Consider the following 72,089-nt stretch of genomic DNA (forward strand, 5'->3'; position numbering starts at 1 on the left):
TCTGATGTTCGGCCTTGACCTTCCTGCAGGTCAAGCAGCGCTCGACGTACCAAGCCACATCCCGCTTCATGCAGGGCCACCAATAATCTAGACGAAGATCCCTATACATCTTCGTTGCCCCCGGATGAATAGAGAATCGAGATTTATGCGCCTCCTCCATCAAGATCTGACGCACGCCTCCGTGATATGGCACCCACACCCTACAGTGTAGTGTCAATAGTCCTCGGCTATCATAATCGAAGGAGGAAACCTGACCCACCACACGCTCACTCTTCCGATGCTCCTCCTTGATAGCCTCCCGAACTTGCTCCAACAGGGGAGTCACTACGGTCATGCTCATGCAAATATCCCTGATCGGCACCGCCTTGCGGCTAAGCGCATCGGCCACCACGTTGGCCTTCCCCGGGTGGTAGAGGATCTCGCAATCATAATCCTTTACCACGTCCAACCACCGACGCTGCCTCATGTTCAGATTCGGCTGATCCATGAGGTACCTCAAACTCTTGTGGTCCGTGTAGATGGTACATCGAACCCCGTAGAGGTAATGCCGCCAAATCTTGAGGGCAAAAACCACCGCCCCCAACTCCAAATCATGCATCGGGTAGTTCGCCTCGTGAGGCTTGAGCTGCCTCAAGGCGTAGGCAATGACATGCCCCATCTGCATCAGTACCGCGCCCAACCCTGAAATGGACGCGTCACAGTAAACCACAAAATCCTCTATGCCCTCTGGCAGGGCTAAGATTGGCGCCTCGCACAATCTCTGTCTCAGCGTCTCAAACGCAGTCTGCTGCTCGGGTCCCCACCGAAAGACTACGACTTTCTTCGTCAGCCGCATCAGGGGTACGACTATCTTGGAGAAATCCTGAATGAATCTCCGATAGTAGCCTGCCAATCCTAGGAAACTCCGAATCTCAGATGGAGACTTCGGAACCTCCCACCTCATCACGGCCTCGACCTTGGCCGGATCGACTAGAATCCCGTTCTGGTTGACAAGGTGTCCGAGAAATTGCACCTCGCGCAACCAAAACTCACACTTGGAGAACTTGGCATACAAGCTCTCCCTCCTCAGGGTCTCCAATACCTCCCTCAGATGCTCCTCATGCTCCTCTTGTGTCTTGGAATAAACCAAGATGTCGTTAATGAAAACTATCACAGACCGATCCAGCATCGGTCTGCATACGCGGTTCATGAGGTCCATGAACGCGGCAGGAGCATTGGTGAGCCCAAACGGCATCACCACGAACTCATAATGGCCATAGCGCGTCCGAAACGCGGTCTTCTACGCATCCTCCTCTCTGACCCTCATCTGATGGTATCCCAAACGCAAACGATCTTGGAAAACCAAGACGCTCCCTGAAGCTGGTCAAAGAGATCATCAATCCTTGGGAGTGGGTAATGGTTCTTCACTGTTACCTTATTCAGCTCTCGATAGTCTATGCACATCCGGTACGAGCCATCCTTCTTCTTCATAAACAGGATCGGGGCTCCCTAGGGTGAACTGCTCGGACGAATAAATCCCTTGTCTAGCAACTCCTGCAGCTGCGTAGAAAACTCCTGCATCTCGGGAGGAGCCAACCGATACGGTGCCTTGGCTATCGGATCCGCACCAGGAACGAGGTCAATCCTGAACTCCACCTGTCGCTCCGGAGGTATCCCAGGAAGCTCCTCTGGGAAGACATCTGCGAAATCTCGCACCACCGGAACCTCGCTCACTGTCGCCTTACCCGCCTCCCGGGTATCCATCACGTACGCGACATATCCTGCGCATCCCTGCTGAAGGTAGCGTCTAGCCCTCGCTGCTGAACATACTGCAGGTCCACACTGCGGCCTCTCGCCATGAATCACTAGCTCTCCCCCACCTGGGGTCCTGACTCGCACTAGCTGCTGTGCGCAATCTATCACCGCCCCTTTAGGGCTCAACCAATCCATGCCTATGATCACCTTGTTCCCACGCAACGGAATGGGAACCAGATCCACCAAATAGCGCTCCTCGAATAACCTCAGAACACAATCTCTGAATACTGATGACGCCCGCACCGATCGATCGTCGGCAATCTCCACCTCCAAAGGGCAATCCAACATGCCCAAAGACTCAGGAAACTTCTTGCTAAGCGCAAGGGATACAAATGATCGGGTAGCACCCGATTCGAACAACACCTGAACTGGGATACCGTTCACATGGAACGATCCTAACACATATATACATACACCGAGCACATATCAATATCATAACATCATATAAATAAATGAGAGGGAAAGAATCATACCCGTCACGACATCGGGTGCTGCGCGTGCCTCCTCGGCGGTCAGCTGAAATGCCCGGCTCCTCACCACTGGAGCCTCTGCCTTGCCCTGCCGGCCATCTGTGATCCGCAGGGTCGCTGGAGCTGGCGCCTTCACCGGCGCTGATGCTGTCAACTGGGGGCAATTGGTCTTCTTGTGGCCCCTCTGGTTGCAGTGGAAACACATCAACTCAGACGTCTGAATAACTGATGCCGGAGCGGTGCAATCCCTGTTATAGTGCCCAGACTTGCCGCACTTATAGCAGCCTGATGATCCCGACCTGCACGCCCCCTCGTGCGACTTGCCGCATTTCCTACAGCGGCCCCGTTCCTGTTGGCCCTTTGGCCCCAAATCTAATCCCTTGGGCTTCTTCCCCGAAGCCCCTCCTGACTGTCCCTCCTCTGCCTTCCGTTTCCGGATGTGCTCCAAATCTATCTCCCTCTCCCTGGCAATCATAGAGTCCAAGGTAGGGCAAGCTGAAAAACTAACGTGCTCCCGGATATCAGCCTGGAGCATGTCATGATAGCGGGTCCTCCTCATGTCCTCATCGCCCGCATACTGGGGCACCAACAGTGCCCTCTCCCGGAACTTGGCGGTGATCTCCGCCACAGTCTCCGCCGTCTGTCTCATGTCCAAAAACTCCCTGGCCAGCTGCTGAAGCTCGACAGCCGGCGCAAACTCTACCCTGAACCTGGTCACAAAGTTTGACTAGGTCATAGCCTCAATAGCTGAGGCTCCCAACGAGTCACCCACTGACTCCCACCAATCTCGATCTTGGTCTCGTAAACACCCTGCTGCATACCTCAACTTCGACCCCTCGGGCAGAAGCTAGTTAACTGTGCAGAATCGATGTCCGCAATCCATCGCCTATCAGCAATGGGGTCTTTCACCCCGTGGAAATCCAGAGCGCCACTGCCCCTGAAGTCCTTAAAGGATAGCGTGCGAGATCCCGACTGGCCAGATGCCATGTCACTCCTGAACGCCCTGAGGCGATCCTCCATCAACTCGATGATCCCTTCCTTGATCGACCCGAAGATAATGGGGGTCGACTCAAGGATACCCCTGGTGATCTCTGACGCGATGAACTCGCGTAGTCCCTCATCTACCGGCTCCGAACCTGATCCCGAACCTGACCCCTCTCCTGAACCGCCATCTATCGGCCTAGATCGAAGTACCACCATTTTGCAATACATAATAACAATCATTAGTGATACTGATACTTCTTGAGGGATCACAACTACTTACAAGTTACCTGGTCTTGTCTTGGCCTTCCTTGGTTCGGGTACGGATCCTCTGCTTTCAGTAGTACGGGCCCATACTACCTTCCACATCTATCCGTACCTTCTTCAAGGACTGCCTCGACTCCACCACATCCCTTCCACTACGGCTGATCACTACTATACTCATCCTAGGCTTGCCCTAGGGAAATCTCAGGCTCCACCCTACCAGGTCCTCAGCTGCTTAAGGCCTCTTAGTAGTGCCAATTAACCATTACCTGAATATCATCACATGTGGTGAGGCTCGGATAATCCTTCGAGTAACAGGCTCATCCCTACAACGGTTAGACTCAAACGAGAGCTGCGCAATAGGGCCAAATCCAGCACTCTAAGATTATTCAACCCTGATCACATGTGACGTGACGTATTCACCTAATGGCTAACTCCCACCACTCAGAGTCCCACAAAGCACAAAGCAAGCAACATTCGAACTAAGGGAACAATCTCAAGCAAATCCGCTCTCATAGAGAGAAACTGATCTAGCATACAGAGCTAAACTCATACTATCAGGCATAACCTAACATGCTATCCTACTGTTGTCTACTCGATTATAGCACGCGATTTTCATACACTGAAGCACATAAAGCAGGCACATAAGGCATCACTACTAGATCCTTAGTCCTATTCTAGCATGTTGTTCTACTGAAACTGATAAACACAACATAAGCTTGTATGGGTACTTTGGGGAATACTTACTTGAGCTCGGTCGGTTGCGCACATCACACACTTCGTTTCTTCTTAAAATAATTTACTTGACCTTTTAGAAAACGTTTTCTTTTTCAAAATCTTTTGACCCCTTGATTTGAGTTCAGACACCCCCGAAGGTGTGTCCGAATCCCTCAAACCAGGGCTCTGATACCAACTTGTAACAACCCAATTTTCACGTCCAAAAATTTCGTTTTTAAAACATTACTTAGAAAACATTAATAATTAAAACATTGTTTAATTAAACCATTTCACATCGAAAACCAAATTTGAAGTCCACAACATTTGAACAACCAAAATATCAGAGTATCAATCCCAGAATAAACTCATAACTGCGGAAACAAGAGTGTGTGTGATAGGCCGCTACCGCGCCGGCTCCTTCCCCTTTGAAGCAGAGGTACCTGAAAACCAAAATTGAAAACCGTAAGCACGAAGCTTAGTGAGTTCCCCCACTGTACCACATACCATATAATCACATAACATACATATATTGTCAGGCATATCTGGGTGCCCGACCTACCCCTTCGGTCCTCTCGACCGGATACTGCCTAGCATATCTGGGTGCTGGCCTCCCCTTCGGTCCTCTCGACCGGATACTGCCTAGCATATATGGGTGCTGGCCTCCCCTTCGGTCCTCTCGACCGGATATTGGGGAACTATTTCTCCCCTTTACTACTACCACATAACATGTAACACAATATTGGATTCTATCTATCATGGTTGGGTATGACTACCCCTTCGGCCCTACCGACCGGATATCTCGGGGACTATCTCCCCCTACTGTCACTAGCACATAGCATCATATCATACTAGCACATAAACATAACACAGGTAGTAGTAATCCTTAGATGAATATCACAGAGACAGTCATCTACATACAACTCCTACTGGTGGGCCGGCATTGTGGCCATAGACCCACCGCTACTGGAAGGTAACTCACCTCGAAGTAGCTGCTGATCTGATCGGGAACTGACTGTCTACTGCTGCTGCTGCTGCTCCGGAAATCCTCCGGCTGTAATTCCCACAACATACTCAATCAAACACTGCTAACTGCCCTTTGGGTAAAATTACCATTTTACCCCTAATCATGCCCTAAGTCAAAGTCAGAGTCAACTTTCAGTTGACCCGACTCGCCGAGTTGGCTCGCTAACTCGCCGAGTCCCTGTCCAATCGACTGACCTGGATCCCGTCTCTACTCGTCGAGTTAGGCGTTGACTCGACGAGTTCTCCTTCCAAACTGATGTTCAAGTCCTTCATCCTACTCGCCGAGTTGTATGAACAGCTCGTCGAGTTCATCTTCATCCGATGAACACTTATGCTGAGACTCGCCGAGTTGTATGAACAACTCGCCGAGTCTGTTCTTGATCTAAGAAGATTACCTTGAACTCGCCGAGTCAGGGCAATGACTCGCCGAGTTCCTTCATGGATGAGTCCGGCTTCCAACTCACTGAGTCACACCCCGTGACTCACTACTCTACTCGACACAACGAAAAGGGGACAAACTCGGAGACTCGCGAGCAGACTCGCCGAGTCGTTACCATGTAGTCTCTATATGGTCGATTTCGCTTGAATCCAGCTTATGCTATCCACAGATCTGGGTTCCTAGAGCATGAATAACATGTAAAATTTCCAACTTTACGTGTAGATACTCACTAATGAGGGTTTTAGGGCTCAAAATGCACCAAAAAGGGTAGATCTAGGGTGTACATGCAACATGGGTCCATAAAGGCAGTAGATCCAAGCTCCTGGAGCTCGATCTCACCTAGATCTAGGAGTTACCCAGCTTATTACGAGTCCACAAGCATACATAAGCTTAGAAATGGATCAAAAGGGCTTTAATGGAGTTATAAGGAACAATAAGCATGAAAACAAAGGGGGAAATCGAGTTTTACCTCAAGGGAAACTCTGAGATTGCTCAAAGATGGCTGACCTCCTCTTCTTCTTCTTGATCCACTCTTCTCCCTTTTCCAAAACTTCAAAACACACTAGGAATGCTTCAAACTCTCAAGGAATAAAGCTTTGAACGAGGGGTAGGGCTCTGAGGGTGAATGGGGCGGAGTTGGGGCGCAAATGGTCGTTTAAATAGGGTGCAAACCCTTGGAAATTAGGGTTTCATCAGACAGCGCGGACTCGCCGAGTCCATAATATGGACTCGCCGAGTCCATAATATGGACTCGCCGAGTCGCCAACTTAACCGCATCCCAAGTCTCGTCTCTACTCGGCGAGTCGGGCCTCCAACTCGCTGAGTCCAAGGCCAAAATACAAAATACATAGATATATCTTACATACCAGGAACCAGGTGCTACAATTTGTGATTCAGTCAATCTACATTTGTATCTGTAACATCGTTTACGGTTGAAGATAATAACGTTGGAATTTGTTAACCCAAAATATCGATGTCGGACTGTTTTGATTACAGTAGCGATGATACCGAAGATGATGATCAATATGGCGATGAAGCATTCGACAATAATCAATATAATGAAGACGATTTCTATCATTCAGATGATCAATACAGTGGAAGAAATCAATTATCTGATTATGCGAGTGAAGGTAACAAATGAGAACAACATCAACATCTTTTAAATACAGATCGTGTATTACAATCATTATTGAATTTTTGTATATGATGAATAAGACCTGTCATTTATTCAGTACATATTTGTATACGATTAATCATATACGTTGTATGTATTAATTAGTTAATGCTGGTGTATATCACAGATCGTTGTACATTGTTTCTTAAGTTTAATACAATGTTGATTAAGTTTGATTAGCATTGGTGATTATGCGTTAATACGATTAAAATGAGTAAACACTTCAACTTTGATTACAATGTTGATTAAGTTCAATTAGTGTTAACAGACCAAGATCCAGCAATTCTACATGTCGTTGAAGCAATATTTCCTACTTCTAATCATCGTTTATATATGTGACACATTATGAAAAAACTACAAGCCAAGGTGTGTATATTTTGGTTAAAGTTAACACGCAACATGTTTTATTCAGCAATGATTTACACAGTTTACATATTTTTAAAAATGATTAGCATACATATTGTTTATTCATAGTTAATCTTATAAAATTCTAACTTTTTTTAGGTTTCAGCCGATTTTTTGAAAAACACTGATTTTCGAAAGCGTTTTACTAAGCTTGTTTGGAATGTCTACATTGAGCCTGAAGTCTTTGAATCAAGGTGGAAACTTCTTATGAGAAAATTTAAACTACAAGACAAAAGATGGTTCAAAGACATGTACAGGGATCGAAAGCTTTGGATTCCAGCCTATTTTAAAGACATGCCACTACACGGTCTGATGAAAACTACTTCAAGGTCTGAAAGCGTCAACTCATTTTTTAATAAATACTCTAACTCTGGTAATTTTCTTATCTATTTCATGATGAACTACGACACCGCAATTGGAAAGCAACGAAATGCTCAACAGAAACTAGAACATGATACAAAAGAGGCAAAGCATGAAATGACGCTTCCAAGTGGATTACTAGAACATGCAGTTGCGGTTTACACTAATTTTTTTTTTCTATGAGGTCAAAATGAAAATATTTAAAGCAACCTGGTACTGTTCTATCGACAGTGTTGAAAAGATTGATGGGTGGCAAGTTGTTATGATTACACAAACGGATTAGAGCAAAGAGATGAAGATAAAATGCAAGGTTATATTCATTGTTTAAACGCTATTCATTAGTGATCATACAAGTATATTATATCATTATTTTTAAATTACATATACTTGTTTCAATATTATGCAATAACCACCAACTAATATGTTAATTCAATCAGTTACCAACATACATTATTTTTATTATACAATGTAGGTTGAACTAAAGTTGCCTGAAAAAGAAGTTAAATGTTCATGCAATGCAATCACTTCATACGTACTGGCATTTTGTGTCGTCATATTTTTGTTGTATTGAAAAACAACCATGTTGAAGAGATTCTAGAGCAGTATATTCTAAGAAGATGGAGAAGGGATGCAATTTCCAGCCATTTGCTTGCCATGAAATATGTTGCCATGGAAACAGAAGATGACACCTTTAAGCTTCTAACAGAGGCATACAACAATATTGAATACTGCTTGGATCATTTCAAAAGAAGCAAGGAGAAATTGTTGGAATTTGTTGAAAAAGCACGTAAGTTGAAGCAGGCAGCAATGAAGTTTGGCAGTTCAAACCAAACATCACCTGATAATGATGAAGAAGAAATTATTCGGATGCTTGGAATACGCAGCATTCCTGATGAAATAAATATCCATCCACCTTCATCTATACGTACCAAAGGTAGTGGAACTAAGAAAAGAATGGTTAGTGCTATTGAGAAAGCAGTTGCAACTGCAAAGAAAAAAACCAGAATGTGCACAGGTTGCAATCAATATGTTAACCATAATTGGAGGACTTGCAAAGTCAGACCTGCACGAGAGTCAAAACAAGCTTAAAATGGCCCATTCGTTTACCCATTAGATTTTACTTTTCTATTAGATTTGTGAATAAGAATATGTTTCTACGATTTAGTATGTTATGTTATCTTAAAACACCTTCCTTATTTTTAACGTTTTGTTTTATTCAACAATGAATAATAGCATTGCCAAATTTGGTAATCCTAACAGATTAATGATATTATCAGACATTTAAACCTCTGTTATTTGATTAAAACAATTTGCACTTAGAATGATATATTTTTCGTTTCTTGAAATTATAAAAACATCAATCATTATAGACTATAGTCATATACAATTCAAGCAGTATTCATAGTTTATTGTATGATGTTAGTAGTATATCATAATAGCAAATGTTTGTACGATTAACTTTTAAAACACCTATACATCATATATTGATTTACGTTTGCTTTTGGGTAAATTTTAGTCATAAGTTTAACCATGGTCGACTTTAAACCCTTTGGTATAGTCAATAATGAATAATATCATAAATACATTAATTACTTTCAACATATTAATGATATGAAAATTGTTAAATACTCTTCTGTTAAGTTAAAACAATTTGCATTTAAAGTATAACATGTTATGAATAATTCATGTATTTATGCTATTATTCAATATTTGAATAACAGCATACTTTAAGATATAAAAGCAACAACAATCATTATAGAATATAGATATATTCATTTAAATTATTAAAAATTCTGATTGTATGGTCATAGTAATATAGCATATTAACAAATGTTTGTTAGTAAGAATCATTCCTGAATATACACTAAAATTATACCAGTCATGTTAATCAACATTTTTTGACATAATTTAAATTTTCAAATGTTAATGTAAAATTATAACTACTAAAATATCACCATTCCATTACTAAAATTAGCAAACCAAAAGGAACTATTGTACGTTTTGCAACCCAAGTTAATATCCTTAGCATACAAAACCATTGTTTTAAAACTATCCAAAAGAAACCATCGAAGTCATAACTAAAATAACTTTTTTAACAGAATTAACTTAAGTCATCCAATCTCATGTGAATTTGTTCCTTTGCAATGGCCAACAGTTGAGAACGTTGTCTTGAAGGAATCTTGTGGAATTCATCAACCTTTTGCAACACATAATCCTTTTGCACATTATATTCATGAGTGACGATTTTGTATAAATACTTTGTCCTCAGTTTAACAAGTTGATCATCTTGTGTAGAAGACTCGTTCTTGAACCCATCTTTAAACTTATTCATACTTCCACCCATATACGTTTCCATGTGACGCATCGTAAACATACCACAATCAATGCTGTTGTTTATTGTTCTCCAAGGCATTTCCAGTCAATGTGGCATCACATGTGAAAACATCTCAACTTTTGGATGATTATGAGATTTTAAGTAATCAACTATGTACTCTTTCTGAAAATGTAAAAAACATTGTCAACACATATGAAATTTTATTAACTATGTAATGTAAATTTTATTAATCACTTAAAATGATTTGGGGCAACTGACCATATCTCTCATCATTAGGATCATCAACTTTGCTGTTGTCAATGATTACAAACTCTGGGTGTTGTAGATTGATCACGAAAAGGAAAATGTGGAAGGAACGGATGACTGGTAGGAAAAGCTGCAACGTTTATTCATTTACGTGTATTCACTTTATTTAATATTCATATTTGATCAATGATAAATAAACACATAAGTAAACTGTTCAGATATATCTCTTACCAATCCAACAAAACATAGGATTGCGTCCATATCTTCAATAGAGAGCACCAGATTCTCAATGAATTTATCTTTACGTTGACTTTCTGTTAAATCACTTTCAAGATACGAATTCTGTGATCCATTTTTAAAAACTCATTAGCTTATTTATATGTTGTATTTAAAAAATAGTATAATCAACATTGAACAATATTAAATTATACCGTCACATCTGTCTTGCAATAAACTCTTAGAGGCGATTCAGGTGCACGCTTACTTTCATCAAGATTCAACACTTGACTCCAACAATCAATGACATGACCAAATAGTTCACATGTTGGAAAAAAACTTTCCATGTGAAACCTCTGAGCATAAAAACCATCCAAAGTGTGGAAAACTATATCACTGCAAAAAACGTGACCAATTAATACTATTTTTAATAAGCAACCAACAAAATTAAGTAATTTTAAACATATTTTAAATGCAAGTTACTTTGGCTCTCCCCGGAGAGAGAATATCCTTTATGCTACACGTTTTTCTTGTCGTGGAACTCCTTTGATGATATCAACAGCCCGTATAATGTACGGAGATTTCAGATATTCGGATTTCATGCGAGGCCTGTACCCTCTTCTACTAACCCAATGTTCATCATTGTTGAATGGTACTACATACAAAGGAATTGGCATTTCCATTTTAGATGGTGGTGTAGTCTTAAAAGATTTTCTTCCAGATCTATTCGCGAAGTCTGCATATTCTTGTGACATCTGAATACTACATTTTGCTATCGGGGAATTGTCAAACTGTTTGTGAGTTGTTGCTAGAATCAACGTACGTTCAATTTCAGACACGTTATCATACCATCATTGAGATTGTTCTGGTTCCTCTGATGCGGAAACTTCATTGAACAAATCATTTACTTTGTTTTTCCATTCTTTGACCAACTGATTCTCAGGATATTTCTTGACAGCATCATTTATTTTGTCTTCCAACACTTTCTTTTGCTGCAATAGCATGTCGTACATCTCCTTTATTGTTGAAATAGTTGTCTAATTAGGTCACCACAATAGAATTACGTTACAAACCGAATAAAAACATTAATATGTCAGTTAGTATTAATTAATACTATAGTAACTCATAATTCAAATGTGAATAAGTAGTAAACTACCTCAACACTTTCCCCACTTCCACTAAAAATTTCATCTCCTTGATTTCCCTACGAAAAGTAATACAATATTAGTTTTTGTACTAATACCTTATTATTTATTAATGATTATATTATATTAATACCTTACACCTTCTACCACTACTTTTAACACCTCCTGCATCATTTACCTGTCAATAATGTATGAATATAATTAATTTAGATTATACAAAATAACAAATTTTAAATTTCATATGCATTATTCAATATAATAAAATATTACATGAACTTTTTCTTGCCCTACATTACTAGTTCCCGATGCTTCATTGATGACTTGAAATGGTTCTTGCAATTCACGCATACCCAGACCTATTGTCCTACACTCTACTCTTTCTCGCTCACGTAGTTTATCAACATTCCAAAAACATATTGCTGGTCTGCCTCGTACAATCTTCACTGAATCTCATCGAACACTTTCTACGTATAGTAACTACAACAAAGACAAATAAAAAATGTATTAATTAAATACACTTTAATGAATTTGCACACATAAGTCTACCAATATTGAATGACATCTGAATTTAAAACAACTCTTACCAGCAGTAATATAATTGGCCCAACATAGAATCCTTTTTTGCTGTTTGGATTCCATGCACTTTTTGTCTCCTTAAGGCAATAAAAAACATATCCACACCAATCAATGTCACTTAGATCCAGGTCTTTCGTGACTTTTGATAACATAGAAAGGTCACATGTTCCCATGCTCATCGACTAACCTAGTGTATTACACAGCAGGACAAAGATGTTTACTTTAAAGAGTAAATCCGCACGTGTTGATTGCATAATAAATTGTTGAACTGCCCTTGGTCTAATATTATCTTCATCATCGAATTGTTTCATCCAAACAATTATCGTGTCGTCTGTGACTTCTCTATAAGGCATGGACTTTATTGTAACATTTCCCAGAGGCAGACCCAACATTTCGTGAATAACTTGCCGATTAATTGGTATCTCTCCATGATGAAGGTTGAGTACCATCCTATCTGCATCAAAATTCCTTACAATATAATGCCCCAAAATTGATGCACACCCATCCACTTTCATATTCAACAAATGCCCCAGACCAATAGAAGAAATATACGCTTCCTGTTCCTTGCTAAGGTTATGCATACAACTGTACAAAACATTTGGAGATGTCCGTACTTGTATTCGCCTTGCTTCTTCGGCATCATTTCCTACAACTTTAGGCGGTTTCCTTGCTTTCACTACATTTCCTTCTTTATTCTTTTGTCTTTTAAATTTCTTCACATTTTCTTTGTCATCATTTTTGAATGAAGTATAATGCATTCTCTTTTTCCTTGTTACCACAGGTTTGGCATCTTCAAAATCAGAGTCTTCAACTTCATCAAGATTCTTGACAGTAACATTATCTTTTCCTGTTAAGACATATTTAACACAATAAATGATTATAAATAAATTACAAAAATAATACTATACTAAATTTAATTAAAAATATATCATTACCTGAACATGAGTTTAAAACAACAACTTCATCACCTTTTATTTTACATCTATCAAACCGTCTTTTTGTTCTCAATTCATTTTCCCTATGTATTCCACTATCTTCTGTCATGTCATAACTTTCAATCAAACCTGCCAATATGTAGACAACATAATCATAATTGAAGACACTTTAATATACAACTTACATTACATGAAATCATCATTGACACCTTTTTGTTTCTGTATCTTTTTTTAGATTTTGAAAACCTTGATTTTCCTGCAGCAAACTTCTTCACATTGACTTTGGGTTTCATGTTCTTTTCTATTAATAAATATAAAACAACATAAGTTATTAAAACTAACTACAACATCAAACTCTAAATAAATTTATTTTTAAACAAATACATTACTTGAATCTGAGCTCAAAACTACAACTTTAAGATCCCTTCGCATTGAATTATCTGGTGTGCGATTAACACGTTCCCCCACACCTGTCCAAAAAATAAGACACATAATCACTATAGATTCCAATTGATATTTAACATTTTAAATTTCATTTAATCATCATCACCACCATTTTGTTTTTTAGTTTTCTTCTTAGGTGTTGAACACTTCTTTTGTCATTCTCTTCTAATCTGAGGTTGTACTATTTCGTTTCCTTGATTGTCTTCATCTTCAATATCAATAAGCAATGGATTGGATTCTTCATTAGTGAATTTGCTGAATGCCGTCTTTAGTAATATCCTCTCGCTTTTCTTTCTACCTAATTGTAGAATTAAAATACCTTACTCATTTATAACTCAGAATTGAATCATTAACAACTCAAATAATCATAAATTATCCCTACTAAACACAAACTCAATCAAACACATACCCAAGAACAGAGTAATGTTTACAATAATCATCACTTAACAAACAATATAATTAACTTACTCACAAAAACCAGTAGGGACTCCTACACCATCATTCTTTACTTAGTACATCATGTACAGGATCAAAACCACATACATACTCAATAAAGTACCCATTCACAACCGAATATGCCTTTAACAATCTACATAATATACAACCAACAACAAGGATTAATACTAGAAAAGTATTTCTGTAGCACAAACAATCAGATTTTACAAATAATCAATAGTAATGACATTTATACCCTTCCTTATTATTTTTCTATTAAACACCATTCACCCTTCCTTATTATTTTTCTATTAAAGAACATTCACAATCGAATACTAACATCAATTACTCCTCTTGTCCTACTGATAATCTATTTACTTTGCCATTCAACAATACGACTCTAAAAACAAAAGCAAAAAAAGCCCTAATTTTTGGGTTTTCGTAACTTTATGTCAGTTCAAAGTAGTCGACTACGACTACACATGTATCTGCATCTTAAAACTTTCAATCACAATCATAAGCGATTAATTTTTAAATACATTCAATATCAGACTACCGTAACTTCGAAACTCATCTACAATTACCATTTTCATTTAAACATTCACATACACCAACGTTTTATTTGTAAAATACAACCTTTAAATCAACAATCGTCAACGATTTAGAGTCACTACAATTCATAATCGATGATATAAAGAAAAAACGAAAAAAAAAATGGATTCTAGGGTTTTAAGAATCGTTAAAATGTACACATTAACAAAAAATAAACCCACTACTACACCCGTTTTCCACTCAATCGACATTCAAAAAAGATTAGAAAGCTTACTTCTTCCACTTCGGTTGATGATCGACGACATTCCTCCACCTTCAACCCTTCACGGAGTTCTGAATGCACAAATCTCTTTACGGATGAACAGTAGTTATCGAGTGTCGTATAAATGTTTAGCTGTGACAATATTTTGCATTGCAAATACGATCGAATCCTCCAAAAGATTAGAAGTTAGTTGTGATTACTAAAACATAGAAACGATTTCTTTTAATTGTCAAACTTACCTGATATATTCAAAATGGATGACATCATAAAATTACTTGAATACCCTTTTATATTTTTTTAATTAATAAACAATTTAAATTCATTTAATATTATGTTTAAATTAATGATTAATGACATCCTTAGATTTTAAATATTTAATGTACCAGATTTGTTCTCGCGTTCTCAACCATTTAGGTGTCTCATTTAATCATTTCCCTATATATATATATATATATATATATATATATATATATATATATATATATATATATATATATATATATATATATATATATAACACTAAACAATTCAGACTTTATAAATGATTTTTCAAGTGTTTCACGTCACTCTCACCGACTAAATCTATAATTTCAATATAAGATTTTTGAAAGACAAACTGATATTGGATTTGTCTTACATGCCCTTCTTCAATTTGACCAAATTTAATAAATCGAGAAAAATTATATCTGGCAAAAAATTCTGCACCGTAGTTTTTAACAAAAGACAAGAAACAACAAAATGATAATTTGTAGAATTTGAAGTCATGTTGTTTTTCTGAGAGAGGATAGCAGACAATTTTGTTGAATTTTTTTATGTTTCAAAAGTAGAACTTATTAACTAACAATTACTAGTTCTCTTAATTTTATAGTAGGAATGATGTTGGATTTTGCAATACTGATAATAGGAAAATACATGATTTTTTAATAAAAGCTAGAGACATGCAAAATTGAAGTTGACAACTTAGAAATACCTTTTACAGATAATCTGCATTCGGTAGATGTCAATGTTCCCATACAATCCTCTCTTGCAACTAAAAATCCATTTGTTTTTTCCACCCTTAAGGTTTCGTTTGGCGTACTAGCTGAAAAGCTAGCTGTTAAATAAAAAGCTAGCTTATAACTGAAAAGCTAGCTGTTAAATAAAAAGCTAGCTTATAACTGAAAAGCTAGCTGATAGAAAATAACGTTTAGTAAAAGTAGCTGAAAAGCTAGTTGAAATATATAAAATTACATAAAAAGACATAGGACATGTAAGAGTATGTGTTTCTATAACTAATTAAGAGGTGTATTTGGAAAATTTTTAAAAAGCTCCTAAAAAGCTAGTCTAAGTAGTTTTTCAAAAAACTAGCTTATAAGCTACTTTTTGGTTTACCAAACACGACAACATAAAAAAAAAACTCGAAAAATAAACTAGCTTATCAGCTAGCTGTGGCGCGCCAAATATAACCTAAATGTTAAAACATATTTTTGTAGATGACATTATCATTTCACGGAGGGCGTACCAATTTTGCATATGCTATTTATGAAAATGACGGCTATTTTAATGATTTGGTCAACCTTTTACTATTTTTAGGGCATCTCCAACCCACCCCTAAACTCTATTTCTTCCCCATTCTTCTCCAACGCTACCCCATTTTCACCTTCATTTTTGGAGATATGAATAGTATTACTCCATATATGGGGGAATAGTATTTATATCTCCAAAAATAGAGGTGAAGTTTGATTGCCAATTTTAGTCCCTCTCATTTTTATTTTATACATTTCTAGTTTATTTTATCTACTAATTATAATTTAAATGCAATATTTAATATTTATAATATCATGTTTTATACTAATTTATATTAATTAATCATAAATATAGAGTTTAATTAGTAGAGGAGTGTATTTGACAATATATATAAGTTATAAAAATGGAATATTCTAGGAATATACTTTTTGGGGTAAAAATTGGGTAGAAAATGGAGTAGGGTTGGAGATGAAACACTATTTACTCAATTTATGGGGGAAAAATGGAGATGGGTTGGAAATCATCTTAGAGTAAATTAAACGAATGGTCTCTATGGTTTGGGATAATTTGTGCTTTTGGTCCCTAATTTATTTTTTTAACTCGGAAGATCCCTACTATTTGTTTTTGTTACGCGCTTGGCCCCTACTGTTTATTTTTGTTACATGTTTGGTCCATGTCTTACCTAAAAAAACTATTATTTAAATAGAGAAAAATAATGGGATAGATAAGGTAAAATGAAAATATAAGGTTAGAGATGTGTTTATTTAAATAAATTAAAAAATCAAAAACAAAATAGTCTTTTTAGATAAGACATGGACCAAATGCGTAACAGAAACAAACAAGAAACAAACAATAAGAACCTTTCGAATTAAAAAAATAAGAGAAAAATTAATCTAAACCATAGGGACCATTATTGTAATTTACTCTATTTCTTATAAAGTGGTAAATCGATTTACACATATCTGTCTTTAAGTAATGCTTCACATGCAAATGTAATTAAAAATTATAAAATTTGAACCTTTTAGTACAAATTTCTTTATTACATTACACTTCTGCCTTTTTTTTTTGTCTAATTTGTCTTTATGTGGCAATTTCTTTTTTGATTCCTTATGCTTTTCCAAGTGCTCTGAACATGTCTTAAAAGAATCGGATCAACTAGGAATCAAAATATACTTTAGAAAATACATCTCCACATCGTCCATAGAACAAATGTTCAAGTTCTGATTAAAACTCAAACATATATATGACTTATCTTGTTACCTAAATTAAAAATTTAGAACACACATTCTCTAAAGCATTAGCCTCTTTACATTGTTCACCACCTCAGGACTATTTGCATGGTTATAAACCGACTCAAATGCATGTGTCCACACATTAGCAAAACCCGTAACAGCTTGAAAAACATGTGGTAATCCAATTTGCAAGTTACTCAAAGTCATCGCTCTTGTCACACCAATTAATTTCTCAAATTTGCCCCTCTCTTCTTCCGTTTTTGCCCTCAACATCTCCACTTTGGCCCGTTTATCCCCAACCGGGTCCTTCCCGTTAGAGGACCCAGAGAACGGGCCAAACTTCCGTTCAAGAGCCCGAAGCTCCCCCATTTTTTTCTCGAGCTCCTTAAATGACGATTCTGACCTTTTCTTTTGCTTCTGCTCTTCCGCCTGTTGAACTACTATGGCATGTATGGCAGTCAGCAATGCTTTGATGCCCTCAGAGGCGACTTTGTCAGGGGCATTATCGACCACGAGATGCCATTCTTCACAAAGGGTGTAGATAGCGGAATCTTGTTTGGTTTGGGTTAATGGGGTTTTGCCAAATTGAAAGAGGCTGAGTCTAAGCCAACCAGTCAAAGAATGGACGTAATCTCGTTGACTTTTTATGAGGTTGCAGAAGGATATGTGCCATTGTTGGACCTCGAGCTCCAGCTGGAGGACAGCCTGGCGGTGGATCTCGGAGGTGGGGTCCGTTGATGGGATGATGTGGAGGTACTTGAGTTGTTGGACTATGTGCATTTGGACTTGGTGGCTTTCGTATAAACTTCTCCACATGCCCATTAATCTGCATGAACATAAAATGTGTGGTTTCGGTTATTGGGGCGTTTTGGTCTTTTTGCACGCCTATAAAATGTGCTATCAAACATTCAAAAGATACTAACCCTTTAACAAGCTCAACAAGTTGTGGATAAAGCTCTTCTTCCCGGAGTTTGACTATTTCATCAGAGGTTGACTCAATCGATTGAGAAGAAACCATCATTCTTGACTCCAATTTCTCGACCTCTTTCTTGGCTTTTTCAGTCTTCATATAATCGGCTCTCTTAATCTCCATTTTTCTTAATTGTTCTGCCCTCTTTGAATGCTCCATCTTTAAACTTTCCACACTCTAATTATTACCACAAACAAAAATCACATAATTTAGTCTACCTTGTTCTCGTTGTAAGGGAGAAAATGGTAAATTCACACATTTACCTTAACTTCTTGGCATAGCTTCTTCTCCCATGCATATAGTCTCTCCACCGTAGAACAATGGCTTCCGGAAATAAGACCACCACCAATTGCACTAACTCCTGCCATGTCATCACAACCGAACTTTCCAAACATGTTTAACTTCTGGGATGAGCTCCATGAGCTGAATAATGGGCTCAAGTTCTTTCCATACCCATGGACTTTACCTATAAAAGAATAGAAACATGAGAAAAAAATGAAAAGAATCAAACACTTTAAGTGTATTTAATTGGTGAAGTTTTACACCAAAGTGTTAGGCTCCTTTTATAGGTGTCTTGGACTTCTTTTATAGGCATTAAGACAACAATATTTCTATTATTTTAGCTAAACAATCTCAACAGATACATACATGGATTATTTGACCATTATTTGATTCGTTTGATTGTAAATTATTTGACTCGCTAAAAATAAAATATAACATAAATTGATATATTATCAAATAAAACATGAGTATGAGATTGATCTATCATCATTTACCTCAGTTTAATTTCATTAAATTTATTTGTAAAATAGTTGCAAGTATCACAAAATAATTACAATTTACACCTTCCAATCCATGTGAACTTTAATAATAGTGTTAAACATGTTACAGTTTCAAGCAGACAAAAGAACACACGTGTGCACATGTTGAATACTCATCACATCAGTATCTTGGACACATGCTTCGAGATTTGTTAAATTAAATCTAGAATTAATTATTTTAATTCAAATTACCTGATGATCCTTGGCCGGGAAAGGTACATGCCGGAACTTCTAACAATGCCGACAGTTTTCCGCCGGAATCTGCAGCCTGGAGGAAGTATTCATCAAGTTCTTTGATAATCCCCATCAGGTCTTTGATTTTCGTGGACACTACTACTGCCATCTCGCTTGTGGTGGCAGTGGAAGCAGAGATCTTGGAGAACCCGCTGACGGCGGAAGGCGGCGCGGCTATGCTCGCTGCGCCAATGGTGGTGGTCACCGCTGTTTCCGAGGCAATGGTTGTGGATGTTTCTTCCCATTCTTCGTCGTCTACAGTTCCTGACCTGGTGGACGACGGCATGAACGGGTCCCAGAAATCCCATGTGGAGGAAGGCGGTGGTGGCGGGGGAGGAAGTGGAGTGGAAGCGGTGTTGGTGGTGGATGTTGTCCATGTTTCGGAGGTTGGACTCATGGGAGGAGGAGGAGGAGGCGGCTGTGGTGTAGGTGTTTGTGGAGGAGGAGGTGAAGGTAGGGTAGGTGGCAAATGGTGGTCTTGAGGGTGGTGGAGGGCAGTTTCGGCGGTGGCGAACTGTAGGAGGGCGGAGCCGGTGCTTCTTAAAGACCTTAAATACATGCTATGTGAAGCAGAAAAAGCATGTCTTGCTTTTACAAACTGTTTCATATATCTTTTTCTTGCTTTGCACCTTGAAACCATTTCCTCTTTCTCTAATCTTGAATAGCAACACCCCATTTCAACTCTCTCTCTACTTTCTCTCGTTAAAATTCTTCGAGATTTCAATTAAATCCCATCTGGGTTTTTCTTGATTCTTCAAGAACATAAAAATAACCCAAAATCTTGATCATTTTTCCATGAAATCGCATCTGGGTGCAGACTTTCTCTCTCTAGATATTGAGGTGGCAAAAAGACAAGTTTTTCAAAAGTACACACTCTTCTTGTATATATCCACCACTTTCTCTCTCAAGATGTTTGACTGTGAAGAGTAGTGTAGTGGGGGAGAAGAGGTGGAAGAAGACAAGTCTTGAGAAGTACAGCAGAGAGGGCACAAAGAGAGTTGGGCAGAGTGCAAAGGAGGAGTGTAATATTTTTGTAAACAAATTTTAGTGACCATAATGCCCCTAGAAGAGGTGAAATATTACTATATACCCTTGGTTAATTGCACATAACGTTTGATCTTCCTAATTTACTGTTTCACATTTTATTTTGAGCAAGTTACATTTTGGTCCCTTTGGTTTGTTGTAATTTACATTTTTAGTCTAACTTTTGAATTTAGATATGGTTGGTCCTTGTGGTTTTCAAATCTTGCAACAAAGGTCCCTGGGGCAATTACCATCTATAATGCTAAGTTAAGTGTGAGTAAAAGACTTTGAGTAAAACAAATAAAAGTTATATACTTTATGGACTAATTTCTGAAATTTGTTTGGAAAACTGAAAACTAATACTATAACTCTATGATAGCACCCTTCAATGACTTCTATGTTCTCCCTCTTCATCTCCATCCCATAATCATCTCCTACATTTTAAGGGCAACTCCTTCCTCGACCTCCTTACTCCATGTGCGAAAACAAAATCAAAACATTTCGTTTGTAAGTGGCGATAAGTTGAAGTATCCAACACTGAAATAAGGTCTGAAAAGAATCTTACTACCCAGTCAATATCATCTCCGATATATGTGATGAAAAGTTTATCATTAAGTATCAGACCATTCTCATTGATAATGGTTTAGAGCCCTCTGAAAGGCTGTCTTAATGGAAAAAAAAATTAGGTCGTCTCTTTCTGAAATTCTGATGAGTAAGTTTTGTGTGGGAGATATCATAGACACAAACTATATGAATGGGTGGTGGGTGGGGAAGATTATGCAGAAAGTAGGGCCAAAATACTTAATTTATTTTCAGTATCTAATGGAAGAAATTTTGTTTCCATTATATCTGTTAATGATCCCAAGAATGAGAAATGACGTATGAGTTTATTCAAAGAACCAATACGCTTTCTTGTTGTTATCATTAGGATTTTGTTGGCATTTGTTAGTAATGTTTGTGTCGAAAAAATTTGTTTGAATTTGCTTTGTAATGCATATGTTCTTAATAGGTTATGATTTTGTGCTTAAAAATAAACCAAAACCATTTTGGTTTACATCCTGGTTGTCAAAATCGTGATCCTGATCGTAGGATCGTACGATCCTACGATCTTAGGTATGAAAAACGATCCGTATCGTAAGCGGATCGTATTTGGGGTAAGATCGATCCGATCCGATCCGATCCTACCTTCCCTTGATTTTTTTTTTTGAAAATGAATTTTTTTTACCACTTTATGTTTTTTTACCATTACCAATTTACCGTTTATTATTTTGTGTTGTGACTTATGATTAATATTTTGAAGTTTTTATAACTTTTGAACGAAAAATTGAATGTTTTAAATATTTTTCATTATTAAAAATTATAAATTAAAATTATATTTTATTTTGTAGGATCTTAGGATTCCAATCCCGATCTTACGATCTCGATCTTGCAAACCCAAAAACAATCCTACGTAGGATCTCGATCTTGACAACCTTTGTTTACATTTGCATACTCGGATTAATAAAAGGGAACAAAACTCTAAAAACCTTTTATCCATCTTAATAATATATCTTAATAATATACCTTAATAATATACAGGGTTATGATTTTGTGTTTAAAGAAAATGAAACATTTTTTTAATGGGTAAATCCATTTTTATCAACACCTAGGGTGTGTTTGGCATGAAGTTTTTAGAAGCGTTTTGAAGCTTCTAGCTTTTAGCTTCTAATAGAACGCTCTAGATTAAACAAAAAGTTCCGTTTTGTGGTACGGGCGTTTAGCTTTTAGTTTAAACAAAACGCTCCAAATCTAAAAGCTACTTCATGTAGCGTTTAACAAAACGCTACTGAGCTTTTGAAATCAATTTCCATAATTACCCTTAAAAATATTTTTATATATTTATTTATTTTTAATCAATTGTCCTTTTATGTAATTTTAAATATTTCAAAAGCTTCCAGTTACTTTTGACAGACACTCATATAACAAATAAAAGTTACAACTTCCCACTACCAGCTACCCGCTATTTGCTATCCGCTACCAATTACCCGCTTCCAGCTAACAACTACTTTTACCAAACACGCCCCTAATATACTTAATTCAAATGAAAATAACAATTATATTTTTAACAAGATGTTATTAAACTTTCCAAATTATATTTTTAACAAGATGTTATTAAAATTTTCAAATATTCTATGTTGACTTTATTATATAAAAAGATTTACAGTCACAACTTGTTGTCTGTTTGCTTTTCACTTGTTGTACTGTGATAGCGAAAATTTTAAATTAATTATCCTTATTTAAAAAAAATCCTCGTGTTTCTAAAAGTTCTCATAAAAATTATTCATATTTAACCTTTTTCTAAACATCATTTGAAAAAACAATTTTGAGAAAAGAACATAATTTATGACAAGAGAACATAATGTGTTAACCACACGATGTGAAAATCATTCGATTTTTTTACTAAAACCAAAAACAATGGAAATTTTGGATTTTTACTTTGTAAATACCAAACCATCATTTTTTTCAATTTTTTTTCGTGGGTTTATTCATTAACAAATATTGCTAAAATTTAGCAAGAATAAATAATTTCTTAAAACATAATACGAAAAAACAAAACATTCTTATCGTTTTAATTTTCAATAGAAACACTTAATGTATAATAATTATTCCAAGTTTTTAGCACACTTAATCATATAAACATATACAAAAATGACATTATTTTTTTGGTATTTTAGTTAGGGTTGACTGATTGGGTTAAGTCCAGACTATACGTCTGTGAGTCTAAATCTCTCTCTTTTGGTGGACGGCTTACTTTGGCTAAAGTCATATCGGGTAGTCTTCCAATCTATTTTTCTCTCTTTTTAAGGCTCCTTCTTGGATCATTGAGCTTTTGAAGAAAATTAGATGACGTTTTCTTTAGGGTGGAAACGATGAAAAAAACAAAATTGATTGGGTGGCTTGGAAAATGGCTCTTGGCCCACAAGAAAAAGATGGTCTCGGGGTGGACTCTCTTCTATCTCTCAATCTGGCCTTGCTCTCTAAACAAGTATGGAGATTTAAAACTAATCCAAATGCTCTCCGGTGTTAAGTTGTGTGTGGAATTCATAAATGTCTAAAAAACCCATATACCCTCTTGGCAAAAAAGCTTTATTGGGCATCTAGTCCAACATCGTTCAGGCCTTCAATTATTGGATATGGGTATCCATGCTTCTAACATATTCCAGATTTAAGTTAATTCTGGAAAGAATACTCTCTTTTGGTTGGAAGATTGGTCCGGAGACGGGACTTTTGCTGATCGCTTTCCGAACATCTTTAATCTTGACTGGAAAAAGTCTTGCTTCATCTTTGATAGGATCATTTCCAATCTAAACTTTAATTGGATGTGGAAAAAAACTCCTAGTAATCATATGGAGTTAATGGAATTAAATGCCATTTCTTGTGTTCTTTCACAAGTGATTCTTTCTCCTGGGGTGGATAAGTGGAGATGCAAGCTCTCTTCATATGGTAATTTCTATGTTTTTAATTTTAGGTATCTCATTAACTCCAAGATTACTACTCAGGTGGACAACCTAACCATTTAGGTTTACTCGACTCTTCTTAAAGTTATTGATTTTGTTTGGTGTGACTGTATGGATCAGATCCCTTCGACGCTTGCACCTTCTCGTAAGGGAATCTCTATTCCTTCTCTGAATTGTCATTTTTGTTCTACTAGCCTGGATTATTCAAATCACTTTTCTGGTGGGCTGCTATTTCGCTAAGGAAGCCTTCAAGTGGATTTTCCAATGATGTAACATTCCAACCCGAAACTTTGTGACAGTTAGTGAGCTGGTGGGTTTCGCAATGGATTGTGGGCAATACCCTAAAAAAGTGATCTCTTGTTGGTTATCGTTTATGATTTTCTTTGGTGAGTCTGGAAAGCGATGAATGGTTTGATTTAAAAAAAAATTAGAATCACTTCTTCCAAGCTGGTGGACATCATTACAACTTTCGATTTTTAGTTGGGTAAAACATGGATGTCATTTTGGTGGTTGTAATTGGACAAAATGGATTTGCTTCCCATTTAACATTATGTACTTTGTTTTTTTTTTTTGTTGTGCTTTGTGTTTGTTTGGCAGTGACTTTTATTTAATATATTTCCGCCGTTTAAAAAAAAAAACACCTAGTTAACGAAGAAACTAATGAAAATAAAAAAAAACCAAAAAACAAAAGAAAGTTGAAACCTAAAAACTGATGATTATTTTCGAGTTTCAAAGTCAAAAACTTAAATTTAAGTTCGAATTTTATTTAGTCAAAATTCCAAAAATATTCTCACACATATTGGATAGCAAACTCTATTTTATATTTCGAAATTACATTTTTTGAAAAAGAAAAAGTTTTCAATATATATATATATATATATATATATATATATATATATATATATATATATATATATATATATATATATATATATATTTAAGATTTATAACTATGAACGATTTTTTCTGAAAACTATGATCGGTTTTTATAGAACTTTTTTTTAGTTTACAAACATATGAATTTTTTTAGCAATATTTCATTTTACCGTCGCAATGAATTATTTTTTGGGTCAATAATACAAAATAGTTAGATTCTATAATTTTTTTGGACTTTTATGTTTGCTACAATTAACCCTATGTATTTAGCAACATTTCATTTTACTTATTTATAGTATTTAACCTTTAAAGTTTAATTAGTTTTAACTACTTATTTTCTTTCATTTTAATCCCCAATATTAAATGTTAAATTTAGAATAATCATGTGATACTTTTACTGTTTATAATTTTTATACTATAGACATAATAACTTTATCTCTCTCTCTCTCTCTCACACACACACACACACATATATATATATATATATATATATATATATATATATATATATATATATATATATATATATATATAAATGACAAACATTGTAATATGTTTTTTTTTTTTTTTTTTTTTTTTTTTTTTTTTTTTTTTAATTTTATAAATAATACATATGTTTAAATCAACAAGTTATATAGATGAGCTTTATAAAATATTTCATAAAGATCAAGATAAATTAGTTAATTTCATAATTTTTTTTTAAAAGTAGCCAATGATTTAGAGATGATTTAAGTTTCCAACATATTATTTAGGACTTGTTTTAGATTTGCTTCTCAAAAGTGCTTACTGGTTTTTGGAAAATACAAGCTTTTTGGAAATACCATTTTTTCCTCTAAAATTAATGTTTGTCAAACACCTTATTCATTTATTGACTTTTTAAAAAACCAATAAACCATTTAAAAAAACACTCCCAAATACCCACTTAATAAAGTTAGAGAAACACCCAATTAATATAGTTAGAAAAATCATGACTAGGTTTATGAATGAAGATGATCTTAGAACAATTAGGACCAACAAAATACATCATTCTAAAACAAGTTATTTATGATATTACATTGCCACTTTTGATCATTTCATGATTAGCCTTTATAATACTAATATTAAAATATTTGGTTTATTTAAATGTAAAATAATATTTGTATGGAGTATTAAAAGTCTTTAGTATCATATTGAATTAATATGTGGAATTCACAAAATTAGAACTCCCAAAAACGAAATTGAATAAAAAAAACTTATTAAATCCGATCCCATGGAAGAAGATCATCTATTTAATCCACTCACAACAAATTTGAATTAATAATTAATAAATACTGAAAGGAAAAGGATTGATAAATCTTGTTGGCAATAGCAAACAAAAGGCCTATTAGCTCAGCTGGTTAGAGCGTCGTGCTAATAACGCGAAGGTCGCAGGTTCGAGACCTGCATGGGCCACTATTTTCGTTTTTCACCTCGTTCAGTAAAATTCACAAATTTAACCCTTACCCTTGCAATGGTATATACTTGTAGATTCCTTGCAAACTAATCCAACAAGACCAAACGATTGTTTTTTTGTATAGCGTTTCAAGAAAATGCAAACATATTTTTGATAAACCTTAATCAAGATTTATCTTTTTCATCCACTTATCATCATTTTTATTAAAGTACATTGTTAAAAAACTCTGCATTTTTTGTATTTTTATCTCAAAGTATGATGCTACCTATACAACTGTTATTTCTCTTGTAAGTTGTCAAACAACATATCATTTTCTACCGCTTATTATAGGAGAATTAGTTAATGACAAAATAGTCGAAACCATAAGCTTGCAATCTATCGGTTTCGTTAGATACGCATCCATTCCAACCTCTAAACATTTTGCTTCATCCGATGACATCGCATGAGCTGTCAACGCCACAATCGGAATATGCAATTCCGTTCCCATTTCCGCTCTTCTAATCGCCTTAGTCGCCTCATAACCATCCATCTTCGGCATCTACCATCCCAAATACACACACAAAAAAATAATAATAAGAAAACTAAAATTTAAAATATAATTTCTAATTTACTTTTTTTTTTTTTTTTTTTTTTTAAAAAATATTATTATTACCTGACAGTCCATGAGTATCAAATCATATGGCGGAGGGTTATGATCCTGTAGAGCTTCAACCGCCTGTACCCCATCTCCCACAACAACCACCGTGGCCCCCATTTTTTCAAGCATTATAGTCGCCACTCTTTGAAGTATCGGTGTATCTTCTGCTAACAGAATCCGTACACCTTCTAGAGACTTCTGTCCATTCGTTCCATTTGTGACCAATTTGCCCCTCTCTGATCCGACTTCACTTAGTTCAAGAAAACAGTTGTTTATAGTTGTTCCATATCGTGAAGAAGAAGAAGAAACTATAAATTCCGACTTTTCAGACTCGTTTGAACTCTCTGGATCCGAATGCACATCAATTTCAAGACATTCATGCGTATTATTAATATTATTATTATTATTATTATTATGGTTATGGTTATGATTATGAGAGCTTTCTTTAATGGCAGCTTCCATTATTTGAATCATTTTGGCTTTGTATAATGGTTCATTTACCATTAACAGATGCCCTCGGTTATGAAGCTCCATTTTGATGGTGTTAGAGGTGTCATGGTTTAAAACCCATGCAAACTTTGCTCTTCTGTTAAATGTGTCCAAAAAATTTAACTGTTCTTTCCATATGTCTGTGCTTAAATTGAGTAGTCCAATATCAATGACTATAATAAAAACAGAGGCGTCCATTTCTTGCTTGCTTAATGATTCAACTTTTGAAGTTTCGTATGTTAAATTTTGTGTATAGCGTGTGGGTATAAAGAGGTCTTGTAGTATCTGCGTCAGTTCGTTCCACTCACATGCATCCCACGTGGGGACACCAATTTTAGTTAACCACCCGAACAAAATCGTTCTGCCCATGCTTCCATTTAGCGCAAGCACTACCTGCAATTTGTTCATAAGTTACATTCTTTCATTTATGAAACTGTTGGGGATCTTTGAGGCCATTTTTCCCATGCTTATAAAAGAAGACCAAGGCTTTGGTTTCAAAGTTCACTAATCAAATATTGACAATTACAAGAAGAAAAACTTTGCTAACCTTCAAGTTATGATCAGCGTACTTTAATCTGTAGTTGTCTTGTGGTATATCTACAGATGTATTGAGTAACAGATAAAGTCGCATTAGAGTCCCGGGTCCATTTTTCTTGACAACTCTTATTTCTCCACCCATTTTGTGAACCTGTTGATAAATTTCTTGTCATAAGTCGACATTTTTCAGAAAGTCGCTTTCTGTAAATTTAAGTATCACATTGATTTAACTCACTAGAGTTCTAACAATGCATAGTCCAAGCCCAGTTCCACCGTGCCTGAAAAAAATAAGAATAAAAATCAGAAAAATATTTAGAAAACTGCTTGATTGGAAAATCTGGTGAGTTTTTTTGCTTACAATCTAGTAGTTGAAGGGTCAGCTTGTTCAAAGCTTTCAAATACTGATTCCCATTTGCTTGGATCAATGCCTATACATAGAAAAAGATTAAAAAAAAAAGAGGATATCATTTAATCACTGTCATTTTGCTGATAAGAAGAAATGAAAAAAAAATGTATAATGAGATGAAGGTTTATACCACAGCCTGTATCATCAACTTCAAACCAAAGAATTACTTTGTTGTCCTTGCATGATCTTTTCCCGTTTTCAATTAATGAATGTGGATCTTCACACCATCCTCGCAGAATAATGTATCCTGCTGTAAGTCAATTGCTAATATTACACTCTGCAACCTAACTTTGAGGTTTTAAGTTTCAAGCACTAACTATTGTAAATCACACTTACATGTTGTAAATTTGATTGAGTTGCTGATTAGATTAGCAAAAATTTGAACAACTCTAGCAGAGTCCCCTTGAACTACCTTTGGCATATCATCTGATCACAAACAGATCATAAACCATTAAGTTGACCTAACATAAATTTAGATGTAATTATAGTCGTGATTTTATGTTTACCAGAGAGATCTATCACAGTTTCCACATTATGGTTTTTGCACTGTACAGAGAACATATCGACTAGTCCTTCAAGTTCTCTCCCCATGTTAAATTCGGCTTCTTCCAGTACCAATTTTCCTGATTCAACCTGCAAGTCATATATATATTCATGTTAACGTGGATCATATAATGCGAGTTGGATGAAAAATCAGAAGAAATTATAAACTGTTTAACGAATCTCACCTTGCTAATGTCCAAAATGTTGTTGAGGAGACGAAGAAGAGCTGTTGAGCATCTACGAATTTGGCTAATTGTTGCGTATTGTTCGTTTGTTAGACATTCATCAGATATAAGAATGTCCAGCAATCCAATGACTGCAGCCATTGGTGTTCTCAGTTCATGACTGTTAAATGAAAATGTCAAAACCTTAATTGCTAAAAGAAGTAAAAAAAATAGGAAAGAGATGAATCGATCATATGATTATTCACCTCATATTTGCTAGAAATTGGCTCTTGTAGTTGCTAGATGCCTCTGCTTTCCTTCGTGCATCCAAATGACTAATCAATTCTGCACGTAGCTTCATTTCCTTTGAAACTCCATTTGTTAACACGAAAATACACACACAACCGATAACGAGTATACATACAGATGCAGATATCAGTATCATTAACGTCTTGAAAGCTCTCTCGTCTACCTTCCCCATTATGTATTTCCTTGGAATGATAAGGACTCCCACCTGTTAATTTACAATTTTACCCTTTATAACTATATTTTTTTTATATTTATCATTAAATATTTTTTATTTAAAATAATATCATGAGATTTGTGAAATTGATTTTAATACATTTTCAGTATTTTTTATGCGAAAATGATATCTTTGAGAATTTTTAAGAAAATTATTCCTTTCAAATATAAATAAAGTTAGATTCAACAAATTGCTTAAAGTGTTTGACTTTAAAGATAGGTTCTATGTCCTATTTTTCATAAAACACTATGCTTTTCCAAAATTTTATTAATTGTTTATTGTTAAAAAAAAATGGTATTTAAGGCGATCCACTCATTTACTTAAGAAACATATACGTTAACCAATTTTTGTTGTATCTAATTTTGTTTTCATTAAAAAAATACTTATTTTACTCAATTTCACAAACTTTTAATAATTAAGAAGTTATATTATAATGATATCATTTCACAAGAAAAATTATGTCTTTTTTATAAAAATAATAAAGTTTAGAAAATATAATATCAGAAAAAGTAATTTCTCAAATTTACCCTTTTTGGCATTTTTTTTGACCAACATTAAAATAAACATTAATAGTGAAACATACATACCATAGGAAGTCGCTTTAAGTTCAAGTAAAACGAATCGATGTAATAAAGTTCATTGCCTAATTTGGCATTCTCTATGTGAACCTCATGATTTGGGGGCTCTTTGTTCCCATAAGCTTTGAGTAACCATTTAGCTCCCGTTTGTATGACTTTATCTTGAGAATCAACCGCCATCATCAGCTTTGGACCTGTAGATGAGTTCCTCAACAATGGCGTAGTAGAAGAGGTAGCCAACAACCAACCCTCTTGTGACGTCAAATAAATATGTCCACTATGAAACCCAACAAGCTCTTTCATAAGCTGTCCCACACTATAAAGCGACGTCGTAACACCAACCACCGCCACTATACTTCCTTCCGACGCATCCCTCACCGGCATCGCCGCTGAAAGTAACGGCGAGTTTGTGAATTTGCTCACAGCGACATGCCACGAAGCTGCACCATATGGAACCTGAGAAATTCCGGCGATGTTTATTAACTCATCCGGAGGTATCGCCTTTTGTTTTCCGATTTTCTCACCGGTGGCGGGATCCAATGGCTCTCGGTACCAAATCGCCGATATGTTACTTTGTATCGTCTGATCGTTCCAGCCTTGATGCGATGAAGATGTGTTGACGTCGTAAGGTCCAGCCATTGTGTAATTTGTGAGATCGGAGTATATGTAATATGTGCTGTTATCTCTTGGATCTCTATGAAACGCCTGAACAAACCCGTTTTTGTACTTTATTGATATCGAATTGAGAGCTTTGTGACTTGTGAATAGCGCCCATGTGACATCCCTCATTACTTCATAGAGCTGATAAATTAGGGCATGATTTATGATTCTACGTTAGATTTCTGTATAACAGAAAGAAAATTAGAAACAGGATTGACATAAACCTCAACTTGCTGTGCTTGATTTTCAGGTTTGCTGTATTTTTTGATCACGTATTCCGAGATTTTAACTTGAGCTGTTGTTATTTCAACAGTTGAATTCAAGATGCTCCACATACGCAACACCGGACGCTGTAAAAGTTCATATCGGAGACCATATGCCAATGCATTCAACGATGTTCTTGTGTACACTTTAGTGAAATGCCAGGTGAGAAGCGTTAGCAGACCTATTAGAATCGCCAACATTACCTGCAAAAACCTTTCGATTCACATCTTACAAAGAAAAATTCATGATTTCGTTTAATATATAGTTATACCATGATTGCAAGTCGAGCTACAAAGACGCTGTAGTATGATGAGAGACAATTGGTGTTTGTGCACTGGAGCTCTTCCTGTTCGACATCCCTGTGTAGGCTTCTTCTTCTTCTCTTGCAAGGTGAGTGGTTTGAATTTACAGCATCATGAATTTTAATGAAAAATCTTCTTAGAAAAGATGGCATTTGTGTGTCTGCAACTCTTGATGATCGTTTCTTCTCGTTATGTGCCATTTTATTCCCCTGAAACTATAAACAAAGAAAGAACGCACCATGAAACTTTAGGAATAAGTTGAAGAGAGGTCAGAGGAGAGAGGCTTGTTTCTGAAGTGGGTGTTGTCTACTACATATGGTGCGATTTCCACTATTTGGAAGGCTACAATTTTTGATTTTTTTTAATTCAAGAGTGGGGTCATGTGTTTTTTCAATCACTTATTCCTCATCTACAATCAGTTTTTCTTATAAAATTGTTACACATGGATTGTTAAGAGATGATTTGGCAAATAATTTACATATGATAGTGGGGTCATTCTCCTTTACTACAGGACTCTCAAATTACCAGTTTTGTATTTCATCTTTTAATGAAAATTTGAATAAGTAATCCAATAAAACCTACAATTGAGGGGTATTGTAGTCCTTGATACTATAATTAAGACTTAAAAAAAAATCACATACCCATTGATTTTAAATTTGACATTCTCTTAGTGAATAATCTGCATTTACCACTGACCATATGCACAATTGCACAAAGCAAGCACCTGATGACGTGTCCTGTTAATGGGGGTGCCATTGACAAGTCAAAGGGTCATTTTGGAATTTTCCTTTATGCTGACAAAGAATCAAATAATTGGTCTAAGATACAGGTATCAGGAACCCATGCAAAGCTGTCTATGAAATCAAACTTTCCATAGATGGGACACCTTCCTAATTTAACCATTCTATCAACTTGACAGATAAGGGCACATTTGTCATTTTAAGAATTTGCATATTGGTAGCTTTGATGGTGAAACTAATGAAAGCGTGATGGAGATGATATTGTGAATTTGTGATAAAGCAAGAATAGTTATTAGATTGGTACTAGAAGTAGACAAAGCATGGGGGGTATAAGATTGTGATTCCCAATTTGATATAAAGATCCACTTTTTAAGCAGATTTGTGGTAGCCAAGAAAGATTGGGAGGGATGAGTTGTTTTCTTGATGCTCTAAAAGTAAACATTCCTCCAATCCTTTATTTTCTTTCACATATTGGAATTATTTCAATTTCTATTTGGATATTTCTCATACTTTATGGTTTTGATTTGTGTAGTATCCATCATAACTTGATTATTATTAAGACATCAATGATGGAATTAATTTTAACTACTAAAATAGTAATCATAATTATTGTAGATTTAAATCAAAATAGTTAGGAAGAAAACATCTTAGATTGGAAAAAAACAAACAAGATCATCGTCATAATGAACAACTAAAGGTATAAGATCTCTTAAAAAAAATAACATGCGTGTCGAGATGCTAACTCTAATTCATCTTCAAAATGAATGACCGGAGTTGGGATGCTCTATGAGGCTTCCTGCGATATGCACGACTTGATTTTGAATTGAATAAATGATTTTTTTAGGCTTGATTTCGAAGTGAATGGACAATTTTTTACGAGGCATGAATTTTTCCCGCATAACTGAAGATTTTCTTATGATTTAGAAAGCTAAATACCTGACTATAGAATAAAGACTAGAGATGTGGTATCATATCGGGATAAGTTTTTCCGATCGTTGTTGGCATCTAGTTCTCAATACATATATTGTAAAATCATAAAGTTCAAACATAAGTTATGGTTATCATTTAACCTACCTAATCCTTCAATGTGAACTTACAATTTGGTGAAGGGTTCATATTTTGCAAATAACTAAAAGGTATTTAAGACATTTTTTAATTATATTAAATAACTTACTACTTGTTGGTTGTAGTTATATTTTACTCTCCTAGTGGGCAAAAAGGTTACCAAAGGGCTTCTAGCCTAACGGTATCCGGTGTTGCCCTCCTTCTTTGAGGTCGATGGTTTAAATCCCATTATGAGACATAAGTGGAGATTTAGGAATATAATAGATTTGTCGTTCAAAAAAAAAAGTGGAAAAAGGGTTGATCATGTTTTGCAAACAACTAGAAGCTAGTTTAGACATTTTCCATTTTGTTGTATCATATATATATATATATATATATATATATATATATATATATATATATATATATATATATATATACTAATAAAATAGTAGTTTTTTTGACATGTGTCACCATATTAGACATTTTAATTAATGTGTTGCCACTTGTCAATCTATTAGTTCTCCATTTTAAATTTATTAGATTTTCTCATTAATGTGATGCTATTTGTTAATATATGTATTTTAAATTTTAAATTTTATATTATTGTTTTCATTAATTTACAAATAAAAAATGTCTATATATATATATATATATATATATATATATATATATATATATATATATATATAATTAATTTTACATATTTATTTGAATCAATGATTATAATTTCACATAACTAATAAAAATATCAATTAATTAATAATTTATTTAAAATAATTGTTTAATAATTTATAGGTTTTACTATAAAATTTTAATTAATTTTATAACCCTGGTTTCTACGGGTTATAAACTAGTATATATATATATATATATATATGTATATATATATATATACACATACATATATATATATATATATATATATATATATATATATATATATATATATATATATATATATATATATATATACCTTAATAAACATTTACAAGATTTTGCTGAATTTTAAGAGGTACAAGTTTTTAAGCATCATATACAATAATTTTATGCATCGAAGAATAATAAATCTTATCCGGTCAAAGACATATTTTGAATAGGTCTTCTAAGCTTATCTTCAAATTGAATGGGTTAAATATGAAAAAGTCAAATAAGATGATGATGATAAGATTTTGAATGGGTCAAAGTTTGACCAAGTGTTCCTCATATCCAATTGAATCGGTAAATACTAAATCTTATCCAGTCAACATTTATGAAAAAGTCAAATAAGATGATGATGATAAGATTTTGAATGGGTCAAAGTTTGACCAAGTGTTCCTCATATCCAATTGAATCGGTAAATACTAAATCTTATCTGGTCAACATTTATGAAAAAGTCAAATATGATGATGCTGATAAGATTTTGAATGGGTCAAACTTTGACCAAGTGTTCCTTATATCCAATTGAATCGCTAAATACTGAATCTGTCAATAATAATGAAAAAGTCAAATAAGATGATCATAAGATTTTGAATGGGTCAAAGTTTGACCAAGTGTTCTTCATATCCATTTAAATCGGTCTAATATGATGTACACATTATAAAACATTTCATATAAACTAGAAGATGCGCATTGATCTAGCATTCGTCTATCATGAATGCCTTGCCATTGACCGCAAAACCTTGGTTCTCTCTCATGCTCGCTACATCCTCCTTTGTTTTTCTTTCTATTAAAATTGAATAAGCCCAAAAATGTCTTACGTTTAATCCTAGCCCAGGTATAAGAAATCTCTATCTGTTTGTCATTTTATTTAACAAATTTTTTATGTCATTTTGTTGATCCGCACCCGTCGCTTTGCGCGGGTAAACGGCTAGTATATATATATATATATATATATATATATATATATATATATATATATATGAGAAATGATCATATGTAAACTAATAAATATTGTGTTATTATACAACTCATCAAATCATTTCAAAAAACTAGATAAGGATAGTATGGTAAATATACATATAATTAAATTAATTAACATTAATATTAACCCTATAATATTAACATTAAATTAATTATTAGTTTACATATGATCATTTCTCTTATATATATATATATATATATATATATATATATATATATATATATATATATATATATAAAAGAGAAATGATCATATGTAAACTAATAAATATTGTGTTATTATACAACTCATCAAATCATTTCAAAAAACTAGATAAGGATAGTATGGTAAATATACATATAATTAAATTAATTAACATTAATATTAACCCTATAATCTTGGTAACAAATTAATTTTAAATCATATAATTATGGCATTGATTTAGTTAGGTTTCTCTGGTTCATTCTTACCACCGGAATTCCATAGAGCCGAATCACCACCTCACTACACCAGCCAAACTTCACCGCCACCGATCTTTATTTGTCTTATTCGATTCATCGAATAGCAGCAGCGCTACCGATGGCAGCCACTACCAGATGTCTTATTACAGTTGTAGTCGCTAACTAATTCATTGGGATACACATAGTCAGAGGTGTACTTGAACCTCAACCTTGTTGCCGCCCACCGCGTTCATCCCTTTTAATTTCCGATAACCATCAGGTAAGGTGCCTTTCCACTTGATTCTTGTTCTATTTGCATCGATCATGTATCAATTAACGTCTATAATAATCAATTGAAATTTCAAGCATCAATTACCTTTATCAGTTGATGTCGCCAATTACAAGTGTCAATTGCTTTCATTGACAATTGAAAATCGACAAGTGCAAATGAAAATACGATATTTATTGGAAATCTGCAATAGCTAATTGATATCGCCAATTACTCGGTTGAAATATGATATTAATCATTAAACCATGGGAACACGATCTATTAACAATCTTATCGATGAGCCACTAACATTATATATTCTTCTGATCAGGAGCCTCAATCTTTTAGTCGGATCCTTCAACCACTCATCAGTCACATCACATCTACTACCTACACTCGCCTTCTATCAGATCGTCTCCCTTATCCTTCATGTTCACTTCTGAAACATGTTAGAACAATGCATAACTTATATTTTTTTTCAAGTAACCTTCTACATTTAAATTCGTATTGTAAGTATGGTATGTCAGTCTTACAATATTTTTGACTGTTGAAGAAGGCATACTCGACCCCATTTTTTCCTCTTGAAATCCTACTTGATAAGCCATACGAGAATACTCTTAATCTTGTAAGTATTTTACTGTTTAAAACAAATTGATCAACTTATTTAGAGTATAAATTTGATAAAAGTTTTGAATTGATTTGTAACAGCCCAAATTTTTCAATAAAAATTTTCATTTTTAAATAACGAAATCATTTCCATAAATTATAAAATCCCAATCACAGTTGTTTTCAAAATCCATAACATCAGATTAATTATTCATAAAATAAGAGTGTCCTAAAACAAAACGCCAGAGAGTACATGTCGTGCCATCACGCGGGGCCCTTGCCCTTAGATCCTGAAGTGTTTGAAACAGCCAACAAACTGTTAGTTATTGCTTAGTGAGTTCCCCAAAGCATACCCCACATAATCCAAATAATCACAAAAGCCATATCAATCATATAACATAAGCCATGTATACAAACATATAAGGATGCCCTGGAAACCCTCCAGGGTCTTACTCCGGGTGCCATGGGAACCCCCACATGGTCTTAGCCCAATGCCTCGGGAACCCCCGAGGTCTTGACTAGAGACGCCATGGAAACCCTCCAAGGTCTTATACCCTAGTGCCTCGGGAACCCCCTGAGGTCTTTACTTAGGATGCCATGGAAACTCTCCAAGGTCTTACACCCAAGTGCCTCGGGAACTCCCCGAGGTCTTTGATACAAGTATCACAAAACAGCTAGCATACCATATAACATACAACCAACTAGTATACCACATATCACTACATCACTAGTGTACCACATATCACAAAATAGGCTGACCTTGGTGCCTTCAACCCATTTGTAACATCCATAAATTTTACGCCAAATTTAAACTTTTTAAATCATAAATAAAAATCAAATAGCATCGTTTACAAAAATGTTTACAAATCAATATCCATCAGAGTGTCCCAAAATCATAACATAAGGATGAGGAGCGGTACGGTCATGTCTTCGCCTTGCCATGATCTCCTGAAGTACCTGAAACAATAAACTGAAAACTGTAAGCCTGAGGGCTTAGTGAGCTACCCCCAAAATACCAATACCACATTGACAATGCCATATCAGTAACAATCAATCAATCAACATGCATACTGGGCCATCGGCCTGACTGGACCGCCCTACTGGGCCTACAGTCTATCTGAATCTATCCCAAGCCTTCGACATGACTGGTTCGCCATGTGTGCCTGCAGTCTCCCCGAACCGCTCATAGGGTATGTTGGCCTTCAGCACAAAGTAGGACCGCCTCAACCCAACTAACAAGCAAATAACCATGTGCGCATAATGTAGCACCTGGTTCCTGGTACGTAATCCTTGTAATTAATATTTCTTAATTATGCATTTTGCCTTGGACTCGGCGAGTTGAAGGACCAACTCGCCGAGTAGAAGCGGGATGAGACGCGGGGTCTAAGCTTTGGACTCGGTGAGTCGGCCCCCGGACTTGGCGAGTAGACCCTGTTTGGGAAAAAACCCTAATCCGGGTGTTTGCACCCTATTTAAACACTCTAACTTGGCCTCCTTTGTCCCTAACACTTCCAGAGAGCTGTAGAGCGAAACCCTAGCCCCCATATTTTTCTTGAGAGTGATTTTGGCTTTGTGAAAAAGGTTTGGAGCTTAGAAGAAGAAGGAATAGGTTGAAGTGTGCAAGGAGAGGAGGTAGATCTGGAATCTACACTGTGAGAAGCTTCCATTCAGGTAGAAAAGTTCTTACCTTGATCACTAGTTCATTAGATCCCCTTTTTGTCCCAAATGAGTGGTTTTCAAGCCCTAAAACCTCAAGCTCCATATGTTATGCTCTATGTTCCGAAAGGACTTCAGATTTGGACCTTATGGACATCTTGGAAGTGTAAAGTCTCTGTGGTTGGGGTTATTGAGGTCCCTATTGATTGTATGACCTCTTAAAGAGCTTGGATTTGCCTTTTTGAGCATATGGGGCCATGCATGCACGTAAAGTTTCCAACTTTACGTGATAAGCATGCCCTAGAAGCATAGATCTATGGTTTAGAAGCGTTGCATGTCCCAATTTTGGTTTGTTTGGGAAGTGGGTCGAAGGGACTCGCCGAGTCCCAAAGTGGAACTCGGCGAGTTCTATGAAGATGGTCTTAGACTCGGCGAGTTGGAAGAACAACTCGGTGAGTCCTATGAAGATTGCCTGGAACTCGGCGAGTTGTTCTTCAAACTCGGCGAGTCATATGAACTGTTACTGAGTAAGAGGGGTTTAAGTTTTGAAGGTCCAACCCTTCGTATCTGCACGCGGAATTAACAATTTAACATGTAGCAATAGTCCCAGAAACCCAAATCCTCATAAGGGATGCTCTGTTGAGGATTTGGAAGCGAGTAGGAGATCTGCTCGTGGGGACTCGGCGAGTTGTTCTTGGACTCGGCGAGTCGGCTCTATAGTCCCGAGTAGTGAGTTAAGGGTGACTTAGTGAGTGGGAAGAGGGACTTGGCGGGTAGGACTGGGTTAGTAGGAGAAGGACTCGGCGAGTCTATGCCATGACTCGGCGAGTCCAGTCAACTGGAAGTTGACTTCGACTAAGGAGTTGACCTTTGAATAGGGGTGGGTCAATCATTTGACCTAAGGGTATTTATGAGTGGCTAATCTATGTTCATGGATTTGTAGCCGGAGGATTACTGGTGCAGCAGTCAGACGTCTAGCAATCAGACTTTCGGTAGCTACTTTTCGAGGTGAGTTTCCTTCATAGGGTCGGGTCGCATTGGATGTGTATTGATTAGCGGGAGCTGAAAAAGGTAACAGTGAAGAACCGTTACCCACTCCCGAGGATTGGTGATCTCTTTGACCAATTACAGGGAGCATCTTGGTTCTCCAAGATCGATTTGTGTTTAGGTTATCATCAGATGAGGGTCAGAGAGGAGGATGTGCAGAAGACCGCATTTCGGACGCGCTATGGCCATTATGAGTTCGTGGTGATGCCGTTTGGGCTCACCAATGCTCCTGCCGCGTTCATGGACCTCATGAACCGCGTGTGCAGACCGATGCTGGACCGGTCTGTGATAGTTTTCATTGATGACATCTTGGTTTATTCCAAGACGCAGGAGGAACACGAGGGGCATCGACGAGAGGTGTTGGAGACCCTGATGAGGGAGAGCTTATATGCTAAGTTCTCCAAGTGTGAGTTCTGGTTGCGCGAGGTGCAGTTTCTTGGGCACCTTGTCAACCAGGACGGGATTTCGGTGGATCCGACCAAGGTAGAGGCCGTGATGAGGTGGGAGGTTCCGAAGTCTCCATCTGAGATTCAGAGTTTCCTGGGATTAGCGGGCTACTATCGGAGATTCATTCAGGAGTTCTCCAAGATAGCCGTACCCCTGACACGACTGACTAATAAATTCGTGGTCTTTTGATGGGGGCCTGAGCAGCATGCAATGTTCGAGGTTCTGAGACAGAGATTGTGCGAGGCGCCAATCTTAGCCCTGCCAGAGGGCGTAGAGGATTTTTGTGGTATATTATGACGCGTCCATTTCAGAGTTTGGCGTGGTACTGATGTAGAGAGGGCATGTCATTGCCTACGCTTTGAGGCAGCTAAAGCCTCACGAAGCGAACTACCCGACGCACGATTTAGAGTTGGGGGCAGTGGTCTTCGCCCTCAAGATTTGGCGACATTACCTCTATGGGGTTTGGTGTACCATTTACATGGACCACAAGGGTTTGAGGTACCTCATGGATCAGCCGAATTTGAACATGAGGCAACGTCGGTGGCTTGATGTGGTGAAGGATTATGATTGTGAGATCCATTACCACCCGGGGAAGGCCAATGCGGTGGCCGATGCGCTTAGCCACAAGGCGGCGCCGATCAGGGATATTTGCATGCAGATGACAGTGGTGACTCCGCTTTTGGAGCGGATTCGGGAAGCCCAGCAGGAGGCTATGAAGGAGGAACATCGGAAGAGTGAGCGCATAGTGGGTCAGGTTTCCTCCTTTGACTATGACTGCAGGGGATTATTGACATTACACCGCAGGGTGTGGGTGCCATACCTCGGAGGCGTGCGCCAGGTCTTAATGGAGGAGGCACATAAATCTCGATTCCCCATTCATCCCGGGGCGACGAAGATGTATATGAATCTTCGTTAGGACTATTGGTGGCCCTGCATGAAGCGGGATGTGGCTTGGTACGTCGAGCGGTGCTTGACCTGCAGGAAGGTCAAGGCCGAGCATCAGAGATCGCACGACAAGATGCAGCCGTTAGATATCCCGTTGTGGAAATAGGAAGATATTACGATGGATTTTATCACAAAGCTTCCCAGGACCGCATGAGGAGTGGATTATATATGGGTCATCGTGGATCGATTGACCAAGAGCGCCCATTTTATTCTGATTCAGGAGAGCATCTCGGTCGAGAAGTTAGCCGACGTCTATATCAGGGAGATAGTGACACGGTGCGGGGTGCCAGTATCAGTGATTTCGGACAGAGATGTGCATTTTACTTCCAGGTTTTGGAGGAAGTTTCATGACGAGTTGGGTACTCGTTTGCATTTCAGCACTGCTTTTCACCCGCATATGGATGGTCAGAGTGAGCGGACCATCCAAACATTAGAGGATATGTTGCGGGCATGTGTTCTGGATTTCGGAGGTAGTTAGGATACCTACCTCCCGTTAGTGGAGTTCTCGTATAATAATAGCTATCATGCTAGCATTGACCGTCCTCCTTTCGAGATGTTGTATGGGAGGAGGTGCAGGACCCCGATATGTTGGGAAGAGGTTGGCCAGAGGGTCACGGGAAGCACCGAAGTGGTGCTCAAGACGACAGAGAAGATTCAGCAGGTCCGGAGTAGGCTTCAGACTACTCAGAGTCGGCAGAAAAGTTACACCGACAAGCGCCGTTCGGACTTGGAATTCCAAGTCAGGGATATGGTTCTCCTGAAGGTGTCGCCATGGAAAGGCGTCATCCGATTCAGAAAGCGAGGCAAGTTGGGCCCAAGGTACATCAGGCCATTCAAGGTTGTAGCCCGGGTGGGCAAGGTGGCGTATAGGTTGGATCTGCCAGCTGAACTCAGCCAAATCCACAACACTTTCCACGTCTCTCAGTTGCGGAAGTGTTTGGTGGACGACTCGGCAGTGGTGCCTTTAGAGGATATTCAGGTCGATGACAGCCTGAATTACATCGAGCGGCCAGTGGCAATCCTTGACAGGAAGTCGAAGGATCTGAGGAACAAGAGGGTGGAACTCGTGAAGGTGCAATGGTAGCACCGGAAGGGATCGGAGTGGACATGGGAGCCGGTGGAAGAGATGATGGAGCACTACCCCGAGCTTTTTCAGGATCGAGCATCAGACTTCAAGGACGAAGTCTAAAATAAGTGGGGGAGATTTGTAGCACCTGGTTCCTGGTACGTAATCCTTGTAATTAATATTTCTTAATTATGCATTTTGCCTTGGACTCGGCGAGTTGAAGGACCAACTCGCCGAGTAGAAGCGGGATGAGACGCGGGGTCTAAGATTTGGACTCGGCGAGTAGACCCTGTTTGGGCAAAAACCCTAATCCGGGTGTTTGCACCATATTTAAACACTCTAACTTGGCCTCCTTTGTCCCTAACACTTCTAGAGAGCTGTAGAGCAAAACCCTAGCCCCCATATTTTTCTTGAGAGTGATTTTGGCTTTGTGAAAAAGGTTTGGAGCTTAGAAGAAGAAGGAATAGGTTGAAGTGTGCAAGGAGGGGAGGTAGATCCAGAATCTACACTGTGAGAAGCTTCCATTCAGGTAGAAAAGTTCTTACCTTGATCACTAGTTCATTAGATCCCCTTTTTGTCCCAAATTAGTGGTTTTCAAGCCCTAAAACCTCAAGCTCCATATGTTATGCTCTATGTTCCGAAAGGACTTCAGATTTGGACCTTATGGACATCTTGGAAGTGTAAAGTCTCTGTGGTTGGGGTTATTGAGGTCCCTATTGATTGTATGACCTCTTAAAGAGCTTGGATTTGCCTTTGTGAGCTTATGGGGCCATGCATGCATGTAAAGTTTCCAACTTTACGTGATAAGCATGCCCTAGGAGCATAGATCTATGGTTTAGAAGCGTTGCATGTCCCAGTTTTGGTTTGTTTGGGAAGTGGGTCGAAGGGACTCGCCGAGTCCCAAAGTGGAACTCGGCGAGTTCTATGAAGATGGTCTTAGAATCGGCGAGTTGGAAGAACAACTCGGTGAGTCCTATGAAGATTGCCTGGAACTCGGTGAGTTGTTCTTCAAACTTGGCGAGTCATATGAACTGTTACTGAGTAAGAGGGGTTTAAGTTTTGAAGGTCCAACCCTTCGTATCTGCACGCGGAATTAGCAATTTAACATGTAGCAATAGTCCCAGAAACCCAAATCCTCATAAGGGATGCTCTGTTGAGGATTTGGAAGCGAGTAGGAGATCTACTCGTGGGGACTCGGCGAGTTGTTCTTGGACTCGGCGAGTCGGCTCTATAGTCCCGAGTAGTGAGTTAAGGGTGACTTAGTGAGTGGGAAGAGGGACTTGGCGGGTAGGACCGGGTTAGTAGGAGAAGGACTCGACGAGTCTGTGCCATGACTCGGCGAGTCCAGTCAACTGGAAGTTGACTTTGACTAAGGAGTTGACCTTTGAACAGGGGTGGGTCAATAAATTGACCTAAGGGTATTTATGAGTGGTTAATCTATGTTCATGGATTTGTAGCCGGAGGATTAGCGGTGCAACAGTCAGACGTCTAGCAGTCAGACTTTCGGTAGCTACTTTTCGAGGTGAGTTTCCTTCCAGTAGGAACGGGTCTAAGGCACCAAGGCCGGCCCGTATAGACGATATGTTAGTATCGGAGTGTGGGTAGAGCCCGTAACTCATAGTTGAGTTTGATTATGTCATATGCCCGTATGATAGAATTGCTTATACTCGTTGTCTGTGTGATACTTGTATGTTATGGTTTAGTAGCTGAGTGTGGGCGAGGCCCGTATCTCTCAGATAGCGGAGTGTGGGCGAGGCCCATATCTCTCAGATAGCGGAGTGTGGGCGAGACCCGTATCTCCCATATAGCGGAGTGTGGGCGAGGCCCGTATCTCCATGAGTGTGGGCGAGGCCTGTATCTCCTAGCTGTTCATTGTATGATTGTATGGTATGAGGTATTGTGGGGGAACTCACTAAGCTTCGTGCTTACGGTTTATAGTTTTGGTTTCAGGTACCTTCTCAGCGAAGGGGAAGGAGCTGGCACGGTAGTGGCACATCATACACACCTCTTGTTTTCCGCACTAAGAGATTGTTCTGGGATTTGTACTCTGACACTATGGTTGATTCCATGTTTTGGTTTTCAGACACGTAACATGTTTTAAGAAATGATATGATCGAATGTTGTTTATTTTCAAATGTTTTGCAAAGTGTTTAATTAGAAATGAAATTCTTGGACTTGAAAATTGGGTCGTTACACATAACTATCATATACTAGCATATACAAACATCAAACATATCTATCTCACCGATCATCAATCATAGAATTCTCTTGTAACTAGGGTACCGACCTAGCAGGTCACCAACATACCAATCCTTACGGATCATAAGAGCATAATATACTTTCTACCCTGATTCCGATCTAACAGATCATAACCACATGTAGGATACCATTGTTGGATTAATGTCTAAGTCCATAACTATAATTGGTAAGACTTGACCCGACCCGGCATGGTCCATTTGGGTTGCATGGCATCATGCACTTGGATAGACTATAATGAGAGAAATAAGACACTTATGGTTATTAATATATTATAAGTTCTAGTATATTAATAATAAGAATAATAAGATTATTTAATTAGTATTGATCAAGAATTAATCTAGGATTAATTAAGTGATCAAAAGAAGACTAATTAAATATATGGGTTGATTGTGTAAATCATCCATACTTGTATAGTGGGCTAATGCTCCATGGATAATCAAGTTGGGCTAAAACCCATAGGATGGTCCATGGATGCTCCATGGTGTATTTGTACCCATGGATCATGGAAATGAAAGGCCATGTCAATTAGGGCTTACATGGTGTAACCCTAACTGTATAAGCATCTTATTCTTGACCAAAATTGGCCACTAGTGTGTGAAGTAAAAGGGCTAGTCGATTTTCATGAGTGTAGTTTTCTCTCAAGTCATTCCATGTGTATTTGGTGTTGTGTGAACCATTTGAGGTGTCACACTTGGGGCACTAGGCACTCAAACTTCATGAAGACTTTCTACATCAAAGAGGTATGTATTCTATCTTGCTATAGTCATTGTTTTGTATGCTAGATTAGGATAATACCTTGGAAGTTCTTATTTGCATGTATAATAGAGAAAACATAGATCCAAGGTATTTAGGGTTGCATGTACACTTAGGAGTGTTAGAATGCTCAAAACCCAACAGTGGTATCAGAGCCTAGGCTTGTTTTCTTGTTATACTTGCAAAACTGCTTAAAAAATCGAATTTCTTGCTGTCTGATCATCAGACTCGGCGAGTCCATCAGGAGACTCGGTGAGTCCATGCCTAAAAAGTGATGAATTCGATCCAACTCGCCGAGTTGGTTCATGCACTCGACGAGTTGGACCCCCAGACAGCATAAACTCGACTTTTTTGGCTGGAATTGGACTAGGAACATTACCCAAAGATGTTTTGGACTTATAAACTTGTTTTTGATGTGGTAATGTTCATGCTAATCCAATTTTAAAGATAATTGTCAATAGATTCATGTTTTGTATTAGTTTAAAGTGTTACTCTAATTACATGGAAAAGTTTGATTTGAATTATCTTGTTCTTATGAGTTGCTTAGATTAATAGAAAAGTTAATTGATTATGTGTTTTCAATCCAAATTAATCTAAGAGTTGATTCTAAAATGTGTTTTTGTAACTTGTCCTCAAGTTATATGAAAAGTCACATTTAAGTTTCATAAAACTCATAAAAGTTGGCAATGGTTACAAAAGATGAAGAGTCTTGTCCTTAAGTTATAGAGGTTCAAGAGTCACTTCATTAATAAATAAATAAATAAAGTGTAACCTTAATTAATTTCATAAGTTATAAAATACAGAAAAGTAATTCTTTTATTAGTTTAAAGTCTTCCATAACTTGTCCTCAAGTTATGGAACTTGAAGAGTTTTTGGATTAAAACTACTTTAAACACATAAGTTATGGAACTAATTAGTTTTGAATAGTTTCAAAACTTGCCCTCAAGTTTTGGAATTTGAAAAGTTTTCACTTATGAATACTTTAATTCCAAGTTAGTCCTTAGAATTTTAAAAGTTAAAATTCAACCCTTATACTTTATAATATTATAAGTTAATAATATATATATATATATATATATATATATATATATATATATATATATATATGTATAAGAGTAAAGTCAGTCTTACCACTAGTATGCCTCATTCACGAAGCCGGTCTATAAGGTGGGTATAAGGTTGTTGCCTATAAAATGGCAACTTAATGGGTGTCCACTCTCACCCACCGCTTGCTTGACCGGTGGAGGGTCGTTAGCCGAACGGGTTTGATAGGACTATAATTCTCCCTTCATTAAAAGTATTAATGATAAATACTAAGTAACTAAACTCTTAATAATACCCAATCTTAGTTACTTAGGAAAAATGTGAATAAGGTGCTAATCCATGAAATTACACTTTGCACTTTGTTTAAGTCGGTTAGTGGAGCGTGTGTGGTTAACCAGCACACTAACGCGTATTTAACAAGGTAGGCAAAGGGTAACTTAATGTTTATCATAGTATCGATGGAGCGTGTGTGGTTAACCGGCACATCGATTAAGGGGTAAACACTTAAGGGTACCAAGTAATTTGCATGGTTACTTCACACCTTGTTTTGTGATCCTCGGCATCCCAGTCACAAAACCTGAAGGGCACACTCGAGATTGAAACATGCCTTTGAACAGTTCAATGAATCTCAAAGATCTAGGAGTTTCAAAACCAATTAAAACCTAATAATACATTTCATTTATCTTGGTGGAAATTGGTGAATCGTCATTCACCTACCTTCAAATATTTTATAGCTTGGATTACGGCATACCTCTTCTAAGTTATAAAATAGTTTGTTGGGTCCTAGCCTTAATATTTCATATTGGGTGTCATATTAAGGACTTTAAAATTCAACTATCTTGAATATCTCCCACAACATGTCTGGTTTAGACATTTATGATCTTCCCAAATCTCTTGAAACAAGCTTTCCTAAATGAAGATGATGTCGCTTGGAAATCATACTTCATTCACCTCTTCAAATTATTCTCCCTAACCCACAAGTTCTTGAAAAGTTTTAAGGTCACTCAGGCCCTATTAGCAAGGCAAGGTCTAGGTGTGATCACATCTTGGAGATGTAGTCACATATTGACAAGCCGGGAGAGTTGGGTGTCAAAGTCTTGAGAAAGTTGGTGGTTCAACTACTTTCTAAGTCACATAGTGAGTTCTTTTGGAACACCTATGAAACAGACTATGACAAGACCCTTAATGATCTTATTTATTTGCTAAGATCAACTTCCTTAAAACTTTATGGACATTGACAATGATGACATTGGATATCTAGTAAAGCTCTCTCTTCCTAGTGAAAAAGGGATCGGCCATAGTCAACTGGGTTGACCAAATGGTAAAGAGAAAAAGCTAAGTCTGTGATAGTCCCGTGTACCATTATCAAAGGGTCCATATGTTTATATTGCCAAAGGAAGGGGCATTGGTTACGAATCTGCAAATTTACCTAAGGATGTTAAAGTCAATAAGTTTGACTCCACTTCAGGTAAAGTCCACTATCTAACTCTGCTAAGTTTCTATTCTGAGATTCATGATACATGATGTGACTGGGTCACATGGTGATGTTTTAAGAATCAAAGAAAAGTGAAGAAACTTAAAGAAAGAATATGTTGAATCTGATGGCGTAGATGGATTTCTATCGCGTAGCTTGAAGATCGGATTCTTGAGTTACTTCTTAGGAGTTATGAGATATTGCTTAGGAATAGATAACAACAAGTTTTCATATGGATTGTAAGGATAAGTTTTTCCGCAAAGTTTTAAAATAAAAGAAAAATTTTAGATTTTATTTATTTTAAAATATCCTGATAATGGCATTTGAGAAAAATTGTTGCTTATATGATTCCAATAATAGCAAGAGTGGAAATATGAAATTGATTCTTTCATTTGTGGTAATGTCTAAATTTACCAAATAAGGAAAGATTCTCATCACCCAAGTTTCAGTTGGACCGGAACTTGGAATCATGCAAGTTGTATAGCATGATGAATGAGAACTTTCAAGTATTGGAAAAATTAAGACTAATTACTCGGTCACATGGATGTGTGAGTCAAGTAAAGGACTAAGAGATCGAGTACACATTCTTGTGCACTGATTAATTTCACCACAAAATTCGTCATAGTTTACTAAAGCTCAGTAAACATGATTATACTTACAAGCTTAAGTGTAACTCTGAGACATTGGAAAAGGTTCCAATGTATGGCAGAGTGAATAAGAAGAATCAAATTAGGCAGAAGGATAAAAGTTTATCAAATCTGAAAAGATGGGAGAGTACTTTAGTATCAGTTTTGTGATCATCTTAATGATTAAGAAACCATAACACAATTAGTTCTCTAAGGAAATCTTAGTGCATTCTTATGACTAAGAAGAGGGATCTTGAATTGTTGAAATGGTTAAATCAAGAAGATGAGTCATACTTCGTTCCAATACAAGTCTTAGAGTCATACTCCAAGATTGTAACTTGAGTGACATGTCTTAAGAAGGTTTAAAACACTTGTCAAATGTAAGAGTAAAAGTTTTCTACTCTTGTACATTTGAAATTGGTAAGTTTTGATGTTTTGGATAAAACAAAGACCAACTTAGGCCAATTGTGTGAAGTGTTTGTGTTGATTAGAATCCACACTATCTCTTGAATATCTGACAAGAAAGTCTTATATGTCAAGAGGACAGTGGGAGTCTTAAAGGTCTTGAAAGTCTCAAGAACTAATCAAGGATAGAACCTGAAGTTCTTCACTAGCACACGACTTGAGGTTTATAACCTATTGTGTTGACATATTCTATGCCCATTCTAGTTAAAGTTGGCTTTGCATATGAGTTCTTAGAGTTCTCAATGTGTTGCACAACAACCTGGAAGCAATGGCAGACCCTTGAGCTGCCAGGTGGCAAGAAATCAAGATTGAGTTCAATCCATATGGTTTTTGATTTGTCATTATCTTTGTCTTGTGATTATGGTTTTGACAAATTCATATGGGTAGGAACTTATACACCATATAAATCTAAGTGTCATAAGGTTTCTCTCCGATTCATGAAAATGATGGTGGGGAAACACTTTCACTAAGTAGATTTTAGCTAGATAGCAATTGTGATATTTGCATTCTCAAAGTCGTTAGTGGAGCGTGTGTGGTTTACCGGCACACTAACCTGGACTTGTGAGAAGTGGCAAAAAGGTCTAACCATTATGATTACGACATCCCTCTTCATAATTGTTTAGACACACAAGTGTGCTATCTAAGGGAAGGTGTATGATTTTGATAAAGTCTTATAAAAAACAATCTAGTATCAGAAATCTGAACTTTGGTAAGAAAGTTAGCTGATTTCTGAGCACATGTCAATGCTAGTGGGAGCATAAGTGTTATGCTAATAATCATCATGTTAGTGGGAGCATGATAATTATGATAAGTATTGCAAGTTAGCAATGTTAATTATAGAAAACAAAAGTTTCAATTGGGAAAGAGTTGTTTTGCTATAATTAAGGGAGAGGAAATTATACTACATCTCAAATCTATAAGCTTAGATCGTGAGGTTTTAATCATTTAGTCAAGGATATATATGAATTTCATGTTGGAATGGCTCAACATAAGGAAATTTTGTATATGAGTCCATTATTTGCGTTCTAAAATTCGATTATGATTACGGCATCCCTTTTCATAATCTGAATTATGAGAACTTGGCAAATTGAAATGGAAATGTTATAGCAAAAGACTGGTTTAGTCTTTATGTGAGACATCATGAATCGATTCCCATATGCTTCGGATATAGGATCGATTACTTGTGCTATATTCATCATTTCTAAAATTTTCCAAATGCCTGGGGCATTAAGAAGGGAAAAGGTTTAGAACTGGATATGACTAAAAGGATTAAACAATTGTCGAGGACAATCTAAGGTTTACCAAAGATTGGTTGCTCAAGGACAGTTGGAAGTATAGTGATAATTCTGGAAGGACCATATTGACATAATCTGTAAGGAGGCAACTCTTGTTCAGAAGTGATAAGTCAAAATGGAATCTGGAAAGGTTTCAAAGTTAGAAATTTTTCAATCTGTGTAAGATTAAGGAAACTTAATGCAAGAAAGATGTTTCCAAAGGAGTTGATCTCCTTTGGAATGCTCTGTAATGTTTGTTGTCAAGTCTTTATGACTTTGTGCATAATCATTACAAGAGGATCAATGCATATAAGTTTAGAATCTAACAGATTTCAGTAAATGGCATGAATTTGGAATTCTTGCATTTGCAGTAAGGATTTGGGAGTGTGAAAAGAGAATCATTGAAGTTATGTTCAATTGATCTAGTTCACAAAGTAAAGATCATAGACAAACATAGTATGCATACTTCGTGTGTGGCATGACTCGTGTTTTAAAAAAAACATAGTGTACATGCTTGGAGCATGGGACAACTATTGTTTTAAATTCAAGAATAAAGTTGATAGCTGAAACGGTATACAATGAATAATGTGTAATCATATGGTGATAAATAAAAGGTGTTTTATTTATGTTCATAGTTTTTGATACCATATTGGATTCAATTATTATTGTGTTTCATTTTGCATGTTTTGACTTCCTGAATAAACTAGGTTATTCTTCCGGAATGACTAAGTTATTCAAACCATCCACAGTCGGTCATATGTTGGAAGTAGATATGAATTAAGACTATCATGGGTTGGCTTGTAGAGGTCTAAGGTGTTGGACAAAGGGCTACAACACTCATGAGTGCTCATAAGTTCTGAGTATTGGATTCAACCCGCGCTCATTGGAATCACTTCATGGATTTTATCACGAGTGATCATGAGACGATAATATCTTATATTCTTCAAACCTAGAGATATGAGTTGTTACTATGAGTTGGTTGTACATTGATTGCACGAAAACGCATTTGGTAACTCGGTGCTATAAAACGTGCCTTTGTGTATGATTTAACAAGTAGTAGAACAAGCCATATGAGTCGAAGTTTATCCATTCCTTTTACCTTCGGGATAAAAGCGATATCTGTGGGTCCCTCGATGATTTGATGATGATAAATGGAAGTGCTCGACCGGGCCAGGACTGATTTGATTTGTTCAATTAGTCAGTCGTCATAAATCGGAAATCGGGAAACAACAAATGGACAGAGAGAATGATAATAATCCATGTCTCAGTCCATATGATATCTAGAATGGATGAATATATGATCCCTTATCTAATGGACAAGTCACTGACAAAGGTCAGAGTTCATCTACAAGGTCAGAGTTCGACAGAAGCTTTTGAGAGCTACGATTGCCAGTTTGTTCCTGAAGTCATACGCAATAATAGTTTTAGACTTATCCAAGTGGGAGACTGTTGGATTAATGTCTAAGTCCATAACTATAATTGGTAATACTTGACCCGACCCGGCATGGTCCATTTGGGTTGCATGGCATCATGCACTTGGATAGACTATAATGAGAGAAATAAGACACTTATGGTTATTAATATATTATAAGTTCTAGTATATTAATAATAAGAATAATAAGATTATTTAATTAGTATTGATTAAGAATTAATCTAGGATTAATTAAGTGATCAAAAGAAGACTAATTAAATATATGGGTTGATTGTGTAAATCATCCATACTTGTATAGTGGGCTAATGCTCCATGGATAATCAAGTTGGGCTAAAACCCATAGGATGGTCCATGGATGCTCCATGGTGTATTTGTACCCATGGATCATGGAAATGGAAGGCCATGTCAATTAGGGCTTACATGGTGTAACCCTAACTGTATAAGCATCTTATTCTTGACCAAAATTGGCCACTAGTGTGTGAAGTAAAAGGGCTAGTCGATTTTCATGAGTATAGTTTTCTCTCAAGTCATTCCATGTGTATTTGGTGTTGTGTGAACCATTTGAGGTGTCACACTTGGGGCACTAGGCACTCAAACTTCATGAAGACTTTCTACATCAAAGAGGTATGTATTCTATCTTGCTATAGTCATTGTTTTGTATGCTAGATTAGGATAATACCTTGGAAGTTCTTATTTGCATGTATAATAGAGAAAACATAGATCCAAGGTATTTAGGGTTGCATGTACACTTAGGAGTGTTAGAATGCTCAAAACCCAACAACCATAACAATAACAACTAAAGGGCCGACCTTGGTGCCGTAGACCCTATCGATGCACCTTGAAGATGTCGATTCAGAAGATAAAATCCAACTCTCGGATCACTTGACACAGGCTCCACCACCTATGATCATAGTACAATATACTCATAAGTCCTTAACCTTATAAGGTACTCCATAACCCACTAGTCAACCCCTGATCAAAGTTAAAGTCCTTAGTCAAGGTCAACAGTCCATGTTGACCCCAACTCGCCGAGTACCCTCGGCTACTAGCTGAGTTCCTTGAAGCACATTCCAACTCGCCGAGTCATCGGGGTGACTCATCGAGTTCCTTCGATTCTCGTTCAAACTTTAAGGCCACCCATCGAGTTCCCTCCTTGCAACTCGACGGATACACACGCATACATATCCTAGGGAAAACTCATCCGACTCACCGAGTTGTTCTTCAACTCGTTGAGTTTTATGGTAATCTTTATCGGACTCGACGAGTTGTTCATCCAACTCGTCGAGTTCACGACCATCTTCATGTGACTCGCCGAGTTAACCTTGCGACTCGCCGAGTCCATTCAGTCCTTTTTCCATACAGGCCTATTTTGAGCCATGTAGCGGCTCCAAATCACAGATCCAAGCTTCTAAGGCATGCTTTTCACGTAAAGTTGCAAACTTTACGTGCATGCATAGCTACAAAGGTTCTAAATGCCAAATCTAATCTCTTAATGGGGCTTCATGATGGGTTTTAGGTAAAACAAATAAACTAGAAAACAATTCCTAAGTTCACATGCAACCTACTTTGGATCTATGTTTTATCTATTGAACATACAACTTTGAATTGCAAAATAAGAACCCTAGAGGAGAGAGGCTATAATCAAAATTTACAAACTAGGGTTTAGTAATTACATACCTTTCAATTGTTATAGTAAACAATTGATGATTCCCTTGATCTTGATCTTGATCCTTTTGGAAGCTTAGCACCACAAGTGTAATGCCTCTAATGGAATCACACCCAAACTAGCAAGAAGGAAAGTAGAGGAGAGAGGGGAGAGGGAGTATGCAAAATTTCGGCCCTTAGGGTTTCTTCAAGAGAAAAGAGTGACCAAAACATGAACCAGGAGGCTCCTTATATAGCTGAGGGATCTAGGGTTTAGGGGAAACCCTAGTTATCCTTTGCTTAGGGCCTAATCAAACCCAAGGGCCTTATCCAAGCCCCTATGGACGAAATTATTAGGGTTTCCCCTAAAGATTTCGTCCACCCTTATCCAAGGGGGTTCTAGAGCCTTCCACTCAACTATTAGATAATTACAAACTAGTCCCTGCACCTTATAATCAATTCTTTTAACCCCAAAATTAATTCTAATTAATTTCTGGCTAACAATTAATTAAACAAAATGATTTCTTATTAATATATTAATCTTTTAACATATTAATAAATTCATTTATATTAATTTATTAATCTTATAATAAATTAATATCTCTCCTTTCATAATTTCCTTGTCTGGTTGCTAGGTTTGAGGGCAACCCAAAAGGACTGTGCTGCTATCAATTCAAGTACATACCAATTATAGTTATGGGCTTAGACACCTAATCCAACAGTCTCCCACTTGGATAAGTCTGTAACTATAATTGCTAGTATGCCTTCTAAATTTGACCAACAAATTGTAGCTTCCAAAAAGCTGCTGCTGAACTCTGACCCAGTCAGTTACGTGTCCTAAGATAAGTGATCATATAATCCTTCGTTCTGCTAGATATCCCTAGACAAAAGACATGGAATGCAATCAACCTCTTTGTCCAGAATCTATGTTTCCCGATTCCTGATTTGTGATGATGTAGGACTTCTAATTGAACACATCAATTTAGTCCTGGCTGGGCCCAGCACACAAGTCAACACCAAACCATCGAGGGGCCCACAGATATTGCTTTTCCCGTTAGGGCAAAAGGAACGAATAAACATTGACTCATATGCTTGTATCTTTTACTCATGAAACCATACATGATAATACGTTTTATAACACCAAGTTACTGATGCGTTTTCGTATCACCAATGCATAGCCGACTTGCAAATCACAACTCATATATCTCTGTTTCAAGATTATAAGATATTATCGTCTCAGTATTACTCGTGATGAATTCCATGAAGTAATACTCTGAGCGAGGGTTTATCCAATACTCAAATCTCAATTTCTGAGTACTCATGAACGTTGCAGCAAATACATTGCCATGTCTATCCTTAGACAATCTACAATCCAGTTCATGACAGTCTTGATTCACTACTTACTTCCAAAAGTACGAGCGACTGTGGAGTTTGAATAATCTTATTATTCGGGAAGTAAAACATGGAAAAATGAAACACAATAATAAACAATTGACAAAAGGTAGAACCCAAACTTATAAATAATACTTTATTATTTAATCACCAAAAGTCAATTACATTTACTTTGTTACAAGTTTCAGAAAACTAATCTAACTACTAAAACTAATATCATGTTTCAGTCCTATGCTCCGAGCATGCTGAATATGCTTAGCCCTACTCAGACCCTTTGTGAGGGGATCTGCTGGGTTATCTTCAGATGACACCCTCTTCACTATAAGATGACCTTCTTCTACTCTATGTCTGATGAAATGGTACTTTCTGTCGATATGTCTAGTTTTACCATGATATCTCGGTTCCTTTGTCAAGGCAACCGCTCCTTCATTATCGCAGAACAGTTCCATAGGCTCCTGGATGGTTGGAACAACTCCGAGATCCCCGATGAAGTTCCTCAACCAAGCTGCTTCTTTCGACGCTTCACTAGCTGCTATGTACTCTGATTCACAAGTAGAATCAGCCACCGTATCTTGCTTGGAACTCTTCCAAGTAACTGCTCCTCCATTTAATAAGAATACCCAGCCTGACTGAGAACGGAAGTTATCTCTATCCGTCTGAAAGCTGGCATCACTGTAACCATCTACTCTCAAAGTATCATTGCCACCAAGTACAAGGACCCAGTCCTTTGTTCTTCGCAAATACTTGAGTATATTCTTCACGACTATCCAATGAGCTCTACCTGGGTTTCCCTGATAGCGACTGACCATGCTCAAAGCAAATGCCACATCAGGGCGAGTACATGTCATAGCGTACATGATCGATCCGACAGCGGAAGCATAAGGTACACGACTCATGTCATCTATTTCCTCATCTGTACTCCGGCATTGAGTCTTACTCAATTTGGTATTGCTCTGGATAGGTAGCTCTCCCTTCTTGGAATTTTCCATACTAAACCTCTTTAGTACCTTATCCAAGTATGTGCTTTAACTAAGTCCAATTAGTCTCTTCTTTCTATCTCTCAATATTCTAATCCCAAGAATATAGGCGGCTTCTCCTAGGTCTTTCATGGCAAAACACTTTCCAAGCCAAGACTTAACTTCATTCAAGGTTGGAACGTCGTTGCCAATGAGTAATATGTCATCGACATATAACACCACAAAAGTTACTATACTCCCACTAGCCTTGATATACACACAAAACTCATCTTCACTTCTAGAGAAACCAAACTCTTTGACTTTCTCATGGAAGCAAAGATTCCAGCTGCGAGATGCTTGTTTCAATCCATAAATGGATTTCTCAAGCTTGCATACTCTATTGGGAAACTTTGCATCAACAAAACCCTCTGGCTGACTCATGTAAACATCCTCAGCCAACTTCCCATTAAGGAAGGCAGTCTTGACATCCATCTGCCAGATTTCATAGTCATGAAAGGCAGCTATGGCGAGCAATATCCTAATAGATTTAATCTTATCCACCGGCGAAAAAGTCTCATCATAGTCAACCCCTGGGGTTTGAGTGAAACCTTTTGCAACCAGTCGAGCCTTGAACGTATGCACATTCCCATCCATGTCTGTCTTCTTCTTGAAGATCCATTTGCACCCAACTGTCTTCCGACCTGGTGCACTATCAACCAAATTCCAAACTTGGTTGTCATACATGGACTTAATCTCGCTGTCCATTGCCTCTTTCCACTTGGAAGCCTCTGGGCCTGCCATTGCTTCCTTATAAGTGACTGGTTCATCTAAGTTTACCAGTGTTCTGTCACTTATGAATGTGTCACCATCTGAAGTAATATGAAAACCATACAACTCAGGTGGCACACTCACCCTAGTGGATCTTCGAAGAGGTAATGATTTATCAACCGGTTCAACAGGAACTGTTTCCTCTGGTTGAGTGCTAGTGTCATATAAGGTTCCTTCATTGGTTAACTCTTGAATCTCTTCAAGGTCAACGGTACTCCCACTGTCCTCTTTGAATATGAGCTCTCTTTCTAGAAAGACTCCTCTTCGAGCTACAAACACCACGTTTTCACTAGGTCTGTAGAACAAATATCCAAAAGATTGCTTTGGGTAACCAATGAAAACACATTTCTCACTTCTAGCTGCTAGCTTGTCGTGAGTCTCTCGTCTTACGAAAGCTTCACAACCCCAGACTTTAATATGTGCTAACGAGGGAACTTTCCCTGTCCACATTTCGTGAGGTGTTTTGGCAACCTTCTTTGTAGGGACAAGATTGAGGATGTGGGCGGCTGTCTCTAAGGCATACCCCCAGAAGTGAATAGGAAGCGAGGCACGACTCATCATAGAACGAACCATGTCTAACAAGGTTCGATTACACCTCTCAGCTACACCATTTAACTGTGGTGTCCTAGGAGGAGTCAATTGTGAGACTATCCCACATTCTTTCAGATAATCGTTGAACTCGGTACTAAGATACTCCCCGCCTCTATCGGATCTAAGTATCTTGATCTTTCTGCCCAATTGATTTTCGACTTCATGCTTAAACTCTTTGAACTTTTCAAAGGTTTCTGACTTATGTTTGATCAAGTAGATGTAACCATATCTGCTATAATCGTCAGTGAAAGTCACATAGAATCGATTAGCATCCCTTGTGGTTGATCTGAAGGGCCCACACACATCTGTGTCTATGAGATCCAACAGACCTTCACCTCTTTCACAAGACCCTGTGAATGGTGATTTTGTCATCTTTCCCAAAAGACAAGATTCACACATATCATCTGATTTTAGGTCAAATGATTCCAACACTCCATCCTTTTGGAGTTGGGCTATGCGTTTCTTGTTAATGTGTCTAAGACGACAATGCCACAAGCATGCCTTGTCTACACTATTAGACAAGTCAATATTAAGTACACTATTTCCTAAGCTATCAACACAAGTCACTGTTTCATACACACCATCACAAGGTAAAGCTTCAAACACAAAAACACCATTCTTATAAACAGAAATTGAACCATTCAAATCATTAAAAGAATATTTAAAACCTTGTCTGAACAATGCATGAAATGAAATAATGTTTCTCGTCATCTCAGACGAATAGCAATAATTTATTAAATCTAATCTAACATCATTACTGAGAAAAAGTTGATAAACTCCGATCTTGGTAACTGGTGAAGACTTTCTGTTTCCCATGATCAAGTTTATTCTCCCATGCTCTATCTCCTCACTTTCCCTTAGCCCCTGCAAATCAGAACAGATATGAAATCCACATCCTGTATCAAGGACCCATGAACAAGAAGATAATGAGTTATTAGCAGAAATAGTGTAAATACCTGCCGAGGATGGCTTCACTTTGCCATCCTTGATATCTTGCAGATATTGTGGGCAAGATCTCTTCCAATGCCCCTTTTGATTGCAGTAAAAGCAAATGGACTCTTTTGGATCAGAAACATGGGGAGTGGAACCATTGGGCTTAGCCTTCGGGCCATTACTAGATGACACAGCTTGAGCCTTGCTCTTCCAGTTTTGCTTGGGAGGACCTTTCCTCTTCTTCCCCTTTCCCTGTCCAATGGCCAAGACAGGGGCACTTGCAGGTGTGGAGGGTATACTTTTACCCTTCATCCCTGCCTCAGCTATCTGCAACAAGTTGTGCAATTGGGCCAAAGTCTGCTCAGTGTTGTTCAAATGGTAAGTTAAGATAAACTGACCATAACAATCAGGCAACGAGTTCAAGACCATGTCAATGGCCAATTCCTCATCGAAGTGAATGTTGAGCTTGACCAAACGCTCTATGTAGCGTTGCATTCTTTGCACATGAGATACAACCGATTCCCCCTCTTTCATCTTGCAAGCCATGAGTGACTTGACTACCTCAAACTTTTCTTGACGAGCTCGCTTATGGTACTTTTCCATAAGGTCCTTGTTCATCTCAAAAGGCCAGTAGTCCTCATAGTACCTCTGCAATTCTGGGGACATGGTTGAAACCATGATGCATGCCACTTTGGTAGCATCATCATAGTGTTTCTTGTAGGCAACATACTCTTCGGGAGTGGCTTTTGACTCATCAAGTTCTTTGAGCTCCTTTTCAAGGACATACTCTTTGTCCTCGAATCTAAGCGCCATCTTGATGTTACGCATCCAATCGTTATAGTTAGAGCCATCCATAACGACTTTGGAGCAGATGTTTAGTAGAGAGAAGTTGTGGCTGGAGGATGATGAAGCAGAAGTGTTTCCAGGAGTAGACATCTGAAAAGAAAGATAGTTTTTGTTAGATTACAAGACACCTCAATATAATAACCCAAAGATATCATATCAAGGTTAGGACCCAACTATGACGATTTACAACTTAGAAATGGGATGCCGAGATCCAAGTTCAAATCTCATAAAGGTAGGTGAATGACGATTCACCAATTCCACCATTAGACAAAATAAACGAAGTGAAATTCCTAATTCTTTTGAGATACATTAAAACTATTTAATGGCATGTTTTAATCTCGGATTATGCTCTACTATTTGTGACTGGGATACCGAGGATCACAAACTAGATGTGAATAACCATGCAAATGTGCTTGGTAACCTTATTGTCTTTATCATTAACTATTGATGTGCCGGTAAACCACACACGCTCCATCAAAATGATAATTATAAGATGCCCATTACTACTCTTTATTAGTGCCTTTTAGTGTGCCGATTAACCACACACGCTCCACTAACGACCAATAAAGCATAATGTGCAATTTCATGGATTAGCATACTTTTCACATTTTTCCTAAAGTAACTAGAGTTGGGATTTTGAAAAATAGTGTTCTAGTACTTTCTTTAATAGCATTATACTTTTAATGGAAGTAGTTGTCCTATCAAATCCGTTCTGCTAACGACCCTCCACTAATCAAGGAAGCGGTGGGTGAGAGTGGACACCCATTCAACTATCATTTTATAGGCAGTTTCCTTATACCCCCCTTATAGACTAGCTTCGTGAATGAGGCATACTAGCGATTTGACTGACCATATTCTTATACATATATAATATTTAACTTTTAATTATAATATATATATATATATATATATATATATATATATATATATATATATATATATATATATATAACGTGTGTTTTAAAACATTTTAAAACTCCAAGGGTTTATATAAATTTTTTTCGAAATTTAGACTATTAAATTTTAAATTTAAATAAACCAATTAATTAGATTTAATATTTATCTATTAATTAACTTTTAATTAATTTATTAAATCATGTAAGGATTATCTAATTAAATTAAACAATTAATTTAATCCTAATCCATATCCCTTCTAGATTTCGAAAATATGGGGATAGGATAATTTCCTTATTTTTCTCAATTATCCAATAAGGCAACTATTATCCAAAACAAAGAAACCCTAATCTTTATAGCATATTTCGAAATTTCCAAGGGAGTAGGCTAGGGTTTTCAAAACCCTAACCCTAATTTCGATTAGGGTTCTTTGGAGGCTAGGGTTTTCAAAAACCCTTTGATCCACAACCCTAAAAATCGAAAAAATGGCCTTTAGGGTTTAATAGCTATAAACCCTAATTTGCAATTCAAAAATTATAACAATTCAATTTAAAACAAACAAAGGCTCTGATACCACTGATGGGTTTTAGGTAAAACAAATAAACTAGAAAACAATTCCTAAGTTCACATGCAACCTACTTTGGATCTATGTTTTATCTATTGAACATACAACTTTGAATTGCAAAATAAGAACCCTAGAGGAGAGAGGCTATAATCAAAATTTACAAACTAGGGTTTAGTAATTACATACCTTTCAATTGTTATAGTAAACAATTGATGATTCCCTTGTTCTTGATCTTGATCCTTTTGGAAGCTTAGCACCACAAGTGTAACGCCTCTAATGGAATCACACCCAAACTAGCAAGAAGGAAAGTAGAGGAGAGAGGGGAGAGGGAGTATGCAAAATTTCGGCCCTTAGGGTTTCTTCAAGAGAAAAGAGTGACCAAAACATGAACCAGGAGGCTCCTTATATAGCTGAGGGATCTAGGGTTTAGGGGAAACCCTAGTTATCCTTTGCTTAGGGCCTAAGCAAACCCAAGGGCCTTATCCAAGCCCCTATGGACGAAATTATTAGGGTTTCCCCTAAAGATTTCGTCCACCCTTATCCAAGGGGGTTCTAGAGCCTTCCACTCAACTATTAGATAATTGCAAACTAGTCCCTACACCTTATAATCAATTCTTTTAACCCCAAAATTAATTCTAATTAATTTCTGGCTAACAATTAATTAAACAAAATGATTTCTTATTAATATATTAATCTTTTAACATATTAATAAATTCATTTATATTAATTTATTAATCTTATAATAAATTAATATCTCTCCTTTCATAATTTCCTTGTCTGGTTGCTAGGTTTGAGGGCAACCCAAAAGGACTATGCTGCTATCAATTCAAGTACATACCAATTATAGTTATGGGCTTAGACACCTAATCCAACACTTCATGCCTAAGAGGGACCTCAATCATGACCAATACAACAACTTTATGATTCTATAACTTAAGGAGGGTCCAGATCTGAAGTTACAACTTCAGATCTAGCTCATAGCCCACCTTATCAACCTCAAAATCCATGAAAACCCCCAAAACTCAACAAAAAGGAAAAATGGAAGTAAGGATGGCAACTTGATACCTCCAAGGGATGCTAGCTGAGGTAATTTCTGCTTCCCACACCTTCTTTGCTTCAATTCCTTTGCACTTCTAGCTTTTCTCTTCTAGCCAACCTTCTTTCCAAGCTTAAGACACACAAAAATGGAATACCACACGAATTAGGGTTTTAAGGAGCTCTCAAAGATTGCAAAGAGGCCAAAGGAGGCTGAGGCTCCTTTAAATAGAGGTGCAAACCCTGAGATTTAGGGTTTCATCTGCCAACTCCTACTCGCCGAGTCCCAATATAGACTCGTCGAGTAGGTCACTTAACACGCGATCCTACCCCGCTGCTACTCAACGAGTAGGTTAACCAACTCGTCGAGTAGAGCTTAACCCAATAAATCTTATTTAAACAATACCTGAGAATCAGGGTGTTACACCATTGGTATGGTGAGGAGACTCACCTTTGTCTACTGAACTCGAAAGCTGCTCGTCTAACAGTCCAAAACCACCCGTGCTGAACAATAATGCCATTAACCCAAAATTAGGATAAAGTACAATCTAATTAAGGAGCCCAATTATCTAAGCCCAAGTCCTTCCATAATGGCCCAAAAGTCTTTCCTTTGCTAATGGGCTTAAAGTCCATGTCCAAAGCTATTAATGGGCCACATTGCCCAATAAGGCCCAACCATAGCAACCATGGCCCAAAAGAGATAAATTGGACCACCAACTCAAAACATGACCAAACCCAATAACTGATTAAGGCCCAAAGGGCTTACAAGACCAAACCTATCTGAGTGCGTACGCCTTACGTACCAGTCCTGTACGCTCAGCGTACTGGCTCCTGTAGCCGTATGTGTTGCGTACATGCTTCTACGCACGATGTACTAGTCTGGCATGCATAAATGACTATTAAGTTCTTAATTCTTGGAATATTAACGTCAAGCTTTAGATCTGAGTCCATTAAGACGTTCTAAGGCATAAAGTTGGCAACTTTATGCCCTTTCATACTCCGTATGTTCCTAACAACCCCGTATAACCCATTAATACCTTTCCAAGGGTCTTAACTCATGAATGAGGTAAAAAAAAACCATCAAGATTGCATTTTTATGGTATGAACGAACCGAGGGACCTTAGATCTATTATTCCTAAGCTCTGGAGTTGCTCCAACTCTCAAGAGATGATCCATGAACACAAAAAGGAACTATATAGAAAACCCTAACTCTAGTAATGACAATGATGACCAAGGAGAAAGCTTTTTACCTCCTCAAGCTTCCTAAGATGCTCTAAATGCAAGATCCAGAAGCTCTTCCTCGTTCAAGCTTGTTTCCTTCTCTGCCTTGTAGCTATCACACCAAGAAGATGGTGTTAAAGCACTTACAAGCTCAAGAACACACACTCTAATGATTTTAGGGTTTTAGGGACGTTTGGGGTGAAGGAGGCTGATTAGGGTGATGCTCAAATGAGATAAGGATGCTTATATAGGTCTTATGTCTGGAAATTAGGGTTTGAACATTCGTTATGTACGCCTCACGTACCCTTTGGTATGCCCAACGTAAGTGCTGACCCTCCGCGTCCATCCATGCATGGTATGCTAAGCGTACTCCTAAAGTACGCCTAACATACTTAAGGGACCATTATGCATTACTTATAATTTCATGGGTTCAAAGGGTAATACCTGATTTGGAGTGTTACAACTCTCCCCTAATTGAACTAGACTTCGTCCTCAAAGTCTGCAGACGCAAACAAATCCGGGTAATGCTCTCGCATCTCATCTTCCGGCTCCCATGTCCATTCGGAGCCTCTTCGGTGCTGCCATTGCACCTTCACTAGTTTCACCTCCTTGTTATGAAGAACCTTAGTCTTCCTATCTAGAACTATGATGAGTTTCTCAATGTAGTTCATGCTCTCATCTACCTATGTGTCGTCCAAAGAAATAACTGCGTCCTCGTCAGTGACACTCTTCCGAAGCTGGGACACATGAAAGGTGTTATGAATCTGACTTGGCTCATCCGGGAGGTCCAGTCGATAAGCAACCCTGCCGAATTGGGCAGAAATCCTTAACGGACCAATAAATTAGGGCCCCAACTTGCCCCTCTTCCGAAACCTAATGATACCCTTCCATAGTGACACTTTTAGTAAGACGAAATCTCCCACCTGAAATTAGAGATCCGGTCGGCGCCGGTCAGTATAACTCTTCTGATGGCTCTGTGCGACCCGCAACTTGTCACGCACTTGCTAAATCAACTCAGTAGTATTGAGCACCACATAGGTGCCCCCCATGACTCGATGCCCTACCTCGCCCCAACAAACAGGAGTCCTACACCTCCGACCGTAAAACATATCAAACGGGGGTCGGTCGATACTAGCATGATAACTACTGTTATTTGAAAACTCTACTAGTGGGAGGTATGTGTCCCAACTCCCTTTAAAATCCAATATGCATGCCCATAGCATATCCTCGAGCATCTAAATCGTCCGCCCGCTCTGACCGTCTGTCTAGGGGTGGTAAGCAGTGCTGAAGTGTAACTGTGTGCCCAGTTCCTTGTGGAACTTTCTCCAAAATCTGGATGTAAAACGGACATCCCGGTTAGAGACCACCGACACTGGCACCCCGTTCCTAACCACCACATCTCGCACATAAATATCTGCTAATTTCTCAACAGAGACGCTCTCGAAGATCAAATGAAAAAGGGCACTCTTCGTTAACCTGTCCACAATGACACAAATAGAATCTATGTCCATTGTCGTACTCAGTAACTTCGTGATGAAGTCCATGGTGATCTCTTCCCATTTACACATGGGAATAGGTAGTGGTTGAACCTTGCCTTGAGGTCGCTGATGTTCGACCTTGACCTTCCTGCAGGTTAAGCACCGCTCCACAAAACAGGCGATCTCCCGCTTCATGCATGGCCACCAGTAACTCAATCTCATGTCTTTGTACATCTTTGTAGCCCCCAGGTGTATAGATAACTTGGACTTGTGTGCCTCCTCCAATATATTCTGTCTCACTCCCCCAAATACCGGTACCCACACCCGGCCACACTGTGTCAAGAGTCCCCGACCATCCCGTACAAACAAGGGAATCTGACATCGAATCCGCTCTATCTTCCCGTTCTCTTTCTTCAAAACCTCCACCTGAACCTTCTTGGTCATATCCAACAAGGGGGAAATCACCGTCATCCTCAACAAACATCTCTAATCAGAGCGCTTGCCGCTTGCGGTTCAAGGCATCGGCCACCACATTGGCCTTCTATGGATGGTATAAAATCTCACAGTCATAATCTTTCAGTACATCCAACCACCACCTCTGTCGCATGTTGAGGTTCTGCTGATCCATCAAATATTTCAAACTTTTGTGGTCGGTATAGATGGTGCACCGAACTCCGTACAAGTAATGCCTCCAGATTTTGAGGGCAAACAGCACCGCCCCCAATTCCAGGTCGTGAGTGGGGTAGTTTGCATCATGAGGCTTTAGCTGCCTCGAGGCGTACGCGATCACATGCCCCCTCTGCATCAAAACGAACCATGATCCTGTGATAGATGCGTCACAATACACCACCAAATCATCCAGCCCCTCGGGTAATGCTTAAATCGGGGCCTCACATAACCTCTGTCTCAAGGTCTTAAAAGCCAACTGTTGATCCGAGCCCCACCAAAATGTCACATTCTTTTTAGTCAAGCGAGTCATGGGTACGACAATCTTAGAGAAATCCTGTATAAATCTCCGGTAATACCCCGCTAGGCCCAAGAAACTACGGATCTCAGATGCATTCTTCGGTACTTCCCATCGCACCACTGCCTCAATCTTGGCTCGATCAACCAAAATACCCTCTTGGTTGATCATGTTCCCTAAAAACTACACCTCACACAACCAGAAATCACACTCCGAGAACTTGGCATAAAGCTTTTCCGTCCTCAGTGTCTCCAATACCTCCCTCGAATGCTGCTCGTGCTGCTCCTTGGTCTTAGAATAGACCGAGATTTAATCGATAAAAAAAATCACAGACCGATCCAACATCGGCCTACACACCCTGTTCATGAGTTCCATGAACCTTGCTGGGGCATTGATGAGCCCGAATGACATCACCACAAAATCATAGTGTCCGTACCGAGTCTTGAAGGCTGTCTTCGGTATATCCTAATTCCTAATCCTCATCTGATGGTACCCTGACCAAAGATCAATCTAGGAAAACCAAGATGCAACCTGAAGTTGATCAAACAAATCATCGATCCTCGGAAGTCGATAACGATTTTTCATCGTTAGCTTGTTCAGCTCTCGATAATCAATGCACATCCTGTATGATTTGTCCTTCTTCTTTACGAACAGGACCGGTGCTCCCCACGGGGAACTTCTGGGACGAATAAACCCTAAGTCTAGTAGCTCCTAAAGCTGCGTAGACAACTCTTACATCTCAGGCGGAGCTAGTCAGTACGATGCCTTAGCTATCGGAGCGGTACCCAACATCAAATCAATGCGAAACTCTACTTGGATCTTTGGAGGCACCCCTGACAACTCTTTAGGAAAGACATCCCGGAAATCTTGTACAACTGGTAAACTACTCAAATCTATCGTGGTCTCAACCCTCCATATCTGATATGTATGCCAAAAATCTCGTACAACCCTAATAGAGAAGTCTCCTAGCCCTCACAACCGAACAGAGAGTTGGCCGCTACGAGGCCCTCTCCCCATGAATAACCAGTTCTCCCCTACTTAGGGTTTGAACTCTCACCAACTGGCGCTCGCAGTCTATCATGGCCCCATTGGCCCCCAACCAGTCCATCCCTACGATCACCTTCAGCTCTCGCAACAGTATCGTAACCAAATCAACACAGAACCTCTCCCCAAACACATTCAGGACACAATCCTGATATACCCGCGCAACACTCATGGTTCGGTCATCAGCAATCTTAACCTCCAACAGGGAATCCAAGGTCCTCGGAGTATCCCAGAACTTCTTTCTAAGCACAAGAGATACGAATGATTGGTAGCTCCCGAATTGAAAAGAACATGAGCTGACATACTGTTAACCAAAAAGGTCCCTACACAAGTGCACATATGTATACTTATAAGCATAATCAAATAATTTCAAACATGATAAATAGATTACGTACCAGCCATGACATCTGGTGCAGCTCGAGCCTCCTATGCAGTTAGCTGAAATGTGCGACTCTTCACCGCAAGAGCTTCCGCCTTGGCTGGGCGGCTATCAGTGATCCTCATTGTGGCGGGCGCAGGTGCTGCCACTGCTCCTCCCCATCCCTTGAACCTCGGACAATCGACCCTTTTATGGCCAGTCTGGTTGCAGTGGAAACAAATCAAGCCCTTCTTGGGGCAGTCCCTGCTCACGTGGCCAGGCTGACCACAGGTATAACATATTGTGCCCATCACCTGAAAAACTCCTCAATGTGACCTCTCGCACTTGGCACACCGGCCACGGCCCTGCTGGCCCCTTCCAGAAGAATTAGGGGTCTTAGGCTTTTTAGCCTGGCCCATAGCTATCTGAACTTGCTCTAGCTTCCGCTTGGTGCACCCTGAGAAGCTCACGAACTCGCGAATATCATTCCTCAGCATGGAATGATACCTCGTCTTCCTCATATCCTCATCCACAGCATACTGCGGGATCAATAGTGCTCATTCCTGAAACTTGGCGGTGATCTCTGCCACAGTCTCAGCGGTCTGCTGTAACTCCTGGAACCCCCTCACAATCCGTTGCACCTCGATGGGTGGTGAAAACTCCAACTCGAAACGCCTAACAAACTCCTCCCATGACATCTCCGCCACTCCAAATGATCCCACTTGGTGGGTCACCTCCTCCCACCAGTCCCTGGCCTGGTCGCTCAACATACACGAAGCAAACCCCACTTTTTCCGCCTCGGGGCAAGAGATCGTTCGCTAGGCATTCTCCATGTCTGCCACTAGCGTCAGCTAACTACGGGGTCCCTGACCCCAAATAACTCGGGTGCCCCGCACGCCTTGAACACCCGGAACGAGGGAGTTCGGGCCCTGACCTGGCCCGTAACAATCTCGGATCGGAAAGACCTGAGTCACTCCTCCATGATCTCCATCATCCCCTCTTTGACATTCCCGAATATCACTGGGGTAGCGTCAAGAATACGCCTCGTAACCTCGGCTGCTATAAGCTCGCGCAACCTCTTGTCAATGGGCTCAGTGGCGTAGCCCGACCCAGACCCTGATCCTGATCCCGATCTCGATCCCCCTGCTCCGTGTCGTGTCATCACTATACTACACTGAAATACCATAAGACATAATGATCAGGATGTTCAAAAATGAGATTCCTTCCACACCGGTTCTCCGTAGAGCTTCCAAATCTAACATTAGTTCGGGTATAGGTCATGTGCTTTCAGTATTACGGGCCTAATACTACCTTCCTGAAACATCACAAAAATGCACGGCAAAAATTTCGTTTTTAAAACATTAATAAAACCATAAATCATCCATCATCATAATAAAAGTCAAGAATCATGTATCTCGAAAACATCATGTCAAAATGAAAGTCCCAAAACTAAGGATCCAATTTAGTAATCAATGAAGTTAATTGCAATTAGATTGAGATTGAGATGAAGAAGAAGTAGAATCAAGCATGCACACATCTATTGCCATTAAATGTCAAGTACATCTTGATAAAGTACAAATATTGCAGAGTTCTGACACCAAGCAAAAAGTACAAACTGACACAACTCAGTTGCTATAAATAGTACTCCTCCTGCTAGCACATGAGTGTGCAGCCAAACACATGTGTGCAGCCGCACACACATGTGTGGCAGCACACATTACATGACAACACACAATCACTGCAAAATGACACGATCATCTATACAAAATGATGCCTAGCTCAAACCACAAAATTATGTTCTTTCAGTCTCCCCCTTGGTTTGAGACTAGCATAGTCTTGTCATCACTCCTTTGGCTCCTCAGCAGGCTTCTCAAACAACCTCAGATCTGATCTCCCCATTAATCCCATCCGCAATCTTCCATTTATGATTGTAGCTACCATTGCAGTGTATTCTTTAGCAACAGCTTCCATTACGTCTTTTCTGCAGATTATCTGGTGACGAGCCAGAGTCCGGATACCCCTTTCTCGAAAACGAAGAAGATCTTTTGCATTAATCAGCCTCAAAACATGTTCTTGATTCTTGAATTTGATAGCAGCAGTTGCAGTTTCGTCATCGTATGCCCAAAATTCCATATTGTCAAGATATCCCTCCTGGAAGTGCTGAGGGATTGGAATTTCTTTTTGCTTTTTTGTAGCAGGCCATAAGATAATCTTCATAGGTTTGCCTGTTTCTGGGTCGAGAACATCCTTATCCTTTCGATAAAGGGCTTTGGCAGTCTTCATACTGGGAAAATTTTCTTTGACCTGCCTATCAAGGAACCTCTTAAAGTTAGATGCAGTTGGATCTTGCGAGGGATTGTGAAAGGGGACCCTAGATAATTCTGCTAGATCAGTCTTGGTCCAAGAATTGAAATCATGGGTGCTTTTGTAACACTCAGATATTCCTGAGTTTCGCTTTACCACCCACAAATTTGTTTCTGGATCGAAAGCCTACATATGGATACCAGATCTGTCACCATACTCATCGCCAAACTTTCTCTTTTTCAAATCTGTTACAGTTAGAACAGGGTCTTTTGCTTTACGATTCTCATTGGTATTTTTCATGAATAAAAGTCCTTTGCGTTGATTTGCAGTCACAATCCTTTTACCCCGTTTGATTGTGATTTTGGCTCTGCTTCCTTCTGGTTCTTTTTCAAATCTGTCGACAATGGTAGTTGTTCTTGGCGCAGGTGGGTCAACAGGTAGATCATCAGTTGCAGGAGGTGATTGAGCAGAAGGAGGATCAACTACTCCATGAGGCTGTTGGAAGAGGGCTTTGACTTTTTCACCAAAAGCATCATACAATACGTTCTTGAGATTGAAATAATTAGCTAGAACAGATCCAAGACTCGTTTGTAGATCTTTGATTTGTTTGGTCTTTTCTTCATCCTTTGTCCTGAGCTCAAAGATATATGCAAAAAGTTGATCCATTTGAATTGACTTTTCAATGAGTTGTTGGCGGAGAACTCCATTTTCCTCTCGAAGATCAGACGAAGAGAATTTTTCATCATCAGTCCGACCCTCGTTAAATGATATTCCTTTCCCGCGTGAAGAGGTTGGACTAGATTGAGCCAGATGTCTTACTAATCTGATAGAAGCTTCATCTAGAGAAGGTCGAGTTGGAGAATATTCTGGAATAGAAGAGGATCCACCAGTCTCGAACATGGTACTTGGACCTTCATCAGTCTGCTTTGGAGGAGAGTGAGCAGAGGTTGCAGTGATTGTTGAAATAACTTGAGGAGCACATTTTACAGAAGGTACCTCCAGACTTTCAAAAGATTGGCTTATTCGTAAGGACGTCTGAGAAGTCTGAGGTTCAGATAAGTCAGAAATGATTGGAGCCGATGTTGAGACAAGTGACACAGAGGGAGGAATCTCTGATGTCACATCTCCTTGGCTTGTTGTGACCTCCAAGGGCTTTGAGGTAGAGAGTAGAATTTTGAGAAAATTTCCTTCATCTCTAGTCTTGGTTGCTAGAGAAGCAACTTCATTGACTTTATTTGCACGGCTGCTGGGAATATCGAGAAAAGGATCAAAATCTTCATCACCAAGATCAAACTCTATGTTTGTTGGAATGTCGTCATTGATTCCTGTAAAGTCAATTTCTTTCAGAAACTCTACATCTTCATAAAAATCATCGTCATCATCCCCTCGAGAAGATTTTGAATCATTTGCTTTCTGATAATCATGCTCATTAGCTACACAAGCTATGGGAGAGTGATGAATCTCCTCCACTTCAGGCTCGGAGGGAGAGTGATGAATATCTTCATTTTCCATTGGCATAGATTGTTCTTCTGATTCTTTTCTATCATCCTCTTTAAAAATTCCAAATATTATCAATGGGAATTTTCCTTCAAATACAAATTTCCCGCCTCTCTTTTGTTTCATTAGTCCAAAAGCACTTGGACCAATGGATTTGAAATCCAAGATATCATTTCCTCTCTGCAGCTCGGCATGATTCACATTGAGGATGATTTGCAAAAATCTTGGATACATACATAATTTGTCCCTTTTGCTCCCTTCAAGATTTAGAATCATTTCATTCAGTATGAACTTTTAGAAATTATACTTAAAACCTGCAGCCAATGTTGCAATGGCACCAATGTTGGCCAGAGAGATCTCGTTTGCTCCAGATCTCCTGCCGGAAATACAGCTCACGAACACATGAGCCAAATACTTCCAACACGGAGGAAGCAACTTCTTGATTGTAGGGGGAAATGTTCCCTCGTAGCCCATATGCTCTAAGACATCCTGAGTTTGATGAATATCAATCTCCATGGTATACTCAGGTCTGTCCTCTATTTGAAGGGAGTCTCTAATGATGCTCTTTGTTACTTGGATTTTCTTGTCTTCAATTGTTGCTTCAACAAAATTTTCACCCTGACCATTTTTCTTTACAACAACATTTCTCCAGAATTCCTTAATCAGACTTTGGTAGATAGCAGGACTTGTAGTTAGGGCATGAACCAAGCATGATTTCTTCAAACCATCCACAATGAATTTCAAGTCACTGTGGGCTGCAGGAGGATCTTCAAGAAAAATTGCAGAATTATGAGCTTTAGCAAACTCCAGGTCTCCCATTTTAATATGAAAGTTAACACATGAAAAATTATGGCAACAAAAGAAATTTCAGCCGCACACTCATAAAACTCTCTCAAAATCGTTTAAATTTCCATTAAAATTGTTGTGAAATCAAGTTGTTCACGTGGTAATTTTCATGAACACGGTTGAATTTTTAAATTATTTTCACAAAGTTTTCATGGTTTGCTGTTAAATCTTCTTAAAAAATTGTTTCTTTTATGTGTAGCCGCACACGGTGAGTGCGGCCGCATACGTCCGTGTGCGGCTGACCGTGTGCGACTACACTCATTTATGTTAAAAACGTGTGCGGCTGTCTGTTTGCTGCCACAACGAGTGTGTACGGCTGACCTTGTACAACTGTAGACATGCGTGTGCGGCTGAGTACCAATTGAAAGTCCCAAAACTAAGGATCATATTTAGTAATCAATGAAGTTAATTACAATTAGATTGAGATTGAGATGAAGAAGAAGTAGAATCAAGCATGCACACATCTATTGCCATTAAATGTCAAGTACATCTTGATAAAGTACAACTACTGCAGAGTTCTGACACCAAGCAAAAAGTACAAACTGACACAACTCAGTTGCTATAAATAGTACTCCTCCTACCAACACAAGAGTGTGCAACCAAACACATGTGTGCGGCCGCAAACACATGTGTGGCAGCACGCATTACATGACAACACACAATCACTGCAAAATGACACGATCATCTATACAAAATGATGCCTAGCTCAAACCAAAAAATTATGTTCTTTCATAAAAGCTGTATCAAAATCATGTAAATCATCATCGGAGTCTAAAATAATCCCAGGCTTAAACTGTGGTGTGTGCCATGCGATCATCCCGATCCCTTCCCTTTGCTAGTGGAAGTACTTGAAACCAATACTGAAAACTATAAGCAGAAAGCTTAGTGAGTCTCCCCAAGCTACCACATACTATACACATAATCACATACTGGGCCTTGCCAAGTGCATCGGGCCCCGCCCGACATCGGATGAATCCGGCATCGAGCCTCGCCCGACATCGAACCGAGGTCCGACATAACGTGGACCTCGCCCCTGCATCGGGCCCCGCCCGACATCAGACCAAAGTCCGGAACATAAAACCTACATCGGGCTAACCCCGACACATACAATCACACATAAACGGGCCGACCTTGATGCCTTAGACCCGTTCCTATAGGAGAAGACTCACCTCTCAAACTGAATGCTGAACTTGAGTGAGGAATCCCTGTCCGTTGCTCCGGTGACTCTCTTACTATAAATTCCATAATAACACTTAATAAAAAACGGATAACTCTTCATAGGGTAAAATGACCATTTTACCCTTTGTCAAAGTCAACACTCTGGTCAAAGTCAACATTCTGGATTGACCAACTCACCGAGTCAACCTTTCGACTCGCCGAGTTGGATAACTCAGAAATCCTGAAATCGGGACTCAACTCGCCGAGTCGCTCCACCGACTCGTCGAGTCCTATCAAGCTGTTCGGTTGCGACTTGGCTTATCCACTCGTCGAGTCCCTCTATAGACTCTTTGAGTTCCACTAACTGAGATCGGGACATCACAACACGACTCGTCGAGTTCCCTTATGGACTCGACGAGTCCTTCTGTCTATTTGGCCATCTTAACAGATTAAGCCGCTAGCTTCTAGATCCATGGTCCTTAGCTCGGTTGCCCAATGGAAAGACCTTTCTAAGGGTCAAGCTTCCAACTTTACCCGTTCATAACCCTCCTAAAAGGCTTTAGACAAAACCCTAATTCCTATATGACATGAATCTAGTCC

General features: G+C 38.2%; 3 protein-coding genes, 1 long non-coding RNA gene and 1 other non-coding gene across 6 annotated transcripts; 3 read left to right on the forward strand and 2 right to left on the reverse strand.

Annotated features, from left to right (window-relative positions):
* Positions 1 to 8,131: 8,131 nt before the first annotated feature.
* On the forward strand, positions 8,132 to 8,716 carry LOC145089754 (uncharacterized). The gene has a single exon (XM_079028151.1). The coding sequence runs from the start codon at positions 8,132 to 8,134 to the stop codon at positions 8,714 to 8,716; it is 585 nt and encodes a 194-aa protein (XP_078884277.1).
* An 8,719-nt stretch (positions 8,717 to 17,435) lies between these two features.
* LOC145087297 (protein ALTERED PHOSPHATE STARVATION RESPONSE 1-like) lies at positions 17,436 to 20,526 on the reverse strand. Its single transcript, XM_079025234.1, has 4 exons — positions 19,495 to 20,526; positions 18,745 to 18,947; positions 18,435 to 18,658; positions 17,436 to 18,337 (listed from the first exon to the last, which is right to left on the reverse strand). The coding sequence occupies exons 1-4, from the start codon at positions 20,210 to 20,212 to the stop codon at positions 17,569 to 17,571; spliced, it is 1,914 nt and encodes a 637-aa protein (XP_078881360.1). The 5' UTR covers positions 20,213 to 20,526; the 3' UTR covers positions 17,436 to 17,568.
* A 5,763-nt stretch (positions 20,527 to 26,289) lies between these two features.
* On the forward strand, positions 26,290 to 26,363 carry TRNAI-AAU (transfer RNA isoleucine (anticodon AAU)). The gene has a single exon. It is a non-coding gene; the product is annotated as a tRNA-Ile (tRNA).
* Positions 26,364 to 26,577: 214 nt separating this feature from the next.
* LOC145087299 (histidine kinase 1-like) lies at positions 26,578 to 31,667 on the reverse strand. 2 transcript variants are annotated; one of them, XM_079025238.1, is made up of 13 exons: positions 31,437 to 31,667; positions 31,132 to 31,368; positions 30,251 to 31,042; positions 29,407 to 29,654; positions 29,162 to 29,321; positions 28,940 to 29,066; positions 28,770 to 28,859; positions 28,564 to 28,683; positions 28,386 to 28,455; positions 28,263 to 28,305; positions 28,038 to 28,178; positions 27,017 to 27,883; positions 26,578 to 26,902 (listed from the first exon to the last, which is right to left on the reverse strand). In XM_079025238.1, the coding sequence occupies exons 1-13, from the start codon at positions 31,665 to 31,667 to the stop codon at positions 26,672 to 26,674; spliced, it is 3,357 nt and encodes a 1,118-aa protein (XP_078881364.1). In that variant the 3' UTR covers positions 26,578 to 26,671. The 2 variants fall into 2 exon arrangements, with proteins under 2 accessions (XP_078881364.1, XP_078881363.1); XM_079025237.1 differs by having other exon boundaries at positions 31,126 to 31,368.
* Positions 31,191 to 32,716, forward strand: LOC145087300 (uncharacterized). Its single transcript, XR_013700763.1, has 2 exons — positions 31,191 to 31,327; positions 31,431 to 32,716. It is a non-coding gene; the product is annotated as an uncharacterized LOC145087300 (long non-coding RNA).
* The last annotated feature ends 39,373 nt before the right edge of the window (positions 32,717 to 72,089 follow it).

The sequence above is a fragment of the Lactuca serriola genome, chromosome 2 (assembly GCF_051521515.1).
Source record: "Lactuca serriola cultivar US96UC23 chromosome 2, Lser_US96UC23_V15, whole genome shotgun sequence".
Classification (NCBI taxonomy): Eukaryota; Viridiplantae; Streptophyta; class Magnoliopsida; order Asterales; family Asteraceae; genus Lactuca; species Lactuca serriola.

Coding starts and splice junctions, on each gene's coding strand:
- LOC145089754 (XM_079028151.1), top strand. CDS start 8,132: ATGTTCATGCAATGCAATCACTTCATACGTACTGGCATTTTGTGTCGT.
- LOC145087297 (XM_079025234.1), bottom strand. CDS start 20,212: ATGGGGTGTTGCTATTCAAGATTAGAGAAAGAGGAAATGGTTTCAAGG. Junction 18,948..19,494: donor TCCCGGCCAAGGATCATCAG/GTAATTTGAATT, acceptor ATTCTTTTATAG/GTAAAGTCCATGGGTATGGA. Junction 18,338..18,434: donor CTTGTTGAGCTTGTTAAAGG/GTTAGTATCTTT, acceptor ATGTTCATGCAG/ATTAATGGGCATGTGGAGAA.
- LOC145087299 (XM_079025237.1), bottom strand. CDS start 31,667: ATGGCACATAACGAGAAGAAACGATCATCAAGAGTTGCAGACACACAA. Junction 28,456..28,563: donor AGTTGATGATACAGGCTGTG/GTATAAACCTTC, acceptor TTCTATGTATAG/GCATTGATCCAAGCAAATGG. Junction 27,884..28,037: donor ACGCTGATCATAACTTGAAG/GTTAGCAAAGTT, acceptor AACAAATTGCAG/GTAGTGCTTGCGCTAAATGG.